The sequence below is a fragment of the Microtus pennsylvanicus genome, chromosome 1 (genome assembly GCF_037038515.1).
Source record: "Microtus pennsylvanicus isolate mMicPen1 chromosome 1, mMicPen1.hap1, whole genome shotgun sequence".
Lineage (NCBI taxonomy): Eukaryota > Metazoa > Chordata > Mammalia > Rodentia > Cricetidae > Microtus > Microtus pennsylvanicus.
Genome location: NC_134579.1, coordinates 17,761,435 through 17,833,523, shown reverse-complemented (window position 1 = coordinate 17,833,523; position 72,089 = coordinate 17,761,435).

The following is a 72,089-nucleotide window of genomic DNA, read 5'->3' as shown; positions in this document are numbered from 1 at the left end:
ATTTAGTCTTTACAACAGAACTTCTTTGAGATTTTTTTTTTTTTTTTTTTTTAGTTTTTCGAGACAGGGTTTCTCTGTAGCTTTGGAGCCTGTCCTGGCACTAGCTCTTGTAGACCAGGCTGGCCTCGAACTCCCAGAGATCCGCCTGCCTCTGCCTCCCGAGTGCTGGGATTAAAGGCGTGCGCCACCCCCGCCCTGCTTGAGATTTTTAAGTTATACTTGAACCAAGAAGGAACACAAATGAAACCATGTCAGAAAGCAGCTGAGTCCTGCCATATCGTAGCTGTCTCCAATGGCGTGTCACTGGGTATGTGGCATACTCCATGCTAGACTGCATGCCCAGGAGTGGATGGCCAACCTAAACAAAACAAACTCCATATTTTCTGTGTGCGTCTTGCTTCATTTTTTATTGTCCTATTGTCTGTTTGTTTTGATTTTCACTTTTGGGGTGTGCGTGTATGAGAGAGAGGGGAAGGGTGAGAGAGAAAGAGAGAGCGAGAGAATATAAATTGTGGGAATGAAAGTAATATGACCAAAATAATATTGCGTGAAAAATAATTTTTAAATACAAAATAATTTTTAGAAAGAATGCAGTTTTTTGGAAGTAGAATTTTCTCATATAGTTCTCTCTCATGGAATGGTCCAATGATATCATGAAAGCAAACACCTAAGGTTCTCCCTGTTTTCATGACGGTGAACACCTAAGGTTCTCCCTGTAGTCATGAAGGTGAGCACCTAAGGTTCTCCCTGAAGTCATGAAGGTGAGCACCTAAGGTTCTCCCTGAAGTCATGAAGGTGAGCACCTAAGGTTCTCCCTGTAGTCATGAAGGTGAGCACCTAAGGTTCTCCCTGTTGTCTTAGTTACTTTTCTCATTGCAGGAACAAAATTACCTGAGAAAAACTTGAGGAAGCAAGGGTTCGAGGGTTCGATTGTCTGAAGTCACAGTACATAATGGAGAAATCCTGACAGCAAAAGCTTGAAGCAACTGGTCACACTGCATCCACACTCAGGAAGCAGAGAGATACAAACTTCGGTTCCTTTGGTTTTCTCTCTTTATTTTGTCCAGAACCCTGTCTGAACAGCCTCTGCCCATATTAGGTGGATTTTCCCCTCTACTAACCCACTCAAGACAATCCCTCATGGCACGCCCACAGACTTCTTCCCTAGCTGGTTTTAGATACTGTCAAATTGGCAATCGGGAGCAATCATTACAACTGCATCCCTGGTCAACTTTACACTCACGTATCAGTAAGCCATATCGTACCTATCTAAGTGCATCTCTAACTCGACTCTCTGCCTGATGCTAATCGTTTCCCCAATGTCAGAGAATTTGAGACAAAGCATGCGGGGAAAAGTCAGAAAGCAAACAGCAGCACTCCGAAGGCCATGATTTCTTTTGTGACGTTTACAAAACTATGTGATGGCGTAAGCATAGCTCACAACCCTAGATGGAGTCTATGCTAGGGAGAACAGTGTGGTGCTGGCACTGAAACCGACTCATCAGCCAGAAGAGCAGGACAGAGTGCCCAGAAATAAACCCGTGTATTCATGGTCAATTGATTCTGCACAAAGGTGCCAAGAACACACAATGGGAAAAGGATGTTCTCACCAATAAATGATGCTGGGAAAAATAAATATCTGTGTGCAGAGGACCTTTATCTTAAACCATATGCAAAAATCAAGTCAAAGTGATTAAAAACTTAAATATAAACCTTATATATAAATCCCCAAAGCACAGGCAATAAAACCTCAAACTAAAAGGCTTAAGTTTGGTTTGTTGTAGGCCCATATATTGCTTGCTGGCTTTATCAAAAACTTGCCCCTTTACCAAAGTCTCATCATTAATTGAAAGGGCAGAGTGAAGAGACATTTGTAAACATTTTGAAAACTGAAGGTTGCCGGAAAAACACAAGACAGAAGCAGACCTGACCCAGAGAACTCTGTAGAAGACTTAGTCCAACCCAACCTATCCTCTGAGCAACTTCCTGAGACTTGGGGCCCTTGGGGTTAGTTCCTTCCTTCACTTTGTTTCTCTTGTCTCCTGCCCCCTACCAAGGATGTGTTGATATCACTGCCTTGTTTTACTTCTGCTTTTTCTGGTCTCACTTTTGTTGGTGCCCAGCCCCCCTCCTCCCACTCTCTTTAATTCCTGTGGTTTGTGGTCTAGTCTGGATGTAGCAGAGCCGCTCTCTGACATTTTTAAGCTGCTTTTTAAATCTCTTAGACCTGCAGATGCTGGGAAAGGCCATCAGTCTGTAGGAGTGCACCAGGTGACACCAGGTGAGATTCCAGGGTAACCCTGTCTGGCCATTAGCCTCAACTTGTGAAAAACAGCCAGTGAGAAAATTCATGGCAGACCAGCTCCCTACACAAAGTGAGACAAAGGCATGATGGATGGACCAGCAATGACGGATAGCTCCAGTTTTAACTTTGTCCTTGGATTTGGGTTTATGAGTTCCCTCCAGCTAGAAAGTAAGCTATCCCAGGGACAACAGGACTCTACCAGCAGTCAATTAATGAGTTTACCAATAACACCTCTTTTAATATATATATATATATATATATATATATATATATATATATATATATATATATGACCAACACAAAAGTTTCAGTCCATTTCAGTGGATATAAAAGAGAAGATTTATACATAGATGCTTATAATCCTTTTTATCATCCATTTGTTTTGGGAAATATAATCTTAATCCTGCATGCAACCTTTAAGAAAACTACATGACCCACTTTAAAATTAGGAAATAAATCCCAATTCTGCACATGAAAAGCTTGGTTGACTTTAGTATGCCTGCTGAGCATTGGCACAGACCTCATGGTGTTTTTCAAAGATCTATGCAATGCATTTTTATCTCCATTTACAAGGTGAAATCCCCAATGCTATTTAGCATACTGAAGGCCACACTGGCTGTGGTAGCTTGGATGCATTTAGTCCCCATAATCACATAGGGAATGGCACTATTGGAGGTATGGGATTAGTGGAGTGGGTATGGACTTGGAAAAAGTGTGTCACTGTGAGGATGGGCTTTGAGGTTCCCTATGGTCAGGATACTGCCCCGTGTGTCAGCTGACTTCTTGTTATCTGTAAGATACAAGATTCTCAGCTACTACTCCAGTACCACATCTGTCTGCACACTGCCATGTCGCACTGTGATGATACTGGATTCAGCCTCTGAAAATGTAAGCTACCCCCTCAACTAAATGTTTTCCTCTGTAAGAGTTGCTGTGGTCATGATGTCTCTTCACAGCAATAGAAACCCTAAGACAGGGCTTGGGGATGAGTATCCTTTACTGATTCAGAATTATCTACCGTGATGACAGTCTTCTTTCACAAATCTGTATTCAGTTTCAGGTTAAATTTCTAGGCACCAAAGAGTGGGCTTGCTGATTAATTTTCAGAGACCGTCTTATTATAACTGTCTCCTATTTCTGACTATATTACTCAGCCAGTGTCTTAGAGTTTCTATTGCTGTGAAGAGACACCATGACCATGGCAACTCTTACAAAGAAAACATTTAATTGCTTATAGTTTCAGAGGTTCAGTCCATTATCATCATGATGGGACCTGGCAGTGTGCAGGCAGATGTGGTAGTGGAGCAATAGCTGAGAGTACTATATCTTACAGACAACAGGAAATGGACTGGCATACTGGGCAGGATCCTGAGCATAGGGAACCTTAAAGCCTGTACCCACAGTAACAAGTCCATACCCACCCCACCAAGCACACACCTCCTAATAGTACCACTCCCTATGAGATTATAGGAGCCAATTACATTCAAACTACTCTTACCAGGGGTTTCTGTTGACAGAGATTTCTGTCCCACCTGATTCTGCAGCCGTTTAGTCCCAAAGAAACACACAAAGGCCTACATTAATTATAAACTGATTGGCCTATTAGCGCAAGCTTCTTATTAACTCTTATAACTTATATTAACCTATAATTCTTGTCTATGTTAGCCACGTAGCTTGGTGCCTTTTTCAGTGAGGCAGTCACATCTTGTTTGCTCTGTGTCTGGCTTCTTCTGTGGCTGGGTGATGCCTGCAGACTGACTCTTTCCTCTTACCAGGATTCACCTGTTCTCCTTGCCCTGCCTTTACTTCCTGCCTGGTCGCCCCGCCTATACTTTCTGCCTGCTTACTGGCCAATCAGCATTTATTTAAAATACAAGTGACAGGGTACAGATCATTGTCCCACAGCAAACTACCACATCCTGTAATAGGATTGCATATTTGATACATTTCAGCAAAAACAACAACCAATTATTTTTACAAAGGTTACATTGGGTGCATATGACCAAGATACACAGTTCACTGAATAAAATTGTTGACAAATAGATAAAATATGTACTATTAAAACAAACAAACATAAAATGAATCTTGAGGCTGAAGGTATAACTCAGCAGTTGGTTGGTTATGTAGCATACATAAAGACCCTAGGTTTGATCTCCAACATGAAAGAAAAGGGAGGAAAAAAAGAAGAGAGGGAGAAAGGAAAGAAGGATCTTATTCTCCTGTAATCCTTAATCACCTAATTTAGAAAATTGTTTTTATACTGGCCAGCCTTATACAACTACCTATGTAAGCAACATTAAATGGACAATAGGCATATTGAGCTGTATTTATATATACACTGGTACATATATGTATGTAATAAGAAGAGGCCATGCATTTGAAAAGGAGTAAGAGTAACATGGGAAAAGTTGAAGGTGGGAGAGGTTGGGATATCAATTATGTAATTTCATGTATAAAATTCTCAAGAAAAAATTCAAGAAATATTTCAAAAAAATATACCCCATCTAGTTGGGAAGAAAAAGGAGAAAACCAAAAGTGGGGGAGGCAAAGAGAGGGGATAAGTATGATCAAAAACATTATATACATGCATAAAATGCCAAAATGAGACTCACCATATATAATGACTATATGCTAGTAAGTAGTTAAAATGCCTAGGACAAGAGTGAGGCACACTTTTAGATGTGTCATGAAGGCATTTTCAGGTAGGGTCAACTAAAGAGGAAAGACACACATGACTGAAGGGAGCACAATTCCATAAATTAGGTCCAGAAAAGAATAAGGACGATTTAGCTGAATAAGAAGATATTTAGCTGGTTGTCAACATTCCCACTTTTCTGTCTTCTGATCTATCCAGACACACAGAATAAACATAGCCTGGATAAACAGTCAAGATTTTGTGGCATTCTGAAAGAGAAAAGAATAATCAAGTCTGCAAGAATGGAGTGATTTCTGAAGACATTTTGGTTCTCAATGCATGCTATGTACTATAATCACCAAGGATTTTTTTTAAGGAATGATGTACTCACATGCCCATGAAACAATAGATTCAGATACTCTAAGGTGGATGCAGGCAACTGTACATGTTAAAAGCTTGCCAGGCTCTTCTGATTGTGTGCCCAGAGATGTGAAGCACTGATCTAAATGGAAAAACCTGAAAGTTAACAGATGGCATGTAAATGTGCTGGATCCAATGCAGAGATGCAGGTGGCTTTGAATATAGTAATTTCATCCTGTGCTTAAGAGGCAGGGGAAGAAAGACCAAAGTAATCCAAAAAGCAGAGTAAACATAAGGACACCTGGGGTTTTGTCTATGGAGGACCAATAGGAGACAGGCTAGAAGAATTTATTTTAATAAAAAAAATGAATAAATAAATAATTTTAGCCTTGCTTTGCAAAGAATGAATGTGAGTCATTTACAGATGAAAAGTTAACCATGGACTTCGATTAAAAATAGATGAGTAAACATTTATTAAATCAAACTATTTTTGTATTTTATTTTTTCCAAATTGGTTTTGAAACAAGCAATAGAGTATGTTTACTTGAACTATAGGTCACTATCAATTTTTTTAGGCAAATCACACACACACACACTCGGAATATAGCTTCGTAGGTGAGCACGTACTGTGAGGCCTTAAACTCGATTCTCAGCTCTGGGCAGGGGACAGCAATCAGTGTCCACAGTGAATACAGGCCATTTTACACAGCTTATCCAAACACATTCCCATCCCATAATTTCATGATTCTTACCCAACTGCTGCTTCTGACAGTTCTCTTTTGGAGGTATAACTATATTTTCAGCTTTAATTCATCTACTATCTTTCTCCAGACACTGAGTCTAACACCAAAATCACCTATATCACCATATCAACTTGTCTTTCTTCTTCCTTACCTCCTATTGGCAAGTATTTACACTTGATATAAAATTTAAACCAAAAACGGCATATAAGCTATTTCTCCTGATAAAATTAGGTTGATAAACCTTTTGAAGACTATCAGCTGTAGCAGAGAGAATTGCCACTGACTACTTAGCTGCTGCTTCTGACAGTTCTCTATTGGAAGTATAACTATATTTTCAGCTTTAATTCATCTACTATCTTTCTCCAGGCTTTGAGTCTAACACCATAATCACCTTTATCACCATATCAACTTGACTTTCTTCCTACTTACCTTAAAGTAAATTCAATTTACTTTAAAGCAAGAGTAAAACCTACTGCAGAGTAACTGAAGCCAAGCCTTTAGACTTCGTGTCAAAGTTCATTAACACCAAGCCTTTCTCCACATAATTCCCCTTACAAGATACTCTGCTTGGCTTGGCCAGCACTATTATGCTAAGGATACTCAATTTAATTGTCATCTAATTAACTCAATGTTATATTAAGTGGTATTCATTTTTATCCCATCTTAGAGTTCTGACCAAACTCCATGAGGTCAACCTGTGTCTAACTTATTCAAACCTTCTTCAACAGTGCCCAACGTAAATCACAATGAGGTACAGATCAATGAATGGTTTGAAAGAATTACTATCATTCTAAAAGTAGAAATTATGAATGGTTTTCCAATCCCAGCTTGCCGACAACTGGGTCTGTGATACTGGAAAAGTTAGTTAAAAGTCTCTGCATGTCCCTCCTTTACCTCATTAGTAAATGGGGCCATGGAATCAAACCACTCATCACCTAGGTCATTTTCATACCCAGAAAGAACTACAACCAGTCTAGGGCAGCGTCACCAGCGCTATGTCTATGTTGTCTGTGTGCTCCTCACTCCTTTACTTACTCCAGAGGGCACCGAGGAAAAACAGGCAATGCAAGTTACAAAGAACTCATTCTCAGGAGGCTTTGCAAGGTGATTGATTTTCTCTGGCCGTATGAGATTCTGCAATGGTAAGACTCATATGGCTGAAGGCTCAGTGTGCGGAAGCTTTACTCTTTTGTGCACTGTCCAATTTGAGTAAGAAAGAATTTCTCAAGCCTGTTTCCTACCATGAATTCTATATTTTCCTCACAATTCATTAAAATTCAGTTTTCTCTAAAACAAAGGAGAAAAACTAAAATTTCCAGTGAAAAGCTGATTCCTCTCTAAACATACCCACTCTTCCTTCTAGAAAGATGAAAGAAAACATCTTAGCAAGTTCTCCGATACTCATACTTCTCAAGGAGCTCCATGCTCTTACAGAAGCCTGTCTCGGCGCCAGGAAACAGAACTTGGGGAATTTTAGTTCAAATGTCTCCAAGAGCCAGTTCCAACTCTGCCTTTGTGTAAAGATTATCACTCCTCATAATCTTGGCAAATGGTTATGTTCCAGGAAAGGTAGCCCTAAATACCACAGCTCCCTCTTCCATACCCCCTAACAATAGATCAACATCAGATTCCTTTTGTCATATTACAAATTGTATAAATGGACTACAGTCCAGGAGAAAGGGAGAGGGTAAAGAAAACTGAAAGAAAACAATATAGGAAGCTGATATTAGGAAGGAAACAAGAGCTTGAACTGAGAACACTGTCCATAAAAATAACAGAGGACATAGACTCGTCATTTCATAATGAAGTCTGAACATTTAAGTTGGTGACACATTTTAGAACATTCACTTACAACATTTGTGGAATAACTATGGGAATACCAGGAATACCACTGTTCCAGTCAGTAACCGAGGCTTTTACAAAATGTATGACACTACTGGGCACTAGGTCATCCAAATCTTAGTGATTTAAAGGGACAGCCATTTTATTACACAGTAGGTCTTGGGGTTGGGACTTCAGAAAGGATACTGCTGGGTACTGCTTTAGCCACCTGATGCAGTAACTGTACTTGCATGAGGTATTTAGTGGCATGTGGGCCTATGGAGCTGGAGTTACAGGCAGTTGAAAGCCACCCATCATGGTTGCTGGGATGCGAACTCATGTCCTCTGTAAGAGCAGAAAGTCTCTTCAGGACTTAGTGCACTTACAGAAAGCTTTCTAGGAGCAATCAGGCAAAGCTTGCCAATGTATAACGATTAGCCTACCAACTACACAGTGTCATTTTCTTTTGGCACTTTGGTTCCTTAACTCTTTTGAGACCCAGTCTTGTATGTAGCACAAATTGACCTTAAACTCATGATCATCCTGAAAACCTTCTAAATGAATGGTTCAATGACCAGTGTGTACCATGAGTCTAAACTTCATTTATGTCACTTTTTATTGTCAAAATGATCACGAAGACACAATTAAACACTCTAATCCCCACCTAACCTCCTGTTGATCATGTATTTAGCATGTATTTAATGTGTGTGTGTGTGTGTGTGTGTGTGTGTGTGTGTACATACAGGTCAAGGCACCCATGTGAAAGTCTGATGTGGGTTTCCCCTCTGTATGCTGTGAATATCATTGGTTAATAAAAAAAACTGTCTTAGGCCTGCACAGGACAGAATAGAGGTAGGTAGGTGAAACTAAACTGAATGCTGGGAGAAAGAAGGTGAAGTCAGTGAGAAGCCATATAGTCCCACCGCCAACAGATGCCGGAACTTTACCCGGTAAGCCACAGCCTCCTCATCACACAGATTAATGGAGATGGGTTAATTTAAGATATGAGTTAGCCAGAAATACACTTAAGCTATTGGCCAAACAGTATTGCAAATAATATGGTTTCGGTGTGATTATGTTGGTACTGAGCAGCCGGGAACAAACAAGCAGTCTCCTACAACAAAAGTCAGAGACACACTTGGCAGGCACTAAGTGCCTTTACCCATTGGGCCATCTTGTAAGCCCTGTGGCTATTTCCAATGTTCTGTACCAGGCAAAGTTTTCCCAAGTATTCACTTGTTAATGGGGACAAGTGGACATGTCAACAAAAACTCTTGAGACATACCTGCTAACAAGCAGAGAGGGCCTGCCAGAAAGAGACTATGGAAAACACTGGAATTGGTGTCAGGATAGAAGGACTGGAAGGCAAAGAGGAAGAGGCAGAGTCATCGGGTGATATCAACTTGTTGCACACCTGCTGGAGACACAAAGTCCTCTGAAACAAAAGAATACAAACAGAGCAGGACATGGATGATTGGAATAAGTATGATATTACAGAATACCAATTCTTTTCTAATTCTGGGAGTGGGGTTGCTGGTAGCAAAATTCTTCTCGGGGACACAAGGCTCTGAAAGAGGACCAGACTGTGTAAATCGAGAGTTCCAACTTTTAAGGATGTGTTTAAGCTTTCTTGCCTGGAAATTTATTAAAAGCAACTTCAATGTGCTCTGGGAAAAGTTGTCTTTTAACAACTTTTAATGAGCTTTCCCCTCCTATATACAGGGAGTATGTGTGTGCCATCCGGACTGCCCTGCAGAGAAGACTCTTTCTTGCTCCCACCTGCCAAGATTGTTGGTAGCCAGTGAGTGTCAGCTAAATTCCTTCCTGGGACACAGTCTCTCGAAAGAAAGCTGCCTTGTTTGAAGCATGGCCACTCTCTAACTACTAGCCCTTCTCATGCAGCTGACTGACACCTCCTTATTGACTTACTGCCGTATTCCCCCTCTCTCCATCCTCCTTCAGAGTCTGCTTCCCAGAGGACTCCACCTCAAGCCTAAATCCAGCAGCAATGAAGGCAGCATGGATGGTGAAAGGAGTCTGTTTGCTTTGGACGCCTTCTGAGGTTAGAGGAAGCCAGCCAGGCAAAGGACTTGCCAGTTTTACTGCCCTACTGGGAAAGCCTAGGAGGGCAGTAACACAACCACAGGAAATAGCCTGGATGCTCCTTGGAAGGAGACTTACTTTCTATTCCATTTTACGCTACACGCAAATAGTTCGGGGATAGCTTCTGGGATATAAATATTCTTGCCCTGGCTGATTTGGCTGATTTTATACATCAACTATTTAACAGAGAGAATCATTGAGTTCACAAATATGTCACCAGCTCCTCCACACCATTCATGTGAACACTGTCCTACTCAGATCTACCTGGTCCTTGATGTGCACAGAACTCCAAGACAACAAGTGTGACCCAGGCCTATTAATGTCCTAGACTTGTGGCATGAGAATAAGAAAAATCAAAATAGTGATTAAAGATTATAATGAAAAAAATAGTCCAGTGTAGAATATGAAGATGTATAGCAGAGAACAAAGAAGGAAGGCTGCGAATGCATCATCCAACAGAGGGATGAAGGAAGAGGGGGAACCTCTGATGGACAACTGAGGGTGGGAGATGATCAAGGGGAAGTAAAGCCAAGAACTGGAAGACACTTCACATAACACAGAGACAGGAAGAACAGCTGAGCTGCCTAATGGTGAGCCATACAACAAAGAGTAGCCCACACCTGCGACACAGCAGCAAGGGCCGCCACAGAGCTGCACTAACCCCTGGACAGCCCTGCTCTGCTCCGCAGGCTAAGTATACTGCTGACACCCTCGATACCTTGCTTCCCAAGCAACCAATCAAACCCCTATTATTCGGTAAAAACCAGGGGGATACTATGCTGCCCAAGAGGGTGTGGCTTTGTTAGTTCCAGGTCACTGTATTAGTTAAGCAGCCCATGACAGAAACCCATCCAGAATGTGTCTAACGGCTGCTGATGTCATCATAAGCAGCCTACAACAGAAATGACAGAATGCCTGTGACAACAAAGGAAAACAAAGCTACTTTTGAAGGTCTGAATATTCATTGCATCAGTTTCTTTATTAAGCCTCTCCATTACCCTGGTAATGAAGAAGTCCCTTGGGTTGATAACACTGATGACAAGTATTATTAAGTGTCTTTCCGGAGAAGCCCACACTGTGTTCAGTTTTGAGGACAAATGAAAATCAGAAACATTTGCAGATACTCCATTGTGGTATCTAGTCATGAGAGACAAATACTGAGATAAAAATGGTCTGTAGGAAATATAGAACTCAACCATGGCGAGTGTTGAGGAAAGCACATGGCTCCATCTGACTTCACAATAGAACGGGGACAAGCTGGCTTAGCTGAGGTGAGTGAAGACTTCACTGAAAATAATTAAGATATGCTACAACGTACATAGGAGAAGATGGGGGATAAAGAGGAAGCCTGGAATATGTGCAAAGACATGGAGAGGGGATTTTTGTACACTGACAAAACTTCACGTTCAATGGGAGCAGCCTCCAAATCACTGAACATGTTAGAAATGTAGATGCTCTGGCCTCATTTGTATTTCAGCAAGATTCCCAAGCAGTCTGCATGTACTTTGAAATCTGAAAGGCTGCAAGAAGACTAGCAAGACTGTTGCTCAGTCTTGAGTGGAACATGATGTGAATCACGACTGGACATGTAGGGACAATCCTGTACCCCGACTTCTACTGACCATCTTTAGGAGTTTGCATTTACTCTAACAGTATTAAGGCATAGGAAATTGAAATTTGGGGTTGTGGGATGGAATCTAGGCAATATATATTGGTGGCAGAATGCTGGTAGATGTGAACTAGCACCCTCAGATGCACGTGTTTGAACACACAGTCCATTCATGACTGTTTTTCAGAGACTGGGGAAACCTTTGGATGTAGGGTTTATCTGGAGGATGTGACTGCTGTGGGTGGGCTCTTGGCTTTATAGCCCAGCTCTGCTTTCAGAACTATCTCTGCTTCCCTGTCTACTAGGACATAAGAAAGTTCCTTCCAGCCCCAGCGGTCACAGCAGAGAACTGTTCCTACAAGCACCATGCCTCCTTCACCACAATGGACTACACTCTCAAACTGTGAGTCAAAATCAATCCTTCTTCCTTCAAGTTTTTACCAGCCAATTTTGACACAATAAAGGAAAACCTAATTAATATGAGGATTATATCTGATTTTCAGGAAAAAGGCTATTACAGGGTTTAGGAATTTAGCTCAGTGGGAGAGAACCTGCCTTGGAAGTAAAAGGCTCTGGGTTCCATCTTCAGCTCTGACTTAGAGAGTGGGGTAAAGAAGAAGGGTACCATAATAAGCTAAGCAACATAATACCAGAGTCATCCTTTAGAGACAGTAGAAAAAAGAAAGATGATGTGGGAGTGTCATATATCAATCTGTTGATTTCATTGGTTAAGCAATAAAGAAACTGCTTGGTCCTCATAGGTTAAGACATAGGTGGGAGGAGTAAACAGAACAGAAGGCTGGGAGGAAGAAGCTGAGTCAGGAGTCACCATGATTCTTCCACTCCAAACAGATGTAGGCTAGAATCTCTCTGGTAAGCGCACCTCGTGGTGCTACATAGATTAATAGAAATGGGTTAAGAGGCTGAAACTAAGGGGCCAAGCGGTGTTTAAAAGAATACAGTTTCCATGTAATTATTTTGGGGCATAAGCTAAAGCTAGCCGTGCAGGCGGCGGGGGTGCCGGGGACGCAGCCCCGCTGCTCCAATTATTACAACAGAAAGAGGTGAATGATCTGAGAAACCTCAGGAAATAAAATCAGCAGGGCGTGGGAATGGTTTAGAATTAGGAATGAGCTGAGGTATGGAAAAGTATGCAATAACAACACAATAATTGTTACACACGCAGTCATGGTCTTTGTCGATCTTTTTACTATTAATATGTACATCACCAACACAGCTAGCAAATGCTCAGTATTCACTGAGTTGAATGTAGAAAATCAAAGAAAATTCTAGGGGTAAGACAATCAGTTTGGCTTGAAACTGTTGTTAGAGACTTGCACAAATTAAGTTGTACCTCAAAATATATGATTTTTTTTTACTGTCTGTGAGTATGACCTTATTTGGAAATAAAGATTTTGTGAATATACACAAGTTAAAATAATGTCATATTGGATTAATATGGCTATGCTTATAAAAACACAAGAGCCCAAGCATGGAAGAGATTTAAAGAGGAAAAGATATACACAAAGATTTGTGAGGTTGCAGGTAGAAATGGAGGTGTTCCCTCTATAAGCCATTAGTGTTGAGAATTACTACAACCACCGGAAGTTCCAAGAAAGGGGCACTGAGCTGATTTTCCCGCAGAGTTTCCAGAAGGAACACACCCCTTTAACACACTGACTTCAAACTTTCAGTCTCTACAGCTGAGAGGATAAATTCATGTTTTAAAACAACTGACCTGTGGCATTTTGTTATGAAACTAACAGAGGACTGTCTTTCTGATAGCAAAAAAGGCCAATAATTAATCTTAAATTTGAAGCAATTACTATAATGAAGTTTCTTACTCAAAACCCGCTATCATTATAATAAACATCCTTGATCGTATCCACCCCAAGCACTATCTTCTAAGAAAAATGGTTTCTCACATTTATTGTCAAGAACATTCTAGGAGGTCTGGGAACACAGTTCAGTCAGTAGACTGTCTGGCATACATGAAGGCTGAGGTTTAATCTTCATCCAGCTCCATATCAACCACCTGTGGAAGAGTACCTGGCGTTCCAGCTCCTGGGAGGTAAAAGATCAGAAGTTCAAGGTTATCCTTGACTACATAGTGAGCTAGAGGCCAGGCTAGGCTATATGAAACAAACATATATACCAGAGAGAAAAAAATCTGTCTAGGAAATTCCAAATATCCCTATGATTGATGGCAGTTAAGAAAAGAAAGATACAAAAGAAGAAAATTAAAAGCAACTTATTTTTAACTTACTATTTTTTTAATTAAGTAAATCTGTTCTTTCCAGTTGTATACATGAACACAGTTCATTGTGCTTACTTTCCTCCCTACCCTCTTCTGTACTCCTTCCACCCTGTCATTCCCCTCTCCTTCCCACAGGGCCCCTTGCTACGTTCAACCCTTCATACTTTGTTTTATGGTCCATTGATTTTAACCGGTACCATCTGTGTGGTCACAGGTTTGGAACCTCCATTAGAGCTCCCTGGGTTGCTACACAAGCAAAGCAATGACTTAGCCCTCTCCCAGAATCCATTAGTTGCCAGCAGTCCAGCAGAAAGAGTTCAGGCTGTCTGAGCCCCTCATCCATCCATGATTGACAGCTGGCAGGCCCAGTCTTGTGCAGACTCAGAACAGGCAGGCAGCCAAAGCAACTATGAGATCATGTTCATAATGCTATGTCATGCCCTGAGGACAGCATTTCACAATGCTTCTTCCTGTGTCCAGCCGGTACTTTTTTTTTCTGTTCTTCCCTCTTTCACAATGTTCCCTGAACCTAAGAGAAGATTATATAAATGTCCTGTTTAAGGCTGAGCACTCAACGGTCATTTATACTAACTATTCTGTGCCATGCATTCACCACTGTTGGCTAAGAGTAGCATTTCTATATGGGTATAAACAATATTCAAACTGCACTTTGATACCATGTCAATTTACCTAAACAACAGAAGAGACCTCTTCCTTTTGAGGTCTATCACCTCTCCAGTAAAAGCTTTTTTTAAATTTTTTTCTTATGGTTTATTTACTATTTTGTGTGTTGAGTGTTTTGCCTGCATTTATGTATGTGCATCATGTACATGCTTTGTGCTTGTGGAGTTCAGAAGAAAGTGTCAAATGTCCTGGGACTGGAGGTACGGATGGTATGAGTATTTGCTGGGAATTGAACCCAAGTCCTCTTCAATAGTAACAAATACTATTAACCACTGATCTAAGTCTCCAGTCCATTTATGAATTTTTGACTAGGTTTATAGTTCTAGATGTGAATTCCCTCATATGACTCAGACTCAAATCCAATCTGAGGACAGTTATACTATTACTGTACCAACAGGTCATCTTGCACGGCAGGTTGGCCTTACAGTTCTCAGGGTTAACAGCCGGGTAACGCCACTGATGCTCTACCTCCCCTAGCAGCCTGCATAGCACAGTCTAGCTCTATGAAAGCTAGCCATCAGGACAAAACCTCCCAGCTCAGTTCCGGCTTCCTTTCTCTATTATATCTTAAAACTAAGGTACATGGTTGTCTTCAACAACAAGGTCTTATCATCTAGTCTTGGTGAGCAACCAGGACCAAGGGAAATGCCCTGTATTTGTAGCGGGACCTCCAGGACCTCCCTGAGCAGCAACTCATAAGGAGGCTTCCCACACACACCCTACACTGGGATTTTTATTTGATAAACAATGACTTCGAAGAGAGTATTATCTAAGGGTAAAGGTTGGAACCTTCCAACAATGTTTTCTAAACTTAGATTTCAATTGACTTTCAAAGTGGTAGATTTTCATACGGCTTTTCCATAAGTCCTTTACTTTAGTTAACTACCCCTCCCCAGCCCCTCGCCTCCCTGTCTCCCACCCTCATATCTGTTTGAACCACCCCATTTCCAATAATCTCCTTCTACACTTTTCTATTATCTACTCTCCCTTAAGATATCCCTCCATGTACCCTTTCTAGTTTCATAACTTGAACGGGTGTCCCAAATTAAACACATAAAAGTAAACATTCTGAACAAGGGTACACATTGCTGTACAAAAACTGTTAACTCCCAGCTGTCAACTATTGTCCTTACTGCCTAAGCCACTAGAGTCCTATTTAGAAAGTCCTCACCTATCCCTGTATCTTGAAATCTACTTTTTCTTCGAACTATTTCATACTTGCGGGTTTTATGATGAGGTCGTTGATCCATGTAGAGTTGATTATTCGGCTAGAGGAGAGGATCTCTATAATTCTTCTACATATGGATATCCAGCTTTCCCAGAATCCTCTGTTGAAGAAGTCAGCTTTTCTTAGTTGAAGAGATTATCTTTTCTTCAACCTGAATTTTTCATGTCTTTGTCAAAAATTAAATAGCAATAGTTTTTTTTTTTTGTGTGTGTGTGTGTGTGTACACATTTGAATCCTCAGGTAGAACTGGCTACCTGGTAAGTTAAAGGCCTCATGCAATCATTAAAATAAAAGATGTTTTGTTTACTGATAATGTCAGATGATCAAGGCTTCAGGCATTTACGTCTAATACACTTGTCCAAATTGAAAACCTTTTATTGATAAAATGTTTCACTGTTCCAAGTTAGTCTTCTTAACGTAGCCACAGTCACCTAATCCCACAATACCTGAAAAGCAGTTTCTCCATGAAGCATTATCCAAACTCCCTCTCCTAGGCACCACATCCTTGCCAAATCATGCTCTTCCCTCACCTCTCTCTACCTGCTTCACAATCAGATGCAAATAATTCTACAAGTCTAAGTGACATCAAACATGCAGAAAGGAATAAGCACCATGCAGAAAGGACTTTTGCAGTGGACAACTCCAGGTGGTCAAGCAGAAACTATGGAGTCTCTGGCCTCACCTTGCTCTCTTTACTAGAGTCTTACTTTTTTCCTGAGTCACTCTGACTTGTCAATTTCATCACCAAATTTCTATGCTAAACAGTTCCACAGCCCAAGACCTGCACCAAGAGCTTACTTCCCACCTTTCCTAGCTAGAGGGGGAAAAAAAGATGACTATTTCTCAAAAGGAATTTATCAAAAACAAAAGAGTAAAATAAGGGACCTATGCCTGAGTATATGTGTAATGGATTAATTAAAAATACTGCAGATTCCCAGCAGCTACAGTGACACAAACGCTGCAGGTCCTCGAGCCAGGGCAGGCACCCAGCCATGTGGGCAGACAGTGAACAGCGGTCCTGAGAGCAACCAATCCCAGGCAGATAGGGCATAGGAGACCATGCTGCAGGTCTCCCAAGTCAGCTGGTCCCAGGCAGCAGGGTGACGGGCGAGAGACAGACAGATAGGTACACCGTGCAGAGTGAAGTTGGATATTTATTTAGTGGTTCGTGGAAGAGGAAGGGAGAAGGGAAGAAGAGCAGAGAGGCAGGGGGCGGGAAGGGGAGAAGTGGGGAGAGGAAGATGCTGCCTTTTTGAGAGGGAGATGGAAAAGGAAGAAACTCAGGCTGTAAGCAGGAAGGAAGATCTGCCTGCCTCTGCTTGCCTCAGTGGAGGAGGGAGTGGGCATGTCTTGAGACAGAACAGATCATTACAACATGGCCCTACTTCCTAAGTAGACTGTGAATGATGAAGAAACCAGAGATAACACCTAGCACGCAGTTATCAAACATTGGCTAAGTTGTTGCACAGGTGACGTAATGCCCACCTCTTTTCCCAGATGGTCTCTTCATCACTAATTTGTCAACAAAATCATGCTGACCATGAGTGAACTCATTGAGTCTCGGGCGGACTAACATGGGAAAATGTGAGAAGTAAGCAAATGAAGCTTGATCTCAGCTTTGACAAGAAGTGCTCTTGTTAATTAAGGAAGCAGAGAGACATTCAAGGAGACTCCAGCCTAAGAATTAGACTGTGCCTTCCATCGCACCCTCCTGGCAGGAGTCTGGAGCTGTGCAGACAGTCTTCTTCCTTTTCTCTAGGTGGAGCACTGGGCAGCAAAGAGGGCGAGCTCCAAGCAGGCTCGGACTGGGCACAGACCTTCAGGGAACTGAGTACAAAGCGACAATGAGCTATCAGCTCACACTTGTCAGAGTGGCCACTCTCAAAACAAAACCAGGAAATACACACTTGTGAGGAAAGTGGGACAGAAGTGTGTACTATTAGCAGAACTGCACCCATGATGAAGGAGAACACTAGCAGTCCTCATCACAGTGTCCAGCAGCACTACTTTTGGCTGTTTACACAGAAGAATTAAAGAGGTGTCTGAAAAGGATATCTGGACACTTGTGCTCCTTTGGTCTTACTCAGCAGCAGGAGGTAGAAGGAATGCTTACAAGTGGAATGAAACTTGGCACATTTGTGCAAATGATTATCATTCAACCTTAGAAAAGAAGCATGCCCGGTCATGTGCTAAAACCTGTGTAAAAGACAAGCGAAAGGCCAGCCACTTCATTCTCCTAGGAAACATCCTCAACAGAGACACTGCTGTGACTCACTGTGTGCAGAGGTGATGGAAACATCTGAGAACTGGCAATTTCACAGTGCTGGGAATATCGCAAATGTCTCTCAATTTGAAAAAGCATTTGAAGTTCAATGTAAAAGCATTTGATGTCAAATGTTCCTAAACATTTATGGTTTCTTTTAAGATATTTTGTGTGGTTGGTATCACAACAAACTCCATAGGAATTTGTATTACTAATTTTAGGTTTCTTAGAATGTATTTTTTGTTTTCTTTTTTTAAAAAAGTTCTATAATAGCATGTATATTGTAAAGATTATCGCAAGCTGGGGAACTAGCTGGAGTGGTAATGTGTTACCATAAGTGCAAGGAGCTCAGAGTTTGTTCCTCAGAACCTGTTCAAAAGTAGTGAGGTATGGTGGCAAGCCCTGGGGATCCCAGCACTGAGGTGGTTGAGACATCACCACCATCATCAATGTCTAGTGCTTGATGGCCAGCCAGCTAAGCCCAATCAGGGAGTTCCAAAGCAGTATAAGGCATTGTTGCAATGTTAACCTCTGGCCTCTACACTAATATACATGTGGATCACACTGCTAACTAATGACACCCAATGTTGACTGTAGTAGGAACTGTGGGCTGCATTTCTGCTGCCTGGCTCCTGGCCATCTGGCTAGCTTTATAACCGAAATAACAACACGCAAATTGTATTCTTTTAAACACTGCTTGGCCCATTATATCTAGCCTCTTCTTAGCTAACTCTCACATCTTGACTAACCCATATCTAATAATCTGTGTAGCACCACGAGGTGGTGGCTTACCAGGAAGATTCTAGCATACATCCATCTTGGGCTGGAGCTTCATTGTGTCTGGCTCAGAGAGGAGAGGCATGGTGATTGCCTCACTTCCTCCCAGCATTCTGTTCTGTTTACTCCGCCTACCTAATTTTCTGTCCTATCAAGGGCCAAGGCAGTTTCTTTATTAACCAATGAAATCAACTCAAAACAGATTGACAAATGACCTTCCCACATCAGTTGACCTCTGGCCTCAGCATGTATATACATATAAACTCAGGAACACATGTTCACCCATACACACATAAGCATGTATACATTGTATACATATACACATGCAAACAAACAAAAAAATAGAATTTAAAAGACTGCCTTTGGTGCCCTGCATATTTCTTTTGTGGGTCCCACTTGCTCCACCTACTCATACAATGCTGGCATTTCCCAGGCTCCATTCTTGCCTCACACACGCTGAGCACTGCAGCTTCAGCCACAGATGGATGTAATAACTATCTGTGGGATAACAAGTCTCTACCTGAAGTTGCAGTCAAGCTGCATCCACAAAGCTTCAGGCATGCATATTTAATTGCTTATTCCACATTTCTACCTGGATGGCCATGGGAATCCCAGACTCAGCATGTCCAGAATAACCCGTGAACTTTTTTATTTTTTTAAATCATTTAATTCATTTATGTGTATGGCTGTTCTGTCTGCATATATGTCTGTGCACCATTTGTGTGCCTGGTGTCTGAAGAGGCAGGAGAAGACAATGGGTACCCAAGCGGAGTTACATATGGCTGTGAGATGCCATGTGTGTGCTGGGAATAAAACCCAGGTCCTCTGGAAGGGCAGCCAGTGCTCTTAACTCAAGACGTGTCTCAAGACATAAAATTGTCCGGTCTAATTTCTTTACTAATTTGTTCTCTAAAAAGTACTTAGTGGTTTTCTTGGGATAAAGATTTTGATAACATTTGTAGCTACATGGTTTTCTCATTTTGAAATAAGTATGACACTTCCTGAATCAAAACAGGACAAAGGATTCTGACGAATGGAATGAACTAAGACTCCATTGAAAGCAGTGGTAATTTTTAATATAATTTGGATACTGACCTTTGATAAACACAAAAAACAGCATGTACAATATCTCCAGAAAGTTTTCAAAACTTCTCAGCAGTTCATATTACATTTGCAAACCTTCAGAGGAGGGTCTTGCTGGTAGTCACCCCACCCCCATTCTTTTTTAACGGCTTAAATAGCATTAAAATACAAAATTATAAAAAGCACCACACCGATACCACCTAATCCTGCTAAGTACACCTCTTTAATGTTTCTCATTTGATATCTCCCTTCTTGTTAAAACTTTCTGGCAGTTCTCTGTTACCCGTGGTATAAATGCTGCAAAGCTCCAGCCGCATCATCTACCATCTGTCCACTCCATCCTTACTTCTTCAGCTTGATCCTTCTCCTAATGGCCTCTAAACACACTGCAACTCTTGTTCCCTAGGCTAACACACTCATATCTTAAGGCTGGACCACTTGAATATCCTCTTCCTGGAAATGTCTCCAGCTGGTTCCTTTGTCATGCACACTTCTCAACTCAACGCTATCTCCAAGAGCCCTTCCCAAGCCCTAACACATCCAGTCCTTACCTACCTCTCTCCAGAAGCAAGCCTCCCAGAACAACACAGGTTTTTTTTCTTTTCTTTATAATGTTTTGCACTATGTGAATCAATCTATCAGTCATTGCCTACAAAGAGGAATTTTCATTTCAAAAACTCATTTTCTACTTTATTTTGGCCCATGATTCCAATCAAAATTCAATTTTATGAGAGTGGTAAGGGTTTATATGTATCTTACAGTCAATTTCAGTATGCTCCAAGTGGACACAGATACTGCCCTCACTTGCCTGACCTACCCTGCAGATGTCCCAGTATTTATTATGCTTAATCTTAACTGACTAAGACAATGAACGAAGAAATAAAACTTTTCCCATTCTGAGACAGTACTGGTCCTTCAAGTTCTGAGCAGCACTGCTGAGAGTATTGTGACCTCTCTCCCCACAGCACCCCCAGGCATCTTGGCATACACCCATAATCCTACTACTCTACGGGTTGAAACAAGGTGATAAAGGGTTCAAAGCTACAATGGACTACATAGCAATACTGTCTAAATAAATAAGTTTTAAAAACTTTAAAATAATATCCGGAGCCTTACACTGGTAGTACCATACTTAAGAGAATGTTGAACACTTTTTAGTTAGTTACTTTCTAAGGGCTAGGTAAGGTACACTGATAATCTCAGCATTCTCTGATCTATAAGAGCTCACATCTCTACTAGCAAGGACTCACAAAACAACTCTAACTGTGATAAGCAGATACTTCAAATAATCTGGGACAATTGCAGTTTTATAGGTCATACAATCTGTTTCAGATTCAGAACACCTTGAGCTTATGAGTAAAGATTTAGGATAATAAAAACAAACTTGGAAAAGAGTATGAACAAAATATGTTGGGAACATAAAAGAAGCACTATTCTCTTGGCAGAAGAAAACGACACATCACAACAAGCCAGTCAATATTTAATTTTATTACTGGTTGTTGTCATCATCACCATCGTTATTAGTGAGGCAATAATAATCTATTCAAGCCTAGAACTTGAGATCCTCCTGCCTCAGCCTCTGAGTGCTGAGATTACAAGCATAATACCGATATTCTGGCTAATTGGATGTTAATTAAATAAAGAACTTTCTCCCAACTTGAGAAAATTTAAGATAGTATTCATTTCAATAAGGAAAAAAATACATGCAAATTAAAAGTAAATGATGTCATCAAGAACAGGGAGTTGGCAAACTCACAAAGATAAACAGCTATAGAATCATGATGCTTAGTTTTAATTGCCAACTTGATACAACCTAAAATCACATTGGAACAGAGTCTCAATGAGGGGTTATCTAAACTGAATTAGGCTATGGATATGTCTGGGGGCCTTGTCCTAATAAAGCTATTGATGGAGAAGGAGCAGTCCCACTGGGGGTGGGTGGCAACATTCCCTAAGCACAGGTCCTTAGCAATGTGACAGTTGATAAATCTATTTTAACACAAGCAAGCAAACAAGTGAGCATGAATGTATTCATTTCTCTCTGCTCTTTACTATGGATATGATGTGACCGGCTTTCTCCTGCCACTGTGACTTCACCACTATGGTGGGTTGACACCTAGAAATGTTCTCTAAGTTGTTTTTTGTCGTATTTTATCACAGTCAAAATATGAAACAAGAACAAGAAGGATAGATACATAATGGCAGAGAGCTTTGAGTATTATGGTAAGAAATGATAGCCTTACCTCTTCCTCTGATTCACTTATTCATAAGTGTGCTAAACTGGCTATAGAAGAATCACTTGTAAAACATGTTTAAAATATTCCAAATTTTCAAATGTGGATAATCTGGTTGAATGATTTAGGCTCATTTTTTTTTGTTTTGTTTTTTGAAATAAGGTCTCTCTCTGTGCAGCTCTTTGTACATCTAATTATATAGGCCCGTTCAACCCTATACAAGCATGGCTATTATCTAAGGGGTATCTATCTGCTCATGTATCCCATCCTACCTCATCTGTCTTTAAATTTGAAAGGACAGAGAATAAGTCTCTGTCTTAAACCTATAACTAAGCATGAGACATTGTTTTCTGACAACCTCATTCCATTAAGATAAATAGGATTCTTTGGACCACCTTGAAGAACCAGAGCTGAAACAGTAGTCAACCAGATAGCATCTAACCAAGACTATGTAATTATGTACACCTCTTGTCCTTGTTTCAATTTTATGTAAGGCTTTTGTATATAGAAATAAGGTAGGAAACTTTAGATCTCAAAGGCACAGAGCTTAAGCTAATCATACATAGACAAGGCTTGAAGTAAAGCAAGCTTAGTTGGCAATGTGTCTACTATGCAACCACAGCTTGAGTTCAGATCCCCAGTAACCCAGTGTTGGCTGAGATGGGGAGAGGCAGCTCCCAAAGGCTTACCTGCCAGCTATGTTAGTCAAAATGATGAGCTTCAAGTTCACTAAGGAACTCTAGGAGCTGGAGAGATGGCTTGGTGGTTAACGTGCTCATGGAGACTCATAACTAGTCAGAGTTCTGAGATAGACTGTGAGCACTCAGCCCTACATGTCACACCTCTATCAACAACCCTCTGAAGACAGTATATAGGAGAGGAAAAACTTGGTCAAATCAAATAAATATGAGAAAATTGCCACACAAACACCTAAGAACTCCACGATACTATGAAATAATCAAAACTACAAATAATAGGTATAGAGGAAGGAGAAGAAATCCAAGTCAAAGACACCTAAAACATTTTTGTCATCATACACAGCTGGCCATGGTGGCACACACTTTTAATTCTAGCATTTGGTAGACTGAGGCAGATGGAGCTCAGAGTCTATAATGCTAGTTACAAGACAGCCAGGGGCTACCCAGAGAAATCCCATCTTGATAAACAAAGAAATCATAGAAGAAAATTTCCCCAATCTAAAGAAGAGGGTCTCTATCAAGGTACAAGGGGACACAGAACACAAAATAGACAGGACTCAGAGAAACTTTCCACAATACATAATAATCAAAGCATTATATAGAGAGAGTAAAGAAAGGATATTAACAGCTGTAAGGGGACAATACCAAGTCACATATAAAGGAAACTTAGACTATTAGAATAACACTTGAGTTTTCAGTAGACTGGAAGTCTTAAGGGCCTGGCCAAATATTCTAATAACTCTGAGAAACCACAGATGTTAAGATGGATTACTATAGTCAGCAAATCAGAATTGTCAGAGAAAGAAAAACATTTTATAATAAAACCAATTTAAACAATTTCTATCTACTAATCTAACTTTATAGCACGGAAAACTTCAGTCTGAAGAGAAGGTGAACTACACCCAAGAGAGCACAAGGAATAAATAAACTCAAAACAGTTAGTCAAGGGAGTAGAATGAAAATACCATAACAGCAAAATAGCATCCATGGTGTTGGAAGATACTTTGCATGCTACCAAAGGGAAAATTAATCATCAATGTCACCCAGCTACAAACTGAGACCTACAACAGCAACCTACCTGCAGCATATACTGGTATAATAGTGGCACAATGTTATGGGAGTAGCCAACCACGTTTTGATTGCACTTAAGGCCTACTCCATGACTCCTAAAGACATACTACTATACCAGCCCATCAGAGAAGCTCCTTTTTGCAGCAGATGACAGTTCATACAGAGACAACTGAACAGTGTGCAAAGAGCAAGACTTTGGAGCACTGAACCCTAAATGGGATGTCTTTAGGAAGCCCTCCCTTCAAGGCTCAGAGATCTATGTAGAAGAAGAGTCAAAGGTGGTGGATGGATCCAAGGAAACAGCATCGTCAAGGCACAAAACAGATACACATATCATACCTCACATATCACAGAGACTGTGGCAGCATGCACAAGACCTGCAAAGGTTCAAACCAGACAGAACTCCAGCACTAAGTAGGGGAATAACACACAAATCCCCATATTAACCATGAAGCTATTTGTGATTGATATCTACTCAGAAAAGGAAGATCCCTTTACTCCAATGGAGTGTTGTTGGGTATAGGAACCATATTCCAGGGCAGACCCCGTGCCCAAGAGTCGCTGACCAAACACAAAACAGTTTCCAGGTTTTTGTGAGATTTTTGTTTTGTTTTCTTATTGGTTTATTTAGTTTAGTTTCTTTTGCTTTTGCTTTTCATTTTTTGTTTTGTTTTGGGACACACGCATACAGTTTGGTAGGAGGTGGAGAGGATCTGGGAGGATTTGCAGTAGTGGGAAGAATATGATCAAAATATAGTGCAAGGAAAGGTTTAAATAAAAGAATTAAACTGTTAAAAGGATGAAAATGTGAAGTTGGAAGGGAAACATGTTGTGAAAGATGAGGTAGGATGATTTGGAGGAAGAAATTGGGAAACATTTGATCATATTTCACTGTATACATGTGTGAAATTTCAAAGAACAAATTTTTAAAGAATATTACAGATTCAGAGACAACTTATCTTGGGATATTTTTATTTCCCTTAGTAGTTATGCCTTAGCTATTGCTGAGTTTGAGTTAACATCCCTTTTACCTCCAGGTAAAATAGACTACTAGATTTCACCAATGCAGATGCTAAGATCATCATCAGGCAACATCTGAGACCAAGAGAATTTTCTCCACTTTTCTATAACCCATCAACCTGTGATCCTCGCCAGTGTATTTGGTAAATACCCTGGTTTATGACTTTCTTTGTTCTAAAACTAATAAAAATCTCCACGTAACTGCAAAATAAAAGAGCTAATCAGGATAGAGATACTCTTTTAATTATAAAATGTAATTAGTTAATAAAAGTCAGAAAGCATTGCTGTGTAGGCCAAATGATCTGAAATAATTTTTTAAATCTCAAAAAGTCTTGATATGGCACAAAAATTCGCATAAACAAAATTTTTGGCCAGAGAGCAAAGTTAGTGAGAAGGAATATGCTTTGTTTATTAGGGAAAAGAGCAGAGGAAAGACTGGTAACACAGGAAGGGACAAGGTCAGAGAAGGATGGCTTAGAATAGGAAATGGAGAGAACTTAGGTCTTTCAGAATCCATCTTGAATTCTATCACGACCTCTAAAATCTCAATCTCCTGTTCTTTAACACCTCTTTATTAAATTTTTGAGATATTTAAAAAATCGGTTTTTTGGTTTTTGGGGTTTTTTTTGTAAATTAGCACTTTAATGTAGTATGAGAGGGCCTGCTTTTGGTCCCGGCCACCCTGCGCACACGGCCCCTTTGTTCCATCCTGCCCGGCTAGCTTATACCTGAAATAACTACACAGAAACTGTATTAATTAAAACACTGACTGGCCTGTTATCTCTAGCCTCCTATTGGCTAACTCTCACATATTAGTTTAACCCATTTCTAATAAATCTGTGTATCACCACGTGACTGTGGTTTACTGACAAGATTCTAACCTACGTCCATCTCAGGCCAGAGATTCATGGCGTCTGCCACTCTGCCCTTCTTCCCAGAATTCTGTTCTGTCTTCCCCACCTATCTGTTCCTGCACTATCAAAAAGCCAAGGCAGTTTCTTTATTCAACCAATGAAAGCAACACAAATACAGAAGGACCTCCTACATCACTTTAATATTGATGTTTTTCATTTGAATAAATGTAGACTTCCCATTGTGGCCTTTAGTTCTATTGTCTAGAGACTGTAGTTTATCATGTCATAAAGTGGGGAGTGAAGAAAACCAAGTACTCCCCATTTTTTTAAATACTTATAAATAAACAAAACTACAATAACTAACAAGCACAAAAACATGTCGAGGACTTGTCTTAGTTTCCATAAAACACCATAACCAAAAGTAACCAGAGAAAAGGGGGTATATTTGGCTTACATAGCCTGTGCTTTGAGGGAAGTCAAGGCAGGACCTAAAGGCAGAAACTGAAGCAGAAGCCAGAAAATAGTGCTGCACACTGGCTTGCTTCCCCTTGATTTTTTTGTTTGCTTTCTTATACACCCCAGGACGACACCCAGGGGTGTTACTGTCCCCAATGGGCTGGAATATTGACATCAATTATGGGTCAAGAAAATGTTCTACTGACTTGCCTACTAGCCAACTTTATTAAGACATTTTCTTAATTAAAATTTATGTTTCCCAGATATGTCTAGGTTTGTGTTAAGCTGACAAAACCAACCAGCATAGTACCAAAACGTGGAGGGAGCTTCCACCAATATTCCCTCCTTACTTGGTTTTCCATGTATTACTTTAGTGTCTTTTTTTTTTTCTTCCTGAAACTTGAAACCTTCCATGCTATTTGGTTTGGGTCAGATTTATGTGCTGATCATGGAAGCAGCTCCTTTGGATCTTGGTCCAACGTTGGTTCCTCCCACTCATCACGAGCTTATCCTGAATGCTTACATAAGTATGAAGGGCTAAAAATCATTGGATGAGCATCCCTAATGTGTGTCCTCCTGTCTGAGCCAACATTTCCTTCGAAGCCAAGAATTGGTTGTATGGTCTTGGTCTTCTCTGGGAGGCTACTGCTTATCTGAGGGATGACAGCTCCACTCTTTTGACCAATTTCTACATTTTTATAATCAATCATAATTTCTATATTAAAAGGAAAAGGTTACAACAGACTGGAGAGGGGAGACAGAAAAACACAGAGCTAGATATTGGATGAGAGGGGGAAGAAATGGGCTGAGTATTAACAAACCATGCTCTACACAAATGCTCTGGAAGAAATAAGGAAAGAGCCAACAACCAGCTCAGAATACACCAGCTGACCACTAAACAAGCCAAAGGAGAAGTCCAAGTCCTAGAAAGAACTTATCTACTGAAGGAAGCAATATGGGTTATTGGAGACTAAGGACTCATGTTGGCACCTGAAGCTGATCTAGGTGACTCCTCTGGTTAAAGTCCTTAGGCCAGCTTGTCTCCTAAGCACTCCAGAATGAGGCAATGATACCACCGAGGCTCATTATTTTGCTTCTGTTTCACTGCTGCCGTATTTCTCACTTGTACTTGAGGATCTGACACATGGCCGAGCACCATTGCTAACTGTTGTCACTCTGAGCAGCCATCTGCAGAAAGAGCTATGAATACCATGATGTTAAATGTTTTTCTCTTGGCTTAGAACTGTTTTCCAATCACAAAGACCAAAAGTGTCTGAAAAATGCACAAAGCAATCTTTCAACTACCGAACATACTGCTATTATTCTCACTGCCTAAGTAACCCCTTGAGACATTACTGTAGTAGAATAAAAGAATAAATAATTTACTTCCGAGACAAGCTTCTTTCCAGCTTGTACTGCTACTTTGAAGAAAATACTTTTTAAGTAGTAAAAGCAACTAATCCTCTATTTTTTGCCTGTTTTCTCACATGCACATTCCAACTTTATTTGACAAATGTACTTCTGACTAATTTGAGCATCTGTGCATTGCTTTAATATTTGGCTCGGAAAACAATTTTTTGGTTAAAAATAAGAGTTATGTTTTGGTTTTGGGATATTTATTTGTGCATTGATTTAAAGGAATGGCTTCAAATTTCTACCTCTGTTTGGGTCTTACACTTCTTATTCCATTCACAGAGCTATCACCCTTACCCCTAGAGAACCCACATTAGAATATAATACTGTCCAATTGAATCCATATCTAGATTCCTTGAAACAGCTCACTATCTCCTTCACCATGTACATTGTGAAGCTATTAGAACCAATGAAGCCATTACGTAGGGTTTCCCTGTCCTAGTTTTACAAATGGCAGACTCTAAATTAGAATGCAAACGTGGTGTTGTTATAAAGAAACTGACCCATTGAAGAATCCACATAGCCTGTAGCCTCTAGCCCATAAGCTACAACCGTTGGAGACAACACTGTGGATCTGGAATCTAAGCAATGTTTCCATTAATCACAATTTTGTTTTTGCTGGCTTTGTTCTTTAAAAAAAAAAATAACTGAACGATTGACAGACTCCTTCCTACAGATACTTTCTGCTATGGAGAGAGCATCAACAATGTGCACTGTATAATTATCTTCTTCCTTGATGAGTTTGCTAGACGTGTATGTTCAGGAAAAAGCAAAGTGTCCTTCAAAGAGCTGATGAATAATTGCTTACAAGGAAGAAGAAAGCACTTGATCTGAGGAAGGGAGTTGCCAGCTCCTTCCTCGGCATTGTGTCTCTTGCCAAGTAACCACGACTAGGTGACCGTGTTTTTCCACACTCAAGATTGCGAGGGGGTGATGTTCTTCGTTCAGAAAAACCAGGAAGAAAATAAAATAATAAAAGAAAAATTTTTAAAGGAGCAACAGATGTGGCCTAGTTCACTGCGGCCTAAGTGTACTTCTAACAAAGAAGCAGAAACCGCAACCCCCGCGTGTAAGAACAAAGCCTGGCAGGAATTTCCAATTGAAAGCCAGTTCCCAAGTAGACAAAACTACCTTAAGCCAAAACGCAGAGAATGTCAGCATAGGCTGGGCTGTGACCTCACCCGTCGCTGGCATCTCTCCAGCTGGTGCTAAGGTCTGAAAATGGTGGGTATGCTAATCCATCTCTTGGCTACTCTACACTCAGCGATTCACCTAAACTCAAAGTTCTCAAGGCATTCTAGAAGAAATGCTGGTTTTGAAACAAAACAAAAATTTTATATCTGCTTTTAAAAACTGCTTTCATAATGGAAAGATCTCCATGCTCTTGGGTAGGTAGAATTAAAATAACAAAACCGGCAATCCTACCAAAAGCAATCTACAGATTCAATGCAATGCCCAGCAAAATGCTTCACAGACCTCAAGAGAACAATACTCAACTTCATATGGAAGGGCAAAAAACCCATGATAGCCAAAACAATCCTGTACAGTAAAGGAACTTCTGGAGGCATCAGAATCCCTGACTTCAAACTCAACTACAGAGCTACAGTACTGAAAACAGCCTGGTATGGGCATAAAAACAGACAGGAGGACAAATGGAACAGAATTGAAGACCCAGATATCAACCCACACACCTATGAATACCTGATTTTGGACAAAGAAGCAAAAATATAAAATGGAAAAGAAAAGCATCTTCAGCAAATGGTGCTGGCATAACTGGATATCAACATGTAGAAAGATGAAAATAGGTCTATATCTATCACCATGTACAAATCTCAAGTCCAAATGGATCAAAGACCTCAACATAAAGCCAACCACACTGAATCTCATAGAAGAGAAAGTGGGAAGTACACTTGAATGCATTGGCACAAGAGACCAGGAGACTTCTTAAATATAACCCCAGTAGCACAGACACTGAGAGAAACAATTAATAAATGGTACCTTCTGAAACTGAGAAGCTTCTGTAAAGCAAAGGACAAAATGGCAGCCTACAGAATAGGACAAGATCTTCACTAACCCCACAGAGGGCTGATCTCCAAAATATACAAAGAACTTGAGAAATTGGTCATCAAAAGAACAAATAATCCAGCAAAAAAAAGGGGGGGCACAAACCTAATCAAAGATCTATCAACAGAGGAATCTAAAATGGCTGAAAGGCACTTAAGGAAATGCTCAACATCCTTAGTCATCAGAGAAATGCAAATCAAAACAACTCTGAGATTTCATCTTACACCTGTAAGAATAGACAAGATCAAAAACACTGATGACAACTTATGCTGGAGAGAATGTGGGGTAAAGGGAACTTCACTCCTCCATTGCTGGTGGGAGTGCAAAGTGGTACAGCCCATTTGAATATCAGTATGAAGATTTCTCAGTAAATTAGGAAACAACCTACCTCAAGACCAAGTAAAACCACTTTTGGGTATATATCCAAAGGATGCTCAATCATGCCACAAGGACATGTGTTCAACTATATTCATAGCAACATCTATCCCACAAAGCCAGAAGTTATGTCCTTTCTTGTTTGCTATGGTTCGCATGTGGTTTGTCAACAGGGTTCATATGCTGGGATCTTGGTGCCTAGCATTGGGAGATGATAAGCACTTAGGAAATGGAGCTTCATGAGGTCTTTCAGTCATAGGAGCGCTTCCCATAGAAAGAATAAAGGTATTCTCACAGAACTCTGTGTTCTCTTGAAAACAAGCTACTTAAGCCTAACTCTAAAATACTGCCTAGCTTCCTGTCTGATGAAGTGCTTCCATCTCCACACATACTCCTGCCTTCATGCCATTTACCATTAGGTCCTTGCCAATGGGCTTTCAAAATTTTGACCTAAATAAACCTTTTTTTCTTCAAAAGTAGCTTAAGTCCATGTCTTAGTCAGGGTTTCTATTGCTGCAATGAAACACCATGACCAAAAGCAAGTTGGGAGGAAAGGACTTATTTGGCTTACACTTCCACAGGTAGTCCATCATTGAAGAAGGTCAGGAAAGGAACTCAAACAGGAGCTGATGCAGAGGCCATAGAGGCGCGCTGCCTAGTGGCTTGCTCAGACTGACCTCGGCCCTCTACATCTATGTGACAGTTGTATAGCTGGATCTACCTGTGGGATTCCTAACAGTGGGAGAAGGAGCCATTCCTAACACTTTGTCAGGATTTTGGGAACCTATCCCTCACACTTGATTGCCTTGCCCAACTTAATACAAGGAGTCCCACCTTATTGAACTCAGCAAGCAATGCTCTTAACCACTGAGCTATCTCTCCTGCCTTTCCCTTCTGTTGTCAGTATAGGGCACAGGACCTCATTGCAGATTGTTGTGAGGCATTATGTCGTTGCCAGGAATCGAACTTGTTACCTTTGGAAGGGCAGCCAATGCTCTTAACCACTGAGCTATCTCTCAAGCTCTTCTTTCTCTAGCCAAAAGAGGTTGCTTTGGCCTTGAGGATCAGAGGATAAGGTTTTCACCTGTTGGCCCAATTGACTGTTGGGTGCTAAGCCTCCAGGGTGCTGTTGTTTAAAGGGCTTCTTACCAGTGACTAGAGATCCATGTCTCTGTCTCTCTGTCTGTGTGTTTGTGTATTTTAACCTCTAGCCCCTTGCTCGTAGCTCACAAACTGTATGGTAGCACATAGAGTGCAGACAGGCATTGTGTGCTGCTCACCTGGTCTTGATTTAATTTGGGTATTTGGATTTTATCTAAAAACAAGTCCATCTCTTTTACATTTTCCAACTTTGTCACACATAAGCTTTTTAACAAGACCCAATGATTCTATGAATTTCCTCAGTGTCTGTTGTTATGGCTCCGTTTTCATTTCTGATCTTGTTATTTTGTGTGTTCTCTCTCTTCCTTTTAACTAGTTTGGATAGGGGTTTGTCAATTTTGTTGATTTTACTCAAAGAACTAGCCCTGTTTCCTTCATTGATTCTTTGGATTGTTTTCCTTGTTTCTATTTTGTTGATTTTTCCAGTCTTCTTCTCCTTGGTGAGTCAGCTTCTTCTTCTTCTTCTTCTTTTTCTTCTTCTTCTTCTTCTTCTTCTTCTTCTTCTTCTTCTTCTTCTTCTTCTTCTTCTTCTTCTTCTTCTTCTTCTTCTTCTTTAGAGCTTTTACCTGTGCTGTTAAGTTTCTAATGTGAGTTTTCTCTGTCTTTTTTTAATTTGTGAATTTAGCGCTATGAACTTTTTTATTAGCACTGCTTTCATAGTGTCCTATAAGATTGGGTATTTTGTATCTTTATTTTCATTGAATTTAAGGAAGAGTTTAATTTCTTTCTTTATTTCTTCCCTGACCCAGGGGTGGTTCAGTAGTTACCTGTTCAGTTTCCATGAGTTTGTAGGTTTTCTGGGGGTTGAATTGTTGTTATATTCTAACTTTATTCCATGGTGATTAGATAAGACACAGGTAGTTACTAAACTTTTTTTTTTATATCTGTGGAAGTTTGCTTTGTTACCAAGTATGTGATCAATTTTCCTGGGTCCCTGGGTCCCTGGGTCCCTGGGTCCCTGGGTCCCTGGGTCCCTGGGTCCCAGGGACCCTGGTTGATACCCAGGGAAGGCCTGCCCGTTTCTGAAAAGAAACAGAGGAAGGATTGGGGTGAAGCAGGGAGGAGGTTGGCAGAAGGAAATGAGAGGAGAAAACAGAGGGGAAACTGTGGTTGGGATGTGTAAAGAAATAAATTAATTAAATAAATAAATATAATAAAAAGGAGTTCAAGTGTTTCATCTGTGGGCTTCTTTACAAATCAAAATTAAATTAAATACCTTCTTTAAGAGGAAAGACTCAGGGTGTCATTACAATCTAAACCAAGCAAAACCAAACTCCAATAGTATAAATAACTCAAAATCCAATTATTTAGGATTCAGTCACAATCTTCCAGACTCCTCCAAAGGGCTGGGGTCACTTCTCTGGCTCTGCTCTCTGCAGCACACACGCCTTGTCTTCTGGGTTCCAGCAGGCTCGACTTCCTGCTGCTACTGTTCATAGTGGTCTTCCCATGGTACCGGCATCTCCAAAATGCTGGGGTCCCTTGCTGCAACTGGGCCAAGCCTCAACTGTTTTGCATGACCCCTTCAGTCCTGGGATTTCAACTGCTACTGAGGCTGCACCTTCACCAGTGACCTCTCCTGGACTCTTACAGTGCCAACCAAGCCTCAGCTGCTCTCCATGACCCCTTCATGCCTTTCAAATCAGTACCACCTGGGTGATGCTTACATATTACCTAAGCCTGCTGCCTAAATGAGATAAATCATGGCCACCTCTAGAGCACGGCTTCTCTGTTCTCTCAGGAAACACTTCCCAGAAGATTTTGCCTCAGCAATGCTGGTCTTGGTCACCACTAATTTCTTAGCCCCAGCTGACCAGTATCAATTGACCTAGTAAGGTAAGGGGTTCACTTGAGTAGTCCTGGGATCTTATTAATCACAGCTGAGTCTTCAGCCCCAGCTAACCAGAGCCACAGAATCTTAATTCAAAATAACAAATGGCCCTGATAGTTTCCCTCTGAAACTTCACAAGCCAGGCCTCCATCTTCTGCATTGCTCTCAACATTCTTATTGTCCAAGTTCCCAGAGAACATCCCACAGAGCTCTTAACTCTCGGTGGTTCTTCTAGCCCAAAGTTCCTTAGTCCTTCCAGAGTCCTCCCCAAAACATGGTCAGGTCTATCACACCAATACTCCACTTTGCTGGCACCAATTTGTCTTAGTTGGGGTTTCTATTGCTGTAATGAAGCACCAAGAACAAAAAGCAGGTTGGGAAGAAAAGGGTTTATTTAGCTTATTCTTCATATTTCTGTTCATTATTGAAGGAAGTCATGACAAGAACTCAAACAGGGCAGATCATAGAGGCAGGAGCCAAAAAGGAGTGCTGCTTACTGGCCTTCTTCCCATGGATTGCTCAGCCTACCTTTTTATAAAAGCCAGGACCACCAGCCCCACTCACCATGTGCTGGGTCCTCCCCATCAATCACTAATTAAGAAACTGTAGCCGGGCTATGGTGGCGCATGCCTTTAATCCCAGCACTCGGGAGGCAGAAGCAGGCGCATCTCTGTGAGTTCGAGACCAGCCTGGTCTACAGAGCTAGTCCCAGGACAGGCTCCAAAGCCACAGAGAAACCCTGTCTCGAAAAACCAAAAAAAAAAAAATGTATTACAACTGCCTTAGGGTAACAAATTACAAATTATTGAAGATTCCACTAATTAATAAAGAAGCATTATTAAGGCTTAGAAATGAGTAAATTAAAAAAAAACCAAGATCTGCACAATGACTACCATAGTTGACATGCCATCTGGGATGGAGAAATTTCAAAGCCCCACCAGTGGATGAAAAGCTGCACAGGAAACAAAAATTAGTTTTCTCAGGTACAAGACCCCTGATTGTCCAATCCCAAGTTGTCGATTCCATCAGCCTGAAATTCGCATTGTTAATAACAAAAGGAAACAATTTTGATCTCTTAATGTTCACCAGGACACCGTGCTCACTGGTGACAATGACACACATACAGAAATAAAACACATATGATATTAACCCAGGAATGCAGAATTTAAGAAAAAAGGCAAATAATTTTTTGATGAGAATGAGAATTTGTGTGACTTGTTTACTAATGAGCAAAATCTGATTGTTCTTTTCAAGTACCACAGAAAATGACTAAAGAAACTGAGCAGATTGATGCTTAGTGACTGCAGAGAAAACAGGCTAGCACCTTGTCTTTGACGGCTCTGGCTGCCAACTCACCAATCTCTAAAGTACCAACACGCCCTCTTGTGGTAGATTGCAGTTACTGCCTTTTCCATAACTTAACTTAGTGGGATACCATTCTATATGACTTGTTTTACAAGACTACAATGGTTTTATAGACAATAGCAGTCAATAAAGTCTGCTGGAACTTTCTGGATCGATTTCTAAAAGTACCCTGAGCAATACTGATGTTTGATTAACGCTGTTTTACACCCACCCTGGATTTCTAAGAATAACATAAAATCTAGCATCTATTTTTGTCTCTAAAACAACTTTAACAAAGAAAGAATTTTTATCCCTTGTTTGCATCTTGGAAGTCATTTAAAAAGCATGTATTAGCCCTGTTTTCCAACATGAAAATATGAATTCACCTATAAGCATAGATAATTTTGTTCTGGGGCAGAGGGATATTCTCGAAGTTAAAAGGGGCCTTGTGAGAATTTCCAGTTTCTGGCTGCCTCTTCTTGAGAGGAGTTTTGGGTACTTGCTTTGGCAGCTGACCTTGTGGATACACTTGACGGTGGATATTACACAACACAAGAGTCATTTTGTCCCCTCAAGCACATCTTGGCACTTGGAACCCACACTGCCAGTGATGGAGTTCTGAAGGCCGCACAGGTCACTACTCTTTTGTCACCTCTTTTCCCTGCCTGTTTTTATGCCATCCCTCTTTCCATAATATCTACCCAGGCTCAGGAGTCCAGGCTGCTTGCTTGCTTTTTCTTTCCTTTGAATTTTTTATTTAATAGCGTTGTGGATTAGAAAATGGTGCTCTAAGTTCCTTGAGTACTTTGCACTGACGGCACTTTCCAGTTTTCCCTTGCCCTTCTCTGTGTGAGTCACAGAAGCTGCAGTCCCGCCCTCTGGGGCTATCAGAGATTCCCTTCAGGAAGCCAGAAGCGCTACAAAGGCAGTTCTACCCCTTCCCTGTTCCCAGGATTATTTCCAAGGTTCGACGCCATCGAATGGAGGAAAGGCATGCCCTGAAAAAGAGTCAGGAGGAACCTGGACAGGCCACGCAGGCTTTCTTCGCTCCTTCTACATATCATCCTTTCTGAGTAGTGGGTGACCTTAGTAAGGTCTCCTAGCAATGGAGGATACAGAGCCTGGACCAGCCATCCTCCGTAACCAGGCAGGCTTCCAGCAGTGGAACTGTGACCCTAACCCAGCCATAAAACCTTTGATCTACAACCTGCCCTGCCTGCAAGATGTGCTGGGGCAATGGTGACTCAGAGTCTGTGGGAGTGGCCAGGCAATGCCTGCTCTAATTTGAGGCCTACACCATAAGAGGAAGACCATGACCTACACTGCCTAGATGGTCAGGAACTAGAGACTGGATAGCCGGGAGACCTAGGGTAGAACCAAACACAACTGGCCAAACAAACGAAAAAAGTCAATTAAATGATTCCTAACAATATTCTGCTATAATCATAAGACTGGTTCTCAGACCAGACATCAGAGCGACTTCACATAGTAACTTATGGCAGCATTTGCAGAGACCCATAGACAAACATTAGTCAAAGCTAAGGAACCCCAAGGAAGGGAGGGAAGGGGACTGTAGGAACCAGAGGGGTTAGCACACCAGGAACATACAGCCCACAGAATCAACTAAGCAGGCTCATAGGGGCGCCCAAAGACAGAAATGACAAACACGAACACTGTATGTGTCTGAACTGGGTCCTCTGCATGTATGTCCTTGTTGTTATCTTGGGATTTTTTGTGGGGCTCCTAACGGTGCAAGTGGGGGTGTGTCTCACTTTTTTTGCCTGCACTTGGGACTCCTTTCCGCTCACTGGGTGGCCTTGCCCAGCCTTGACCCGAAGGTTCCTGCCTAGTCTTGTTGCATCTTGGTATGGGCCATTTGGTTGATATTCCTAGGAGGTCTACTCTTTCCTGAAGGGAAACGGAGGAGAAGGAAGCTGCGGAGGGAGGAAAGGCTGCGGTTGGGATGTACTGCATGAGAGAAGAGTTTTTTAAAAGATTGATTTTGAACTATCTGTATGTGTATGGATGTGAGAGCATACAAACGTATGAGTGGAGTGGCCAGAAGAGGGCACTGTATCCCCTTGAACTGGAGCTCACTGGGAGTCACGTGACATGGGTATTCGGTCTGGGATCCTTCAAGATCAGCAGGTACGCTTTACCACCATCTCTCCAGTTCTTGTTCAGAACCTTAAACGTGAACTGAGTCGGTCCTATTTCTCACACAGGCCAACTGATGTACAGCCAATGCCAAGAAATGTAAATCGAGGGTGTTCGGGCTCCTCGGGTCTGACTCTTGGGACACCTTTCATTGGAGCTGAAAGGGCTAGGAAGGAGCAGCACATGCAAATTTTCAATGTTTGCTTTTATAGTGTTTAGACATTCTTTTCTATTTGACTATAAATTCCCAGTGCAAGTTGGCTTTATGAGGAAAGGCTCTCCCAGCATCTCTGGTGAATCTTTTTAAGTTTTTACTTTTATTTATTTACTTACTTATTTATTTTCTGTAGTTCTGGGAGTGAGCCCCACAGGCCTGCCTAGGCTAACAGAGAACACTCTGTACCAGTGAGCTACTTCTGCAGGCCTATCTGCTCAAAGGTGAAGAGTAAACATTGTCCTAACGTCACTGGATGAAACACATACTTTACCTTTGAGAGTTTCCTGGTCCCCGGCTTCCTCTAGAATCAAGCGACTTCCTAGGCCAGCTCCTGCTAAAAGTCCCTCTTTTAGAGGCCTAGCTGCTTGTTTCCCTAGCAATGCTGTGACATCATGCCCACGTCTTTGCACTCAGGCTTAAGGCTAAACACGTTTTTCTCCTTTTCCATGTACAACTTGTATTTGGAGATGTTTCAATCTCCCCACTAAAGAAAGCCCAAAATAAGAGGAGGGAAGGTGGAAGAGAAAAAGGGGTATTTTTAAATAGGTAATTCAGAACAATACTTAACTGATTTTTAATCGTGTTCTTCCTGGTACTCACAATGTTCCCTGTTTCCTAGGAATGAAAATTCAGAACAGCAGGTATGATCACCATGGTAACCTGAAGAGCACTGGAATATTGAAAAGAGAGCCAAAGGGAGCACATGTATCAGCCTGTTTCCTACAGGTGCTAATTTTCCTTCAACAGATCTTCACATATTACACAAGGAATCTTTTTTGTTAACTTTTCAAAATCATTCAGGTCCTCATGAGACCATGAGTTCAACCCCCGAGAAGATTAAAAATCAAAACAAACAAAGCATGTGCACACTAGCAAATCCTTTTTCTTTTCTTGTTTGCTTTTGGTAATAACCATGGGTATTTTGTCTTTAAAAAAAAAATAACACAACTTTAAGAAAAAAGAAACATGATCCTCTGTGTGTTATTTAGATTTCAGTGGATAATAAATAGTACAGATATCGTGTTATGGACACAGACTTTTAAATTATGTTTTAAGATCAGAAGCACATTGTGTGAGCTGCATGACTTACTGTCACTCATTTTATGTGGGACCGTCATAAGACATGAGCACTCTGCAGTAAAAACTTCCCTACCCACAAACAAACCACCTTCTCGCTGCCCAGACAAGATCAAACACTACCAATTTACATGTTTCTAAATTCAGTCACACAAAATTCAATATCTTTAGAAAACAGACAGGGTGGATGTTTGGCATCAAAGCAGACCTGTCTGCTGCACCTGTGTCTGTTCTCAAACTCCAGGCAGTCTCTTAGCTTTAGGTTTTTCCTCTAGTTCCTCTGCCTCTCGGAACCATAGCTAAGGACCGGGATGTTAGATCTGACCTTCAGTTGTGCTCCTGCCTTGGGAACAGCAAAGTCTAGAGAAGGTCATTCTGCTTCTTTGAAATGCCTGCTCCTGTTCTGTGGTAGTGTTGGCACAAATCCGTGTGGCATTGGCAGTCGTCTTACAAACAGTAAACTCTTGAAGGCAGACTGCCTTCCAAGTAATACATAGCTAGCGAGACAGCTGCTTCATTCACTGCCTGTTGTCGGAAAACAGCAGTAGCCCTGGCTCACGAGAAGGTGGCCATTCTTGGATTAGATCTCTGGGAAGCTCAGGTGAAAGGCTGAAAACTACACAATATTGAAAAGGGACTGGTCTCAAGACTTCTACAGACAGTAAAATCAACATGTGTTCAAGTTTCATTATAAAATGACTTGGTATTTGACTAAAACCTATGCACACCTGTTCTTCATAAGTCAACTCTAAATTATAATAACCAATATATTGGAGCGTGTGTGTGTGTGTGTGTGTGTGTGTGTGTGTGTGTGTGTGTGTTTTCATGTTGAGATCAGAACTCCCTATGCATCCCAGGCTGGCTTTGAACCACCATCTTCCTGCTTCAGCTTTATACACCTTGAGATGTGTGCATTACTGGGCCCAACTTTAGCAGCACCTAAAACAAGATATATTCTAAGTAAATAGTTGTTATAATGAATTGTTTACAGGATGCTTTTTAAAAGCCTATATACATTCAGAACCCTCATATTGAGTGAGGGATAACCCAGACCCAGAAAGACAAATATATGTACTCACTCATAAGTGGCTTTTAGACATAAAGAAAGGAAAAACCAGCTATAATTCACAATCCCAGAGAACCTAGACAACAATGAGAACCCTAAGGGAGACACATGGATCTAATCTACATGGGAAGTAGAAAAAGACAAGATCTCCTGAGTAAATTGGGAGCATGGGGACCGTGGTAGAGGGCAGAAAGGGAGGGGAGAAGAAGAGAGGGGAGGGGAGAAGAAGGAAGGGGAGCAGAGAAAAATATATAGCTCAAAAAAAAAAAACCTAAAAATTAAATAAAGATCCAAACATTTACAAAAAAAGGGGTGCTGTTCACAATATTCTAAATACATTTCCATTCTTTTGTACCCTAAGTCAGAGGTCAACAAAGTATAGTTCATTACTGAAAAGGAACCAAGTCAACTAGCAATTGATGAAGACTTGCAGGCATTCTGAGAATGTCTACAGGAAAACACTATTCTCCAGTGAGGTGTCATAGGGTTTGCCGTCCTGGAAGACTCTTTTCTCTGAAGTCTCTTCACTCGCTGCCTCCTGGATGCCTATACCCCTCTCAGTGGAAGCAGAATGGGAGTTGGAATTGCCATTTTTTAAGGCAACTCGCTGGTGTCATACTTGGGTTCTCCTCTCATAAAAGGAGGCCTAACCATTTCAGAGTCTTGTAATTGAGGCATTTGGAGTAAAGGCGATCTTCCAAGGAAAAAGACAGGCTAAACCATTGCTCTATGGAACCTGATGAAGAATAGAGTTAGAATTAAAAAACATGAACTCTACCCCAGAAAGAGAGGTTAGGTTGGAGAGAAAGCTCGGCAGTTAAGAACGTTTGCTGGTCTTTCAGAGGACTGAAATTTGGTTCCCAGAACTCATACTGGGCCACTTAAACACCAACTGTAATTCCTACCTACTGTAGAGGATCCAGTTCCTTCTGACCTCTGCAAGCACCTGCACACACATGCGCACACACACACACACACAATGGGAAGAGTATGGAAATCCATGAAGGTAGTGAAAGAATTTCGGAAACACATAGAACGCTGAGTGATAGACCTGGAAGTAGTCAGCCAAAGCCAGCAATCAGCCGCTGGCAGACAGGGTGTGGTGGTTTGAATGAGAAGTCTTTTGTGATCTGGGACATTTGAAAACTTAGTCCCTACTTGGTAGCTGTTTGGGGAGAGTTAGGAGTTGTGGCCTCACCTGAGGAAGTCTGCCCCTGGCAGTAGGTTTGAGGTTTTCTAAAAAAAAAAAAAAAAAGTTAGCCATCTCTGCTTCCTGCTCTGTGGTTAAAGATGTGAGCTCACCTTAAATGGTCAACTCTTGTTCCAGCTGCCTGCCCTTTCTACCTTTGCTCTGCAATCATGCATTGTAACCCTCAAGAACTGTAGGCCCCAAATAAATTCTTTCTTCTACAAGCTGCTTTGGTTGGGCGTTTCATCACAGCAATAGAAAAGTAGCTAAGACAAGGAAAGGGAAACAGAAGTTATTTCCTAAGGAAGCCAAGCAAAAGCCAGTCTCACCCCCAAGACAAGCCTCAATCCCAGTGGCAGGCTTCTCTCCAGCAAACGGAGGCCTGCCGTGAAGAAACTCATTTGAACGCAGAGCATGACCTGGAGAACCACAGAGGACCCTGCTGAAAGACAAACAGCCTCAGGGTAAAGGACAGCCCCGGGAAAGGCAATTGAGATAGCAGGAGAGCCAGTATTTTCCAGGCAAAAGGTGCAGGAAGGCAGGAGGCTCAGTCAGGCAGGGGAGCTCTCAGAATTACTGCTCTGTGAGCTGTGGCCAGGAGCAGATCTCATCAACTGATAGTAACCCAGGAGTTAGAGCTCCCAGGCTCAGGTCAGCAGGAAGGTCAGTGTCTGCATCCCCTCTCTCCCTTCACTGCTGTAGCAGAACACAACAGCAGAGTTCATATCCCCAGTTCTAGTCCCTCTGACAGGATTATTAACACTCAGGAGACAGGGAAGACCAAAGACAAGAACTACCACTTTAGAGACCTCAGTGAGTATGCCCACACTACCAGTGCATCTGTGACACTCTCCCGCAGCTAAACCATTTCACAGGATATAATCTATGCAACCTGGGGAGCGTCAGAGAACCTTCCCAACCTACCCCCCAAGACTAAGTATGGCACGCAGGCCTCTGGTCCTCAAAGAAAGCTATTAGAGTGAAGACAACTCTGGCAAGAGTTGGCCATGTGCAGAATACTGAGACGCAGCGGCAGCATAAGGAGAGTAAAGACAAGGGTTCACAAACACAGCTGACCTCCCCTACTGGGGACGTGTAATGATTCCCAGTTTCTGAGGACACAGGAAGCAGCCACACCAACACTTCCTTCTTTCTAACCTCTCTTCTTGCCTTGCTATTTAGTTGTTTTGGCCACCAAGATTGCCTTTGTTATACTACACTTACAGAAATAAAATGTTTATCATATGTTTTGATGGTTTTGTCTGTTACTGCCCTTTATACATTGACATTTTGTGTAAATGCTTTTCATCGTCAGATATTATTTTTCCTTAGTTCCTTTTCACGTTTGCACTTGTCCCTTTCTTTGTCCTTTTTTCTGCTTTTAATTGTATTTTGACTTTATTAATTTTCAAAAATGCTCCTGTTATTTTATTTTAGATCACATCCCATTTTATTGTATGGAGGTAGGATGAGAGAGAGAGAGAGAGAGAGAGAGAGAGAGAGAGAGAGAGAGAGAGAGACAGAGAGAGACAGAGAGAGAGAGAGATTCAGAGAACAATTTGTCAGAGTTGGCTCCCTTCAACCATGGGTTCTGGGAATCCAAGTCATGTCGGTTTTTACCTGTTAAGCCCCATTTACCTAATTTTGTTTACCTAGTTTTGTTTACCTAATTTAGGTACATGGGCCCCATTTACCTAATTTTGTTTGTGTGCCTTTTATTATTGAGGACTCTTTCGCTGTTCTTTTTTATATCTAATCCCTAGCTCATTTCCTATCCACTGCAATATTCTACATTCCTCTTTTCCTTTTCTCTTATGTAACTCTCCCTCCAGTTCCCACCTTTATCCTGCTTCCTCTGTTTAAAGTATTCATTTACTACTCCCATAGTTACTCTAAATCGTTTTTAATAATTTTAGCACATTCTGCAATCGTTTTTACACTTTCTCCTTCATAGTCATTGGTGTTATATTTATAATTGGGTTTTAATTTATTTCAAGCATATTTCATGTCTCATATGATTTGATGTTCTATATATCCATTCAAGAAATTCAGACATGAAACCAGGAATAGTAGTAGGTGTTGCAGTTACAGAAATGAATAATTTACGCCTACAATGACAGGGCCTCTGAATTCAGCAGTATACTGTGGGTGTGGTAAATGTATAAACAGACATATAAAAAGTCAATAGTGATGCCACCCTGTAAGCACCGTGTCCAGATAGGAACAAGATGTGGTGGTAGCCTGGAGGGAGCCACTCTTACATAGCAGAGTTTCACAAGTTGGAGGAGGCAAATCCAAGAACACAAAGAAAACATGTTCTCTGAAAATGTTCCTGGGCCATAGCTTATCACAGCCATTTCAAAGTGAACCTCTGCTACTTTGCACAATAGATTCTCATTTTCCACCCCAGTGCTTAACAGCTATGACACAGAGAAAACGCCAGGTGCCAAGCAAGAGTAGAAAGGGCAGGAGAAAAGGCAGCAGAGCTCTGAATACAGGTCCAATGTCTAGCACTATGGTGTATGCATTTGACAAGGCTTCCCTAGCAAAGGAGTGCAGACTGAGCGGGCCAAACAACACAAGGTATCTCTTCCTGGTTGTAGGGGCCACCAGGAAGATCCAGGTATCAAAATCATTGGTTTCCTCTCTCTCTCTCTCTCTCCCTCCCTCCCTCCCTCCCTCTCTCCCTCACTCCCTCCCTCCTTCCCTCCCTCCTTAGCTTATAGACTTTTGATGCACCATGAAAGTCACAGTTGACACCCCTAAACACCTGTGCTACAACTTTATCTTGAATGTCCCCCAAAGACCAATTTCTTTAAGGCTGGACCCCACGATGGTTCTACTGGTGTGGTAGAGGTATAGCCCTTTAGAAGTGGGGCCTAGTAGAGGACCCTAGATCACATTTGTGCCTTTGAAGAGGCTTTCCAGACCCTGGTCCCCTTTTATTTCTCCTTTGCTTCCCAGTGGTGAGGTGAGCAGCGCTGCTGTGCTCTCTCTCACTGCTGCTATGGCATGCTGCCTTGCCAATTAACCCAACACTGAAACCTCCGAGACTGAGAGCCAAGAGAGCCCTTTTCTCTCTGAGTTGATTTTTTTTCTGTTACAGTGACATAAAATTAATATAACAAATTTCTAAGAGAAAGAAATAACCAATTAATTTCATTAGAATTTTACACGACAATGAGTCGTCAAAAAATAAAACTGAAAGGCTTGATGAAGAGTGGACACCTTTGTGGAAATGTGATTGTACTCTAAGGGCATAGTGACCAACCACAAGGGGAACTTAGCAAGTTCTATGAGTTCAAATTCTTCCTGGCTGCTTTGTGTGTTGATCCTTCTTTCAGACATAGGACAGGACCTCTTCAGGACATCAAGAGCTCTGGAGAAAAGGGGCAATGTCAAAGAGTGGCATGTCTAGGTTTTGTGGCTTTTCTGATGAAGAAGAATCCAACTTCTATGACCCACCTCAGAGGAGGAGAATTCTGGTTTCTAAGACTTGCCTTGGAGGGAGGAAAGGAAGCCTCAGAAAGAGTGGGAAGAAGGAGATAGACATTGCTTCAAAGACCCTTCTAATCTCATTCAGTTCAAAGTACTCTGTACACCAATACTTTTCCTTGGGGTGGCATGTTCTTAGCCCCACTCTTGCTTATTGTACTACTTTTACACGATCTTTCCTCTATGTGTATCTTCTTGTAAGGACAATAACCACACTGACTTATAGCCTAAGCATATGACCTCACTGTACCTTAATCATGCCATGCTGCTGTTGGAGTTCTCAAACAGACTCATGTTTTGAATACTTCATCCTCATCTAGTGACAGTATTTTGATAACTTATATAAACTTAGGACCTAGTTGGAAGAACATCAATGGGGATAGGTCTTTGGACATATCCTTCAATTCCTTCGTTCTCTTTCTCTCTACTTCCTGTGTGCTGTGAGGTAAACAGTGTTCCTTACCCATATGCTCCCACTGCCAAGATATTCTTTACAAGTGTATGTTTAAAAGTGGGGCCTAGTGGGAGGACTGAATTGGTATGCGAGGTCCTTCTGTCTATGTGTTGCTTTTATTGGTTAATGAATAAAGAAACTGGCCTGTGATAGGGCAAAAGAACAGAGGTAGGCAGGGATATCTAAAGTGAATGCTGGGAGAAAGAAGGCGGGGTCAGAGAGAAGCCATGCAGCCCCGCCTGAGATGGACACAGGTTAGAATCCTGCCATAGCAGCAGTGAGAGAAAGCATAGCAGCACTGCTCACAGGCACGTGGCGACACACAGATTATTGAAAATGGGTTAAATTAAGATGTAAGAGTTAGCCAATAAGAAGCTAGAATTAATGGACCAAGCGGAGATTTAATTAATACTATTTCTGTGTGATTATTTCAGGGCTAAGCTATCTGGGCGGCCAGGAACCAACAAGCAGCCATCTTACTACACTGAATCTTCTGAAACTGTGAACCTACATCTTACCATGTGACCTCACTATCACGTCTGTAAATTGGAAATCACTCTCTCCTTTAGGGAACACTATATGAAGCAATACATGCAAATATTTTTTATTATCATTAACTTTTCTTGGGAACTATATATAGTATATACATATTTTAGTATTGTATACACTAGCCATTTTAACCTTTGGTTTATGTACCTTATCTACTTTAATTAATCTCATGGAATGTAAATTATTAGCTCCAACATCATAGTAAACCATTGCCCCTTGCCATCACTGATCACAAAATCTAATTTGAAAATTCATGAAAATTCATTACCATCATTAGAGCAATGAAAAATCTGTCTTCCCTTTTTTAGATGGTGCATTCTATCTGTTTGTACCTGCTCTGCTACCACAGTTCCTATGACAACATCTCGCTGAGACATTCTTCTGCTCTTTCCAAATGTCAACAGTACTGGGGTTCTTCCTGTTACGAAACAAACACACATCAAGCAAAATCATAACTAAAGGGTTGACTTTCTTTAGTACTGGGTAATTTTGGAATGGATCCACAATGCTGCATCAAGCAGGACAGCAAATCCATTTGAACTGTTTCTTTAGATGTTATAAAGCCCTGTCTGTGCTCATTCCATTTACAGCACTATTGTTGGTAACATGTAAAATTAGATGTTATAATGATTAGGTGGTCAGACGCACCAATTCAACACAAAACAGAGATATGTTTGAATGCTGAAACTTAAAATCTTTTGCTTTTGACTTTACTATCTGCTGTAATTTTCATAATCATACTCTAACAAGTGAACAATAAGAACTTTCTGTGTACAAATGGACTCTAATTTATAACCAACTGGCATGTGAAACTTGCTAATGGAATTGACACCTTAAGAACTGACTAGGCCTAGTGGTGGTGGTATATGCCTTTAATCCTAGCACTTGAGAGACAGAAGCTTAAAGATTTCTGTGAGTTCGAGGCCAGCCTGAATTACAGAGTGAGTTACAGGACAGTCAGATCAAAAAACAAAAACAAAAACAAAAAAATAACAAAAAAAACCTGACTAGGCAGCATTCAAAATTATTTATTAGAATGTGGATTTCCTTTCCAGTTATATATGTGAACACATGGGTGAAGGGATTGCTGGATTATATGCTATATCTTTTAACAAAAATAAGTTACATATTTCAAAAATATCAATATATTTAAATAAAAATCAATACAAATTTACTATATAGCTAAATTCAAGATATGGTTTGTTAGAGGGATTTTTACTTGTGAAAATTAATAAAATTTAAGTTATATGAGAAATTTGCTTTCTATTTTTATAGGAATAACATAAACACTTGCCTGGGCCAGTTGTGTAGGTGGAAGTTCAACTAATCTGTCCTTCATAACACACCTGTCTCTTTAGTGCGATCCTTCCATAAAGATGTTGTTCGAGACTTCAAGGGAAAATTTCCCAAGTGTCTGGAGTATATGACGGTGCTGTGCCTACTTCCTAGGAAAACCATGTTTGCTTAATGATGGAGCCTGGGTTATGCCACTGCTGTCACTGCCTAGGAGTACCAAGGACAGGTAGTAGTACAGCGTTCCGGTGACCAGAGGATTCCAGTGCATCTACATCTAATGACATCTGTGGAACTGAGGGCTCTCACTCTGTTCTTAAAAACACTTGTAATGAGCAGTGTATCGAAATGTCCTTAGGGATTTTTATGCAAATCTTCATGCTAACTTCCAGGTTCATTTTTCTCTCCTGTTGAGTAGACCTGATTTTTTTTTTAATTTAAAGTTCACATTAAAACAGAGTAGAAAGTACATGGTTCACATATGTCCCTTGCTCTCCTGTTTCCCACTGTCAATATCCTACTGTAAGGAGGTACATTTATTACAACTAATGAATTTACATTGATCATTCCAAATTCAGGTTTTAAAAAAAGTCAGTTTAAAGATGTAGTTGGAATTTATTTGAGGTTATAGAACTTAGAAGCACCTCATTCTATAAAATATAAAATAGTTTTGCAATTAATAAATGGGACCCCCTGAAACTGAGAAGCTTCTGTAAAACAAAGAACATGGTCAACAAGACAAAACGGCAGCCTACAGAATAAGAAAAGATGTTAACCACCTCCAGATCTGACAGAGGACTGATCTCCAAAATATAAAAAGAACTCAGGAAACTGGTCATCAAAAGAACAAATAATCCAGTAAAAAATGGGGTACAAATCTAAAGAGAGAACTCTCAACTGAGGAATCTAAAATGGCTGAAAGACACTTTAAGAATCGCTCAACATTCTTAGCCATCAGAGAAATGCAAATCAAAACACCTCTGAGATTCCATCTTACATCTGTAAGAATGGCCAAGATAAAAAACACTGATTACAACTTATGCTGGAGAAGATATGGAGTGAAGGGAACACTCCTCCGTTGCTGGTGGCAGTGCAAACTGGTACAGCTGCTTTGGAGATCAGTATGGAAATTTCTCAGAAAATTAGGAAACAACCTACTTCAAGACCCAGTAATACCACTTTTGGGTATATACCCAAAGGATGCTCAATCATGCCACAAGGACATGTGTTCAACTGTGTTCATAGCAACATTGTTTGTCATAGCCAGAACCTGGAAACAACCTAAATGCCCCTCAACAAAAGAATGAATAAGAAAAATGTGGTTCATTTACATAATGCAGCAGAAAAAAATAATGACATCTTGAAATTTGAGGCAAATGATCATATTGAGTGAGGTAACCCAGAATCAGAAAGACAAATATCATATGTACTCACTCATTTTTTTTAGACATAAAGCAAAGAAAACCAGCCTACAATTCACAATCAGAGAACCTAGACAACAATGAGGATCCTAAGAGAGACATACATAGATCTAATCTACATGGGAAGTAGAAAAAGACAAGATCTCCTGAGTAAACTGGGAGCATGGGGACCATGGTAGAGGGTAGAAGGGGAGGGGAGATGAAGGGAGGGGAGCAGAGAAAAATATATAGAGCAATAAAAACAATTTTAAAAAAATAGACTGTTTTGATAAATAGAGAAAAGAGGGTGGACTTCGTATGCAGAAAAGTAGTGAAGAAAGCAGAAGCAAGGAACACAGAAGACTGGCCAGATAAAAATCCCCTTCCTAACGGCAGACTTCTTTACTATGCTTTTGCACGGTGACTAAAATCTCCTGTTATTTGGGGAAATGGTATCATTTTAAAATGTAGTTTGATTATGTCAAATACTAGTGACATAATTCTGGTTTGGTCTGCTGGGGGTTAGGAAGCTCATTCAAAACAATAAACCTAAACACTGCACACTGTCTGTAGATTGCCTTAGGGCTGATTTGACTGATGTACATTCTGAGTATTTTATGACCTAGATCCAAGAGTAATACCAAACAGAATATTCTCTCTGCTTTGCTACTAAACCTGCATGCTTTACCTATTCATCCCTTCTTTCCATTATCTCCTGGCAACCCCTGATCTTTCTATTACTTTCTTTACAGTTCAAGAGAATTAATATGTAAATTGCTCCCTATTTTTGACGGTTTATAATTCTTAAATTTACAGTGTTCCCAAGAGATTTTGAATTTTGACACTCTCTGAGGCTATTATGCATCAGTACGTGTTCTCTTGTCATGGTAGGCAGCTCTTGGGCAGCCGTGCATCAGTAAAATAAAACAACTGATATGCTTCAGTGTGCTATGACAATAAATGGTGATTTTTGTAGGTGGTATAGTAAGTGTACTTTCAATGTAAGATATTTTCAATTTACACTGGGTGGTGGTGGTGCACACCTTTAATCCTAGCACTTGGGAGGCAGAGGCAGGTGGATCTCTCTGAGTTCAAGGCCAGCCTAGTATACAAGAGCTAATTCCCTGACAGGCTCTAAAGCTACAGAGAAACCCTGTCTCGAAAAAGCAAACAACAAACAAAGAAAAAGATGTTTTTAACTTACAAGGGACTTAATGGGTCATAGAACATCATAAACTATGGAGCATTTACATTTAGAATCATATAGGGTGGAACAGCTTCAGATTGGCTCATTTTGCTTAATAATACACATATGATTTCTCCATACCTCTCCATGACCAGATAACTTTTCTCTGAATAATGTTCCATTGTTTGCACGTACCACAGTTTGCCTTTCCACTCACTTTACTGAGTCTTGTTTATTATAAATAGTGCTATTAACATTTGTATGGAATTATGATGTGGACAAAAGTTTTAAACCAGGTAAAAATCAAAAAGCATGGTTGCTGTATTATATGGAAGAAACTGTTCTTTCCAAAGTTGCTGTGCCATTTTTTTTTCATCCCACCAGCAATGATCAATACTCCTATCGCTCTCCTTTTGTTGCTAGTGCTCTGGTTTTGGGCCCTTATAATAGGTATCTCGTGGTACCTCAGAAGTTCGCATTTCCCTAATGGCACATGAAAATAGACATTTTCTTTTTTTTTTCCTTTTTTTCTTTTTTTTTCTCTTTTTTTATTGATAAAAGAAGAATAAAGAAAAAAAAAACAAATTTCCACCTCCTCCCAGCCTCCCCTTTCCCTCCCCCTCCTCCCACTCTTCTCCCCCTCCTCCCACTCTTCTCCCCCTCCTCCCACTCTTCTCCCCCTCCTCCCACTCCTCTCCCCTTCCCCCCACTCCTCTCCCCCTCTCTCTCCAGTCCAAAGAGCAGTCAGGGTTCCCTGCCCTGTGGTAAGTCCTAGGTCCTCCCCCCTCCGTCCATATCTAGGAAGGTGAACATCCAAACTGGCTAGGCTCCCACCAAGCCAGCAGATTGCGTAGGATCAAAACTGCGTGCCATTGTCCTTGGCGTCTCATCAGCCCTCATTGTTCGTCATGATCAGAGAGTTCAGTTTTATCCCATGCTTTTTTTGGTAACAGTCCAGCTGGCCTTGGTGAGCTCCCAGTAGATCAGCTCCACTGTCTCAGTGGGTGGGTGCACCCCTCGTGGTCCCGACTTCTTTGCTCATGTTCTCCCTCCTTCTGCTCCTCATTGGGACCTTGGGATCTCAGTCCAGTGCTCCAGTGTGGGTCTCTGTCTCTATCTCCATCCATCGCCAGATGAAAGTTCTAAGATGATATGCAAGATATTCGTCAGTATTGCGCTAGGATGGGGTCATTTCAGGTTCCCTATCCTCAGCTGCCCAAGGAACTAACTGGGGACCTCAGCTTGGGCACCTGGGAGCCCCTCTAGGGTCAATTCTCCTGCCCACCCTAAAGTGGGTCCCTTAACTAAGGATTGTGGTTCCGTGCTCCCCTATCCAACCTTCCTTTATCCCGATCCTCCTATTTCCCCAAGTCCCCCCTCCTTCCCTTCTACCTTTTCTCTCCCCATCTCCCCTTACCCCCTTCCCACCCCACCCCCAAGATCCCACTTTTCTCCCCGGCAATTTTGTCTACTTCCCTTATCCAAGAGGATAACGATATGTTTTCCTTGAATTACACATTTGCATGTGTTCTTTGATGTGGTGTCTGTTCAACACATTTGCCTTTTTAATTTGGGCAATATATTTTCTCATTGTTGATTCTCAAAATCATTTGTCTTCCTAGGTGACAGACTTTTATAAGGTCTGTCTTTTGCAAAAATTTCCTCATGGTCCGTGGTTTCTCAGTCTTACGATATTTATTCTTTTCTCAGTGTTTCTGAGTGTTTTTCTCACATGTATTATATGTGCACCATGAGTGCATCATGTGTGCCTGTTGCCTGCAGACACCAAGAAAGGGCATCAGATCCCTTGAAACTAGAGCTACAAATAGCTATAAGCTGCCACGTGGGTGCTGGGAACTGAACCCAGGTCCTCTGCAAGAGGGACTATATTCATTCTTAACGTAAGAGAGCATGCAGTTGTTTGTGTACTGGAATTATTCATTTATTTACACTTTCATTTCATAAATGTGTTTTCATTGGGTAGCTGCTAATATCAAGCACTGTGATAGGAATATAGAATACACCAAAAGAGACATGCGTTTGCCTCCAAATGATAAGGCCAGACATATCATGTCACCTACCTTCTCCAAAACCATCTACCCACACTCAGCCTAACAAAGCAATGGCTATTTCTTCAGTGTTCAGGTTTGCTTTCCTGTTGCTATGATAAACCAGTCCAAAATAAAGCAACTTGGAAAGAAAGGGTTTTAGTTTATTTCCACTTATACATCCAGGTCATAGGTCACCACCGACAGTGATCCATCAAGAACTCAGGTAGGAACAGAAGCAGAAGCCATGGCAAATCCTACTTACTGGCTTGTTCGCTCACTGGCTAGTTCCCTGGCCCACGCTCATACAACCCAGACCAACCTGCCAGGAGATGGTACCTCCTACTGTGGGCTGGCCCCTTCCACATCAGTCATCAGTCATCAGTGAAGACAATCCCTCACATACGAAGCCATGGGCCAATCTGATTTAGGTAACACCTCAACTGAGATCCCTCCTTCTCAGGTGACTTGAGGCTGTGTCACGTTAACCGTCAAAATTAAACAACAAACTCAAGTACAGAAATCATTTCAGTCTTTTAATTAGACTCCTTTCTGTTAAGAACACTTCGAGGTTTCAGCACCACTAATCAGAATGTTCAAGAACAGCTCTCTCGGGCTATATTACAATGCACTCTACTGCTCTTCACCTTGGCTATATCCACATAGCCCTAAAAGGAAGAGGATTAGAAATATTTGAGATTCACTCAGAAAAAAAGTCAAAAGACCTAAAGTGCAGAATAATAAAGATTAGGAACCTTTTAGTGAGTAAAATAAAATTCTGTAAACAGTAAAAACAAATTCACTAATTATGATTTCAAGTTTTCCTGCTTCGCAGAGTGATTCCAAACTCCATGACAAAGCTGCTTAGACACAACTACACTTCTCAGTGCTGCTACCCTGTTACATGCTGTGACAGTTCACACTAGCTCTTAAGAGTCAGGGGCTGAGTTTTTACAGCCACAATAGGGAGAGCTATTATTAGAAGTGAAATGGTATAAACTTCTACTGCCTGTCTCGCATAGTGCTGTACACCTCTAATGTAGCACTCGTGAGGCAAACACAAGCTTATCTCCGTGAGTCTGAGGTTAGCTTAGTTCACATTGTGAGTTAGGCGAGCTAATGCTACACAGTGAAACCTTGTCTCCATCATTATCATCATCATCTTCCATAAGTTCCTTTCTTCTCCATAGAGAAATCCTATCCCCACTTGAGATGCCAAAACATTTTGCAAGAAGGTGTGGTATAGCAAAGCTGGCATTGGCATTGTTCCTGGTTGGTGTTTTCACTGAAATACCGTCCAGCCGATGAGCTTGTCAATAAGATTTCTTGTTCTTATTTGTCTCTCTTGCTAGTTGAGGCTTGGCAAATGATAGGAATTCAATAATAATTTTGTGAGTGAATAGAGGCTAACGCATTTTCCCTTTCTGATATGTTGACATCATCTCTCTACCCAGAAGCACTCAATTTCCTCCATGCACCACCTCCACCCAGCCCCCAGTGCTTTATACTCCTAGGAACCTGAGCCAGTCCATCCTTTGACCAATCACTATCATGATAAAGTTTTGTTTCTCTCCCAAAGGGGTCCAACTTCTGTTCTTCAGAGCTCTTTCCTGGAGAAAGGCGTTAGTATGAAGAGAAAAAATACAAGAACAAGAAGTGGCCTGGGAGAGATGCTTATTGGGTTAAGACACTTGCTGCCAAGTCTGATGACCTGAGTTCAATCCCTGGACCCCCAGGAAGAAGAAAAGAGCAACACCCAAAGTTATCCTCTGATCTACACACGTGTGTGTGTGTGTATGTGTATGTGTGTGTGATAAATAAAAGAAGTTGAGAAACAAGGATCTGTACAATTTTCTCAGGTATGGAAATTTAATGAATTACAATGAATTAGCATCTAAGAGACTATACAGTAATATGTTTTGATGCATAAGCCTGAAATGAAAGGTCCACGTGGGCTGGTTGGTAAACTCACAGAAGGCTCTTTTCAGCTCAACTGACATTTTGAAAATAGAAGTGAATAAGAGAATAGTTGACATGTATCACTGTTAAGTGAGTTGGAAAGCCAGCCAGGAGGGTTGCTCATTGCATGCATACACCTGGAAAACATTTTTAATACCTTTCGGAACATTCTGTATGATTCATGACATAAATGTACCAAGCACTGGAAAAAAACAAAGGTTGAAAACCACTCTTCTTCATTTCAGACTATCCAACCAGACAGAGAACTACTTGACCTAACTTCTGATTCCACAAACGGCTTTGGGGAAATAGCTATTGCTTTGCCCTAGTCTTCCTGGAACAAGAACCAAATGTCCCTGAGGGCACCCAGTGATACCACCGCCCCACTGCCAAGCTGGCATCAGCAAAGAGATAGGCTATTTGCAGAGCGTGCCGCCTCTGCTGTGAGTGGGCAGTAAACTACCAGGGAGATGGGTGCTGCCTGCCTGGAGACAGGGTTGCTAGGTGCCTCCGAAGTAGTGAGACCGAGAGGTGTGCGTTATTTCCCCCACGCTTCTTATTTTACACAGTGACAGTTGCAGCCTGAAAACAAAAGTGAAGAACAGTGTCTGCGGGGTTGGGAATAATGGCTGTGCAAGCACCCTATGGGGCAGAAGGAGTAGGGTTGAGGCTTTTATCAGGAGCAGCAGAAAAAAGTAATGTCATTTGGTTTCACCGTAATTGCTTAAGCAGCCTGTGTGAGAACTAATTATGAGTTCATCTGGCTCCAGAGAAACCCCACCTCTTCCCTTCTCTATAATGCTACTAAAATACCAGCATTGCGTCACCACACTCACTCCCATTGGCAGCCTTTCTTAAAGAAATCAGCGTGGTCTGTCTCTGAGATCTTTACAGATTCAGGAAGCCACATCTCTCCATCACAAACAAAACATCCGTGACACTCGCTTTACCTGATAATTAGTGCTAGTCCATTATTATATCATAGAGAAATTGTTGATTTTAAAGTAGAGGAGATATGAATTTGCAGAGAAGGAAATAAAGCATAAGTTACATGCTTTATATCTTTACAGTAGTCTTGTTACTGTTAGACACAGAATGGGTCCTGGGTTTCAAAAATGGAATGTTCATTGATATCTTGTCTCTTCCTGCAACTTTACCAGACCTCAGTGTTCCAAAAGAGAAATATACTTTTTTTTTTTGCCCAACAAAAGGACAGAATCAGTATTGTAAGTCATCAGGCTAAAACTAGGATTCCATGACAACTTTTAACCAAATTAAAAATCTATATGAAAATTAGATAAGACTTCTATTCTCCATTTATTTGTGTCTGCCTGTTATAAGCAGGCTCGATGTGAGCTCTGAGAATGAATGAGCTGGCATATGGTGGTAGAGGGAGCATGGATTCAAATCCCACATTCAACCTGGCCTCAAATCCCAACTCTGATCCTTAATATGCAATACTGATTGTAGAATATACAATAGTTGCATGAAGGTTACTTGCCCTCTCTTTCTTGGATTCAACTAGCAAATCAGGAGGAAACAGTCCTTCCTTGCATGCTTTCTGTAAGGACGAGGAACGTGTAAAATGCTTACATGGCACTTGCAGGAGGAGATGCATGATAAATGGAGGCACATGTCATAGATGTGCCTCTGCTCTGAGAGTCTCATCTGAGTGCCTCCGCAAGCAGCTCTGGGGTGGGGGTGGGGGGTGTTATAAAGAGGCTCACTGCATGACTTTGATCTTGTAAGCCATCAAAATTTGGTGAAATGGAGACAGTGAAAAGTATGGGGGTAATACTGTCTGAAACAAGAGTAATAATAATGACACTACATAATTAGATTTCTGCTCTTTCTGTATAAGTTCTAGTTGGGGTCAGAATTCAAGGGAAAAAATGAGATATAGCAATAGCTTATGCCACTAGAGAGAAAAATAAACACTGATCATAAGTGGAGTTGGCCAACTGCTAAGATTTCCCCAGAACTCATATTTAGATTTAACAAACTAATACACCAAAAAGATGCTTGTCATGTTTTACACAGATTTCTAATATTCCTGGAGGAATGAATTCTAAAATAACTGAGGGATTGCCATAGGTCAGATCTGAGATGTCTCCCAAAGACACATGTGTAAAAGACGGTTCACAACTCACTGCTGTTGGGGAGGGGGGTGGAAACTTTAAGGGGGCTTCATTTACTAGGCAGTCCTCTAGTCAGCATAGGCTGACACAGCATAGAAGATGTTGCCTCTCATCATTCTCCCCTTTTCCTTCTGGGCTACATCACAAGGTAAGCAGTTTCCTCCACTACAGATTCCTTGCCATGGTGTGCTATATTGCTATTATCCAAAACTTAAGTCCAAATGGATTAAAGACTCAATATAAATCCAACCACGCTGAACCTGATAGAAGAGAGAGTGGGAAGTAGCCTTGAATGCATGGGCACAACAGACCACTTTCTAAATATAACACCAGTAGCACAGAGATCCTCAGCAGAGCACTGGGATGAACTCCCAGTTCAAGAGTGGGAGGATCATTTCAGGTTCCCTATCCTCAGCTGCCCAAGGAACTAACTGGGGGCCTCAGCTTGGGCACCTGGGAGCCCCTCTAGGGTCAAGTCTCCTGCCCATCCTAAAGTGGGTCCTTTAACTAAGAAATGGGGTTCCGTGCTCCCCTATCCAACCTTCCTTTATCCCGATCCTCCTGTTTCCCCAAGTCCCCCCTCCTTTCCTTCTACCTTTTCTCTCCCCATCTCCCCTTACCCCCATCCCACCCCACCCCCAACATCCCACTTTTCTCCCCGGCAATTTTGTCTACTTCCCTTATCCAAGAGGATAACTATATGTTTTTCCTTGGGTTCACCTTCTTACTTAGCTTCTTTAGATTCACCTATTGTAGACTCCGTGACCCCTATTTATGGCTAGAAACCAATTATGAGTGAGTACATCCCATGTTCATCTTTTTGGGTCTGGGATACCTCACTCAGGATAGTGTTCCTAGAGCAATACTGACGAATATCATGCATATCATCCTAGAACTTTCATCTGGCGATGGATGGAGATAGAGACAGAGACCCACACTGGAACACTGGATAGAGCTCCCAAGGTCCCAAGGAGGAGCAGAAGGAGGGAGAACATGAGCAAAGAAGTCGGGACCACGAGGGGTGCACCCACCCACTGAGACAGTGGAGCTGATCTACTGGGAGCTCACCAAGGCCAGCTGGACTGTTACCAAAAAAAGCATGGGATAAAACTGAACTCTCTGATCATGACGAACAATGAGGGCTGATGAGACGCCAAGGACAATGGCACGCAGTTTTGATCCAACGCAATGTACTGGCTTGGTGGGAGCCTAGCCAGTTTGGATGTTCACCTTCCTAGATATGGACGGAGGGGGGAGGACCTAGGACTTACCACAGGGCAGGGAACCCTGACTGCTCTTTGGACTGGAGAGGGAGGGGGAGAAAAGTGGGGGGAAAGGGAGAGGGGTGGGAGGAGGGGGAGAAGAATGGGAGGAGGGGGAGGGAAATGGGAGGCTGGGAGGAGGTGGAAATTTGTTTTTTTTTCTTTCTTTTCTTTATTCTCCTTTTATCAATAAAAAAAATAATTTTTCAGAAAAAAAAGAGTGGGAGGAGTAAGAATATGAGCAAAAAGGTCAAGACCATGATGGATACACCCACTGAAACAGTCTACCAGAGCTAATGGGAGCTCCCCAACTCCAGCCAGACTGGGAGGGAATGAGCATAGGACAAAGCAGACTGTGGTTGACAGTTGTATGGCTGGGGCAGACTGTGGGCCCCTGGCAGTGGCACCAGGATTTGTCCCTGTTGCTTGTACTGGCTTTTTGGAACCCATGCTCTTTGGATAGATGCCTTACTCAGCCTGGATATAGTGGGGAGGGCATTGGTCCTTCCTTGGGGCAAAGTATCTTGCCCTCTCTGGGGAGTAGATGAGAGTGGGGAATGGAGGGAATGGGAGGAGGGGAGGGAGTGGGAACTGGGATTGGTATGTAAAATGAAAAAAGATGGTTTCTTTTCTTTTTAAAAAAAATAAGAAAATAATTCTGTCTTTCTAAGCTGTATTTATCATGTATTTCTTTGAAAAACACAGATATAGCAAATAATCCAGTTACATCAACTTCAAAGGCACTACACCACACAAAACTGAATAGGGTGAATGGGAAGTGAAAACTGTGTAAGAAACATTACAAATAAGTTTTCCAGAGCAGAATAACAGAGAGATTGAAGGAGTTCAGGGTACTTGGTAGCTGATAGCTCAGAATAAGCCACAGCCAACCACAGCCTTATTACAAGGGGGCACATGGAGTCTTAGAGAAGGGTGTAAGGCTGCAGCTTCACATCAGAGCCATGTTTGAAAGGTTTTAAAGGAAAAATGTTTCCTAAGCTAGTTGTCTATATTTGGTCATTAAGATGAGGGACAGATAAGAACGTTTTTATCATTCAGGGACCTGAGAATTTATGTCCTTTTCAGACACCTGAAGGAGCAAATAAACCAAAATTTTTTAATTAAAAATTAAAACATGAGAGCCTGATGACAGGAAGGTAGAAATGTTCACAGACCATGTTCAAAAGCAAACTCTTGACCACAACTCTGGAAATGTGTCTGAGGTCAGCCTTTCCACACAGACGACATTTATTCTTTCTTCAGCGAGGCGTGCTTCAGCCATCTGCAATAGCAGGTCACGTGTGAGGCTGCATGCACTGAGAAGACATTTAGACAATTAGCAGATGTTACCATACATAGAAAATCAATGAGAAAAATCCAAGTCTAAGTATTCAAGCCAAGGAAAACAGAGCTGTGAGTATATTGATAATTGCATTCTACAAGCTATAGTGATAGTATGACCATAATAAAGTAGCAATTCTGCCCTAAGTCAAATTAGGATGCAGCTGTACTAGAAAGTGCACAAAAGGATCCATGAGCTGGGATACGGGTAACATAGAGACTTGAGAAACAGGGAAAAATCATCCCATTCTGAAGTAGGAACTAAGTTTTAGCAGATAATGTCTGAGAAAAAGTGAAGCATAAAGCCATAATCATGGCATTTGGAAACACAAAGTTGATGTATCTTGGGGGCAGCATAAAAGGTTGAAAGGAGCTGATTCTAAGTAAAGAGAAATGGGCCAGAATATCTAAAGAGATTTTTAATTTTGTACCATGATATTATTTTATTATTTAAACTTCGTGTGTCTTTTCGACTTTTAAAACTATTCGATGTGAAAAAAAAAAAAGCTTGCCATTGAAACAGTGCATGAGTGAGTATTTACAACTCAGATGAAATTCTTTACTGGTAGCATCAAGCTCCTCCCAGCCTCAAGCTGTCATCTCACCTCTAAGATTCCCATAGTTTTTCTGTACTATATCATGACTCCTGTTTCCAAATCCTTCTACTCAGTTTCTCTGTGTCCACCCTCATGATTCATCAATTTACATTCCTTGCTGAGAGATAAGAACCTACTAATTCTGATAATTTGGCATACTTACTTTGTACGTCCAACTATAACAACAGACCTTGAGAACTAAAGGTATGCCTTGTGTTTCTTTGAAAATCTAACACCTGATTCCAATCTTATTTCATTTTTATTTTTATTTTTAATCATGTGAATGTTTTGGGGGTGGTGGGTGTGTGCATGTGAGCGCAGGTATAATCTAAAATCCAGGAAGGTATCAGGTCTCCTGGAGCTGAAGTTACAGGCAGTGGGTACTGGGAATTGAACTTGGGTCCTCTACAAGAACAAAAAGTACTATTAACCACTGAGAAATTTCTCCAAATCCCTGATTTCATTCTTACAACAGCAATGGACACATTCAAATATTTTCTTGTGACATCTCATGGAACAAATACTACTGTGATATATTTATTTATCATATTTAATACTGAAATGACTCTACAAGATGAATTAAATCGTCCCCATCTTGCACATGGTGAGGAAAAGAAAAGTAGTGAAAATTCAACGTTAGCTATGGGTGGAAGAATTATCACATTTCCTTATCAGTTTAGGCAACCTGATGCAGCAATCAACTGGCAGGAAATTCCACTTCAATGATTTGTGGGCTTCCCTCCTCCACTACTTCCTTTTAGGGGATATTTGATCACACTGTGAACCCGAGTTAGCATCTGCATTAATTAAATTTAAAAAAAAAAACTGGGTTAGGAGGCTGAGTTAGTAACTAGTTGTGAGACAGTAATCATAGAGCACCAGAGGGCATCTGGAAGAGATAAAGAGATGCACTGGAAATACTAGAAAGAGATTTTGAGTGACATGCCCTTTTTTGTTTTTCTGCAGAGCAGAAGGATGTGCTTTTGGGGGAGAAGCCAGCAAGGGGAGAGGGGTAGTTAGTTGCTCCTCAGACTCTCTGGGCTAGCAGGTTTTCACCCTAGCCTTTGAGTCTCAAGTATTACTTATAAACAGAACGATAGAGATTTATTTAAGTCACCTTTAGCTACAGCAAGACAGCAGGTGCCCATGGGAACAGAATTCCCACCAGGTTGTGGCCTGAGCAATGGGTCATTGCTCGAGAAGCAGGTTGGTAACTGTGCAGTCACAGTTGCGGACTGAAATAGCAGTAGATTAAGGCATAGCCAGTGTGCCAAAGATAAAACCATATTTGGTACTCCAATGTGTGGCATGATCACATGGACAGAGTCACGCCAGCCGGCTCTGACACAGTTGCTGCCTCTCTGTGAGAGCACTCATAGCAGTTGGCTGTCACTTGCTGGGACTTCAGAAAGCAGGATTACCCTTGAAATTTGTGGGAGTACAACAAGGCTGATAAACTGAGAAGTCAGCAGATCTGGAGAGAAAACTGGGAAGTCCTTTGGGAGAGAGTTAAATAACATTTAAAAAAATTGTCCCATGTTCAGAATGGAGCACAATACAATACAAGGCTCTAGAACAGTGTATACTGCAACTATGGGATGGTTTGAAAACAGAGAATTTAAATGAGGCAATAAATGACTTAGCTGGGATTAAAATAATATCAATTGCACTTGCTATCAGTTTGGTAGTTAATATTTTATCCTTAAAAATGGCTTGATAACTTCGACAAATATAATTTAACTGATGAGATGCAAGCTTTGGAAAGAATTACTACTGATAAGATACAAACCTTACAGTGAAAATATTTGCTCAAGATCTTCCTTACCCATCTAGATAAAGGTTTAATGGCAGTACCACCCTTTTAGCTCACAAAGCACATTGACTAATGAGTGTAGATCAACTTGGAACACACAAGGTAATTCTTTGCCATCAGAAAATGTCTTAGGTGTCCTCTGTCAAGGACCCAATGTCAAATTTGGATTAGTCATTCCCTGACATCATTGGAAAAACCCCTCCACAGAGCAATTAAAAGCCTTAATGTCTGTTGTTAAAAGCCATACTGCTCTGGATGACAGAACAGCTTCAGTAGATAAAATTTTTCAGGAGATACAATAAAACAAGTATTTTGGTAAATTCCTATAAATGATCAAACAACAAAGCTAAAAACATAAATAAATGACATTAAAATTGACGGTTTGGTAGACACAGGTGCAGATGTAACAATTTCACCAAAATTTTGGCATCCAGATTTCCCTCTACACGAGGTAAATGTGCAGTTTCTAGGGATTGGAACATTATCTCACGTAAACAAAGTTCAAGATGGGTCAAGCATATAAGGCCAGAAGGGCAGATAGAAAAATTAAAATTATATGTGGGCAACAATGAATTTATGGGGATATGATTTGTTGCAGCAACGGAAAACACAGATTAATATTCCTCTAATCCTAGACACAAACTGTAAACTAACATATGGTTCTAAGAGAAATATTAAAAGGTGTTTATATAAGACAGTCACAGAGTGTTCAAATTGTGCATAACTAGGGCACAACAGCTATTGGTTGTTGACATTTACCAACAGCCCTACCTTTAAAATGGTTAACTGACAAACATAGGTGGGTGGGACAATGGCCTCTGAAATCAGAAAAATTACAGGCACTAGAACAGCTGGTACAGGAGCAGTTAAATGCCCAACATATGGAAGAATTGACCAGTCCTTAAAATTCTTCTATATGTCATGAGAATGAAATCTGGAAAATGGAGAATGCTAACAGATTTAAGAGCTGTTAATAAAGAGATTTAGTCAATGGGCTGTTTACAACCTGTCCCTTGCCCTCTTTATTACCTAAGTGATGGTCTATTATCGTAATTGATTTAAAAGACTGTCCTTTTACTCTACCTTTCTAAGACCAGGATAGAGAAAACTTTGCCTTCACAGTGCCTACTTATAATAATTCCAAGCCTATTAAAATATACCATTGAAAGATTCTTCCACAAGGAATGTTAACAGACCCAACTTATATCAATATTTTGTATAACAGCCATTAGAACTAATTCATAAAGAGTTTTATCAATCTATATGTACTCATTCTCCTACAGGAATACTTATGTGAAGAGAAGATAATATCTTAGAATGGATATTTTTATCACACAGAATAAAAAATTAAAGATCTATGTAGAAAAAATTTTTTATTTGATTCTAAAGGGAAAATTGAGACTTTGTCAATTAGCAGGAATAGACCCAGCAGAAACTGTGGTACCTTTTCCTAATGCTGAAATCGCCTCATTATGGGCAGAAAATGAACACTGGCAAAGAGTTTACAGTAATGTTTTAGGAGAGATTAGTATCAAATATATCCAAAGAAAGAGACTTCAGTTTATAAAAAGAACTAATTAGATTCTACCTCATATAATAAAAGGCACCCCAATTTCTGGAGTCCTTACACTCTATACTAACGCAAATAAATCAGGAAAGGCAGATTGTAAGTCAGAATAAATAAATAAAGTGACTTAAAGCCCTTATGATTTAGTATGGAAATCAGAATTATATGCTCTTCACATGGTATTATTAAATTTTTAGAACCTCTTAATATAGTTACTGATTCTCGATATGCAGAAAAAGTTGTTTTACATATTGAAACTGCTGAACTTATTCCAGATGTTTTAGAATTAACTTTGTTACTTATTCAACTACAACAAATAATCAGAAATAGAAATCATCCCTTGTATATAACACATACTACATCCCATCGGGTTTACTAGGCCCTCTAGCACAAGGTAATGATGAAATCAATCAGCTATTTGAAGGAAATGTGCTAGAATTTCATAAGAAACACCATGATAACAGCGAAGTTTGGAAGAAAAAATTTTCTATCATTTGGCAACAAGCCAAGGAAATTATAAGAAAATATCCTGCTTGTTCTTTGTATAATCAAATTCCATTACCTGCAGGACGTAACCTGAAAGGTACTCAAAGAAATGAAATTTGGTAAATGGATAGTTAATTTTGCAGAGTTTGGAAAATTATTAAAATATTTGCACCATACCATAGATACATATTCAGGATTTCAGTGGGCAACTGCTTTAAGTTTTGAAAAGACTGGTTCTGTAATTACACATTTATTAGAAATCATGGCCATTATGGAAATACCTATGCAACTTAAAACTGATAATTCTCCAACATATATCTCTAGTAAAATGAAATAGTTTTCCATATATTACAACACAAAGCATATTACAGGTATACCACAAAATCCTACAGGGTAATCAGGCATAGAAAGATCTAATTGCAGTTTAAAAGATATGCTTAATGAAGAATCCCAGGGATAGATTACACAATGCTTTACTGAATATATATATGCATATATGTATACATATCGAAATCTTATAAATTTAGGGATAATATTTGTACCTTAAAAGTTATAAAAGTCTAAATAAAACCAAAGGATTATGAGATTAGTAACAACAAAACTGTTCCTTCATTGGATGCTTTTATTCTCCTGGAAAGACAAAAATAAAACCCTGCCCAAACCTTAACTTTGGGGAGTTCCTTTTTTGTCAAGTTATATCTTTGTTAAGATAAAATGGTTTTTGGCAACAGAAAAAAAATTATCTTTTAATCATAAAAATACTTTTTGTATTATTATTTTTCATACTTGATCAAATGAAAGACAGTCATTAGTCTTAGAAGTTAGTTTGGATTAAATGACTAATCTGTTTGCTGAACATCACTTCTCATAATCAAGATGTGTTTCCTGTTAGAATCTAATCTTTATCATCTTAATGGTATTCATAATTTTTCTCCTCCTGTGAAAACAAACACAAAACCTCTTCACCAATATAACACATATCCTGGTTTCCAATCTTTAGAATATACAGGATGATTTAATTCAGCAGCATTTTTCAATGTCTCTCATAGCTATTGTTCCTTTTTCATTAGCATTTGAAAATTTTAAAATATATAAATCATTGTACAATCTATTTCTGGGAGCCTTTATTACCCCCTTTATGTTTATTAAGCATATCTTTTAAAGTGCAATCAGATCTTTGTATAACTGCTTTCTTGTAGGATTGTGTGCTATACCTGTAATATGCTTTATATTGTAATATGCAAAAAAACTGTTTCAATTTACCAGAGGCATATGCTGGAGCATTGTTAGTCTTAATTTGGGAGAAATAACTTCTAATAAATGTGTAATTATAGAATCAGTCTTATCAGAACTTAAAGCAGTTGCCTATTGAAATCCTGGATATGTATCTATGGTATGATACATGTATTTTAATTTTTCAAACTCTGCAAAATGAAACCCATCCCACTGGTATCCATATTGGTGTTGAGATCAGGCTGGTCCCTGTCCTAAGCTACTCCTTTTGACATAAAACAGTGGTTTCCCTGACTGTACCTTGTCCTGACCAACTACACAAGTAGATTCTGACTACATTCTGAGGATGGAGGATGACTCAGCCCCTGGCTAAGTGCACAGTGCCACATGTCCAGCACCACACCCACAGCACAAACTGATAATTTATGCCTGGAAATAGAAAGGATACTTGTCTGTAAATTTATCAGAGTGAATTGAGACTTTAGAAGCACATTGGCATATTAAAATCATATCATGGAAACTAGGCCCAACAACTTATCAAACATACAAATGAAAGGGTGAATCCCTTCACCTGGACCCCTTAAAAAGGTGGACAACTAGCACAGCAATGGTGTTATGATGTGGAAGTGTCATATATCAATCTGTTGATTTCATTGGTTAAGCAATAAAGAAACTGCTTGGCCCTGATAGGTTAAAACATAGGTGGGAGGAGTAAACAGAACAGAATGCTGGGAGGAAGAGGAAGTGAGCTCAGAGACGCCATGCTCCCCTCTCCTGGGCGGACACCAAAGCTCTGCTCTCTGAGGTAGACACGATTCAGCTCCCACCCAGGATGGACGTAGGCTAGAATCTTCCCGGTAAGCACACCTTGGGGTGCTACACACATGCGAGAGTTAGCCGAGAAGAGGCTAGATATAATGGGCCAAGCAGTGTTTAAAAGAATACAGTGTCTGTATAATTATTTCGGGGTATAAGCTAGCCAGGCGGCCGGGGTGCTGGGGACGCAGCCCCGCCGCTCTTATTACAACAGTGTTAGCACCCACTGAACTGTCACCTGACCCAGGCATATGCACTAATAAACCCAAAAGCAGAGAACTCCTGAGAGTCCCAGGCCTTAATCTCAGGTCATTCCCTGCTACTGACAAGGCCTACTCAACTACTGTCTGCCCTTCCTCCTATTCACCAGTGTAGATCTGCTGTTCACCTATTCATACATCCTATTCACCAGTGTAGATCTGCTGTTCACCCATTCACCTTTTCTTACATCTGGACCCAGTCCTGCCTTTTGCTTTCTCTGACTCTAGCAGCTTAACTCAGCCCCTGCATCCTAACTCCACAGCCAGCAAGCAGGGGTCAAAGTGCCTTCTCCAGCTTCTGCAGCTCATTGTGTTGGTCGTGTCACTAATACTGTCTCTGTTTGCATTTCTATCAGCTTTCCAGCTGCTCAGACTTCTGAAACCTCAACTCCGCCATAGCCTTCTTAACCTTCTGTAATCATTCTATAACCAATATATACTGTAAATATATATATATATATATATATATATATATATATATATATATATATACGTGTGTGTGCGTGTGTGTATAAAGATAAAATTACTACACAGAAGTAGTATGTGGCCTGAAAATTAATTGTTAAGATAGGAATAAAATAATTAGGCTCCCCTTGACCAGGTCTATCAAAGAAAGCAAGAATATCTGGCAAATCACTACCACTGAAACCCCTTGTGTCAATGTATTGTTATTCTGACATTGCAAAAAGACACAGACGTTTTCCTCCCACGAAAACTGAAACCTGAAGAGAGTGGGCTTCTGATTATCTTAGGAAAGAGTTGTGGACCCTTTGTCACAGAAGACCTCCACACCATAGCCACTAGACTCCTTGTTTTCCAAGAGCCTGCAGCAATCTATCACCAAGTGAGAATTAATGGGCAGGCCCTTCACTGCCCTCTTTAGAAACTCCCAAAACCTCTCCTTTCTTGTAGTCATGTCTGCTCTCACGTCTCAGCACCTGCCAAAGACCTCATCTTCTCCTCCGTTCTCTGGTTGATATGAAAGAATCACCACAAAGATTTTCATCTCTCAAAACAAAATAAAACAAAAATAGAAAAAGGCTGTTCTACGGCAACAGCTGCTTTCTATTTAGCAACCCAAAGCCCCTGGGGCAAAAGAACACAATGGCTTGGCTACTTTCTTGGAAGGGGAAGGGGAAAAACAGTGTTTAGCAGAGAAAACAAAGCAGAGATCTGAACTACAGAGCAGGGGGAAAGACAGCACTTAAGGATTTGGGGGAAGGGGAGAAAGTTCATCAAAGTGGATAAAGTATAATTAGGAGGAATAAACTTTGAAATCTATGGCATAGTGAGGTAAATACAATCAATGACAAAGAATAACGTATTCCACATTTCAAAATACTTGATAAACTTTAAATACATCACTACAAAAAATGCCAAGAACGTGAAGAGATATGCTAATTAGCTAACTATTTTACATTGTATACATAGACATCACATAGCTTCCCTGAATATATAATTATAACACTAGTTATAAATATTAGTATTTATATACTTCAATATAAGCATACATGTACACTAAAAGCATAAGAATGGAAGAGGAGATATATAAGTATAAAGTTATAGTCATGAAACAATTGAAAGTGCTGTGAAAAATGAGGTTTTTGTTGTAACAGAGTTTTTATTAAAAGGACCTGCTGCAACCTCTAGTCCAGTACCATTACCTTTGAACTGCATTCCAAACCCAGGGGGAAAAACATGCTTATAAAACTGCAAAGGTCAAGTCCAGTAATGGAAATTGATTTTACATGCTCAGCAAAGTGTTTTTAAATCCATGGAACAGTACAAGGGAGAAAGAAGTCTATTTAATTACTCGACAGTCTTTTGTTGTCCATTAAAAAGGCTCCACAATTGTCTGCTCCCCTGAATCAACTTAATATAAATCCTTCCCATTAAAGAAGTACTTCTTAGAAACAGCACGGAATGAACCTTCCGAAGAGGTGGAAACTACGGAGAATGAATTCAAACAGAAAAGAACAATTCCTGCACCAATATAAACTGTTTCCTTTCAACGCTTTTAATCAGCCAGAAATTTTCACTTGACGTTCCTGCCTGCTACCTGAGTACCAGACCCTTTGAACTCATATTTTTCTCCCTTCATTTTCTCCTTGATGAGATAATGGAGAAAAAAAAATCAATAGTTGCCCCTGCTTCAGGAGCAATTATGGTTTATTTTTTACATTATTCTGTCTTGATTTTTTTCTATCATGTTCAACACTAAATGTTTTCTATACTTAAAAGAATTCATGAGTTGAACTAAGATTTTACTGTTCAGCCCTTAGAGCATTTTAAATTCTTCCATTTTAGAAGGGATGTAAATATGTAAATTAGTTTATGGAGCTGTGGTTATGACTGACTAGTTGGCTATACAAAAAAAAAAGGATAGGTTCTGTGACAGGTCAACATGCAAAGCAGTACCCAAGGATAGCAGTATTAGAACTATAGGAAGTCAGACTGCAAGTCCTTCTACAGATCACTATGTTCAATCCATCACTATTCAATTAATTCCATTTCATTAACATTTCTAAAACGCACAGTCAGGCACTGTGTATATGAATTTTAGTCATCTTTCCAAATGAGTCACAATTAATTAATCATACATTAACTGTAATATACAGTACCTAGTCAAGGACAGTAACATGGAAACCAGGGCAAATGGCTCTTGCTGCAACTATTAGTTTGAAAGACTTCACAGTTCCTATAGATTGGAATGGACTTTGTCATAACTGTCATAGCTAGGTAAGTTATCACCTAGGCCAATACTACTTCTGTTGCTTATCTCAACTGGAATGTAGCTTTTCTGATTCTTTCCCTTGCAACTCACTGAAGTGGCATCTACTTCCTGTTAGTTATCCCAACCCTGAGAGTTACCATTTACTCTTCCTGAGGACAGTTTCCAGCCATTTTTGTTCAAACACACTTGAACTTTATACTGATCTTTTGAAATTCATTAGTCAGCCCTTTTCTGACCTCTATATGTACCAGGTACTTAACTGGTGTGCATACATACAAAACAATTATACACATTAAATGATAAAATGAATGTAAAGAAATTGAATAAATTTTCTATTTATTTCAGTTTCCTATTAACCTTCTGCACAACTACACACACACACACACACACACACACACAAACACTTATCTTTATCAATCTACCACTGCTCTAGAAGAAGCATAGCCATGCTGACATTTTGACTGCAGCTCATAGATACCAACTCTACTTCTGGCATCCAAAACCAATACACAATAAATTGTCAAATCACATTGACAGCACAACCCATTTCATAAACCTTAAAGCTGTTTTCTTTTATCTAGCAGTGGTAGAGCTCAAGAATTTGTCTAGCATTGAAGGCAGACGGTAAGGATGCATGGGGTGGGAGAAGGGTAGAGAGGACACAGAGCAGAAGGTGATGTCAGCAAAGTGTTAAAGTGGCAAATCAATGGCTAGGAGTAGGATTGCATGAGACTGTAAACATAATAAGGTCAGAGCGTAAGAGGTGTCCAGGGTTCATAGAGGCAGAAAAAAAAAATCTGTAGGGTCAATGAAAGTCATGTGATTCTGCCCAGGAAAAATCAATAGGAGACAAAAGGGCAGCACTGAAGGACAGAGGTCATTAACAAAATTTTATGAACTGGTAGTAGAACTAAGAAAGCAATAGACTAGAAAATACAAAGTTGAGATACACAAATGAGAATGGGCGCATGTGCTCGCGGAAATGGAGAAAGTTCACAGATGAGGACTTCTGGGATGTGGTTATGAGAGGGAAGTACCAAAGTGGTTGTCTGAACGTAGATGATCAAAGTCACAGTGGATATGGAAACTGACGTGATCCAACATGGTAGCATGCATTAGGAGACCAGGATTCCAAATGGACCAAAGATGTAAATACAAAAATAAATGTGTAAAAAATAATGGAACTACTCGAAGAAACAAACATTTTTAAAAAGTTATCTCAAAATAAGGAAAGTAAAAAATATGACCTAAAATACTGGTAGCAAAATCCAAAGACTGACAAACTCCAATAATCAAGGAAGAAAACATTATCACTTATTTCAGTAGAGATAAATTTTCTTTACTATTTAAGGATTTCTTATTGGGAAATAGACAAAGGAAAATAAGAAGACGGGCAAAAGAGATGGCCATTGTTCACAGGAAAGGACATGCAAAATCAAAAGACTGATAAACTCTAATAAAACAGGAAGAAACTATTATCACCTATTTCAGTAGAGATAAAATTTCTTTACTATATAAGACTTTCTTATTGGGAAAGAGGCAGAGGAGATTAAGAAGACAGGCCAAAGAGACGGCCCTCATTCACAGGACAGGTGACGTGAAGAATGTTAAAAGATGCCCAATCTCATTCACAGCAACATACCAACAAATTAAAAGTTAAATGAAATATATTTTCATTTTTGGATTGATAACGGTGTGTGTGTGTGTGTGTGTGTAGTTGTGCAGAAGGATAATAGGAAACTGGCTTTTTAGAAAATTTATTCAAATTTTTTGCATTTATTCATCTTATCATTTTATGTGTATAATTGTTTTGTATGTATGCACATCAGGTGTGTGCCTGGTATGCATGGAGGTCGGAAAAGGGCATCAGATTCTTTAGGAGAGCTGCCGTGGGGCTATTGGAATTCAACTCTGGTCCCCTGCAAGATCAACAAGTGTTCTTAACTGTTGAGCCAACTCTCCAGGACCCCACCCCCCCCAGTTATTCAGTTTTTTTGTTTATTTTTAGAAAGGATCTTGCTATATGGCACAGGCTATCCTAGGGCTCTCATTTCTCCTAACTCAACTGGCCAAAAAGTGGGATTCTGCCAGTCCAGGAATGCAGCATTTTGTCAGACTCAGAAAATGGATCTTCCATATATTGCTAATGAATATGTAAATTAGCACCCAGCCTGCGGAGAAAAGTTTTTCATTATCTACCTTTTTTTTTTTAATTCTTTTGTGATAGGTTTCTCTGTATAACAATCCTAACTGTCCTGGAACTCAATTTGTAGACCAGGCTGGCCTTGAATTCCCAGAGGGATCTGCCTGCCTCTGGCTCGCAAATGCTGGAATTAAAGGCATCCACCACCACCACTTGACTAATCTACCAAAATTTTAAAAATCAAGCAATTACTCCCATTCTCACTATTAGAAAATGATGTCACAAATATCTTGCAATATAAAAGATAACATTAGTAAAGTGTTATTTGTGGCAGCCATGTTTGAGATAGTAGAAGATAAGAAATGAGCTTAAAATGTTTAGCAGTAGATAGATTCTATAAATTACTGAACAACATATGAAATACTATGCAGTAATTTCTTTTGAAAAAGAAACTTTGTATGTACTGACAACTTCTTTTAAATATTTTGTTAAGTAAAATAAATAAAAGGTTTTAGAAGTGTATAGAACGTCCTATTGTTTATTTCAAAGAATAACAATAACAAAAATGTTAATATAAATATGCATACATACTCGTGTATAGTCATATGCTTTTATGTGCATAGTATATCTCTGGATGGATATGTAAAGTCTGGTGATAATGAGTTGCATCCAGAGAGGGAAAATTGGGAACAAGGAGACACACAGTAAAGACATGTATCATTGAATGTTCTTTTTGATGAGAAACCATGTGTCTTAGTCCTTCATGATTTGTGGAAATTACCAAATTCACTGGGACAGAGTAGTGTATTAGATGTGGTATCATAGAACACAAAGAAACAGTGAAAAGTCCAGGCCGAACATGGCTGTAAAAACTAAACCAGAGCATGAGAGGAGAGAGGGAGGAGGAGCAAGAGAGTCACAATGGACAAAGAGAAGCAGCCCAGGTCAGGAGACGAGTCAAAAGGGCTGAGTTATATGGGGATCCATCTAGGGGAAGGGAAGCAGAAGACTGGACACTGGGAGGGAGCAGTTTAGGGTAAAGGACCAGCTGAGGAGGGCTGGGAGGAGTCACAGACACTGAGTGAGACTTGTCCTGGGTTTGAGACCTAACACAGGTCTTGGAAGATGAGCATAAGAAGGTCACGTTGGTCATATTTGGGTATCTTTTCTTCTTGATGTTGAATTAACCACCTAGTAAAGCCAGGAGAGTAGACAGTATCACTGTCAAACAACATGACACAGAAAATGAGCAGGTGATTGAGAGCTGGCAGACCTCCCTCCTGCCTCTACTGTTCACATGACCTACTTCAGACAATCTCCATTAACTGAATTCATGCTCCTTTAACTCCATTCCAAGAAAAATATTGAGGTAAAGCAGTTTACAACTGTGATTGTAATGTGATTACTGAGGAAGTTGGAAGAATATTAGAAAATTATTCTTTGTTCCCATTTTAGAACAATTAAGTTAGGAAATGTGGTATATATATATATATATATATATATATATATATATATATATATATATATATAGAGAGAGAGAGAGAGAGAGAGAGATACATACAAACATACAAATGTATATGTATATAGAGAGTTTATATGATATATCACAGAATATATGACATAGTTTATATGAAATCATATTGCATCATATTGTTATATATATGTATATATATATATATAAAACATGTAGTTATAGATGATATGTGTAACTCATAGTTCCAGGGGAATTACCTGAAAGTGTGTGTGTGTGTGTGTGTGTGTGTGTGTGTGTGTGTGTGTATTTCTATCAATCATCTGCTTAATCTAACTACCAGTCTGATGTTGTTTGTTAAATAACAGAAATACTGAGGACATTTAAAGATAGAAACAATAAAGATCATATGCTTGCTTTATCATGGGAAGGTCAATTTCAGAGGAAAAAAACAGTAACAGCAACAACTTTAATTCAGGTTGTTGCAGACTTTTCACTGAGATGGAGAAGAAAGGAGGGTTTCAGAGGAAATCGAGTTTCCTCTGGATGTAAAGGAGTGAGAAATATCCCCCATTTGAATACTTGGTCTCTGGCTGTTGGGGAGGAACTACATCACTAGGAGTGGGCTTCCAGGTTTGTGACCTTGCCCTGCTTCCTGCATTTACCTAAAAAGTGATCTCTCACTTTCCTTCCTCTGCCACCTGCTACCATACCTATCTCCCCCTAGAACAATAAGCCAAGACAAATCATTTTTTTCTGTAAATGCCTCTTGGTTATGTTGTTTTTAATCAAGTTACAGAAAAGTAACTAATACAGATACATTGCCCCATTAAAATACCATAGATGATCAAAGGCTTCTTTAAAATGGAGACATGTACAAAGATTCCATGGTCAAACAAACAGGGTTTTTTTTCCCCCTTAGAATGCTTATTTGAAGATTTGGATGAGATCATCCAAAACCAAGATATGGGGTAAAATTAGAGTTTAAAAGCATTAGAGAAAATGGCCAAAATCAGGCCTTTAAGTCCTGCTTCTCGAGCTAAGTACATGGAGAATTACCGACCATGTTACAAAAACTGCACATCCTCACTGGGTTAGTCTGAGATTCTGTGTTTCTTATTTATTTATTTGTTTATTTATTCATTCATTTATCCATTTATTTATTTATTTATTTATTTTGGTTTTTCGAGACAGGGTTTCTCTATAGCTTTAGACTCTGTTCTGAAACTAGCTCTTATAGACCAGGCTGGCCTCCAACTCACAGAGATCAGCCTGCCTCTGCCTCCCGAGTGCTGGGATTCTGTTTCTTACGAGCTCTGAGATCATAGCACTGTTGCTATTCCATGGCCACTCCTTACATAATATCCTTACTCTGGTCTGCCCCAGGTCCTCAGTTCCTGCCTCCCACCCTCCCTTCCCACCATCCCCATCCCAGTTTACTCCTTCCACCTCTAGCACTCCCGTTCTTCTTTCATTTCACATACTTTCTACTGACCCCACGGTGTTCAACTGGGCTGGGAGACTGTAGGCTCCATACAGTGTTTCATGTCTGATCCCACAGTGTTTAACTGGGCTGTGAGACTGTAGGCTTCATACAGTGTTTCATGTCTGACCCCACGGTGTTTAACTGGGCTGTGAGACTGTAGGCTCCATACAGTGTTTCATGTCTGACCCCACAGTGTTTAACTGGGCTGTGAGACTCTAGGCTTCCATACAGTGTTTCATGTCTCCTTCTTGTAGGTGACTTCTC